General features: G+C 43.5%; 1 protein-coding gene across 1 annotated transcript; it reads left to right on the top strand.

Moving 5' to 3' along the window:
- The first annotated feature begins 35704 nt into the window (after positions 1–35704).
- LOC144791874 (gastrokine-1-like) lies at positions 35705–71854 on the top strand. Its single transcript, XM_078666659.1, has 6 exons — positions 35705–35818; positions 38264–38317; positions 42494–42604; positions 42916–43011; positions 65881–66004; positions 71620–71854. The coding sequence occupies exons 1-6, from the start codon at positions 35807–35809 to the stop codon at positions 71688–71690; spliced, it is 468 nt and encodes a 155-aa protein (XP_078522785.1). The 5' UTR covers positions 35705–35806; the 3' UTR covers positions 71691–71854.
- The last annotated feature ends 235 nt before the right edge of the window (positions 71855–72089 follow it).

Raw genomic sequence — 72089 nt, 5'->3', positions numbered from 1 at the left:
GAGTTAGTGTTGATTGAGGTACAAAATCCCCGAATCTGAGGCATGTGGTCACTTTTTTGCAGCGCAGCTGGATGGAATATGTTTGCATGCTGTTGAAGAGGGTAACGGAAATAAAGGTGTAATCAAGCACTGCTGACCTCTTTGGGCAGTATTGCGTGGGGAGGGTGAGTTGGTCTTCGGCGAAGCGACCGTTCAGCGCTCGCATTGACAATGCCTCTAATGCTGCAAGTTGGGAACACCCCAAAGAGTATATTCTTTGCCGCCGTAAGACTTGTGTGGGTATCTGCCACTGGATGCCCGCAATATTTTTAGCCATGCTTGCTAAGGATTCTGTAATACATTTAAATTAAATTGTCCGGTTAGCAGGAAATGGGCCTGTAGCGGCGGGAGTAGGAAAAGGCAGGAGTCGTGTTTTTGTGAGACCGGTATTTAATCGTTCATACAAAGAATCGGTACAGGTCTTTCTGGTAGATACTCTGCGGGGAGAACGGCTCCGCTCTCCTCGGGTCTTTCTGAGTTTTCCCTCCTCCTTCCTCCGGGCGGGGCTCCTCCTTCTTCGGGATCCCGGAGGCTCCGTGCTGTCCACCCTCGCCGACACCGAAAAGGGGAAACAGAAGAGAGGCGGGTATCAGTATTACAATTAATTGCTTTCACAGATGCACAGGGAAGGGGCCGTGGAGGAATCACCCAGTGCTACCACCCCCGTCAGGGACACAGACTTAACAAACTAAGGAGGGAAGTGTAGGTGAGGGTAACCCGGGTTCGTACCAGGGTTCTTAACCCAAACTAAGTGAGGCGCCTTGCTCTCCGTTTACACCAACCCAGGAAGCGGTCACGCACCTCTGTGAGCCGTACCCCTCCTGGCGTACGGCTGGGCGGATCGTGGTGGTGGCCTCCGGGCGGGTCCTTCTGCTCCGCTGCTCTCCAATCCGCTCCCGTCGTTTCCGGGATGTCTTCTGTATTCCCGGCAGTCTGATGTCGTCTCTGGTCCTGGGTCGGGGTTTCCTCCTCCTCCGCTAGGCTCACTTCGCTGATCTACCGTCCGCTGTCGATCCACGCCTTCCTCCCGTCGCCTCGTCCTCCACTTCTCCGCTCGTCCTCGCTGCTTCCCGCCACTCCGCTCTCCTTCTCGCTGACCACTCCTCCGGTGTAATAACACACCTGGGGCTGTTCGGAGACGTCTTTTATCCGAGGATCCGGCTCCACCTCCCGCATACCTTCGGTCCAGTTAAAGGGCCAGTCATCTTCGTCGTCGCAACTGTAGCTATCGGGACCAGACCACGTTGCTGAATGCGGGGGCTGTGGAGAGAGGAGGGGGGGGGACACAAGGTCAGTTCGCGCCCTAGAGCGGGGCGCGCATGGGGGTCCCGGTTACAGGGCCTTTGTGGGTTTGTGTTTAATGGCTGTAACCAGTTGTTCAAGTTTCTTTACACACTGTTGTTTCTATGCTGCTGATAGGTGAATGTAGACATGTATTAAAAACAAGTTGTAAATTATATGCTTATATTGCCATGTTTTGATTTCCACACATTGTAGATATTTATGGCCCATGGCGTGCTCCCTGACTTTAAAATGCCAATGGGCTGAGAGGAAAATTGAAAGCCCCCCGTTGCGTGGCCCTTTATGTGAACTCTGGTTGCAGGGGAATAGAACTCTCAGTATCCTTCTATTCTTGTATCCTTCTCTCACCAAGATTCCTGAATGCATATAATATCATGCGATGTTAAAAAAAGTCATTGTGTCTGGGTAGGTCAATATGTTTTCAAGACCTGCACCATTGCAGGAGACTATAGATATTATTGAGTTCATTGTCTTGTTTCTTGTGTTTGATTTATTTCGGGCGCACCTTGAACATCACTGATTATTTGAGCTGGCGAGTGTACATGCAAGCCAGTCCCAGTTCTCCTGTGGTGCTTCTGCAGTGGAGTAGCTAAAGTGCACTGTCTTCCCAGCTTATTCGTCTTGGAGATGATTAACGATTTTTGATGTATTAGTGACATTGATCATAAGGAGCCCATTTTGTTTCTTAGAACTGATGCCCATTTCTGGTTAGTTTCCCTATCTTGCCGTTAGTGGATATTTTCTTGTTTAAAATGCTTTCTACTGAACTCTGCATTGTATTCTTTGTTTGCTAAGACTGCTGAACAGCAAATCTATACGTTTTTGAAAACTAGACATCCAGGAAATATAGGATAGGGTGACTTGTGTGGCTCTCACTAGGTTCTGTTACCCAGAATCCCTTGCAAACCTCAAACTTTGTCCCAAAAAAACTAATTCTTCTTACATTTCAGTGATGGAAAGTTTTGGAATCTGTGGGAGCCACAAACTTTCAGCCAATCAGCATTCCCCAAAGTCACTTTAAGAAAATGGCACCTCACTTGTGTGTGTAGGCCTAGTACCTGCGACAGGAAATGGCCCGAAATGCATTGTGGACACATCAAATTTTTACAGTTAAAACTGACTCTTTTTTCGCAATGTGCCTAGCTGTGGATTTTGAACCCTAGCTCAGCCAGCACCTAGGGAAACCTATCAAACCTAAGCATTTTTTAATACTAGACACTCAGGACAATCTAGGATGGGGTCACTTGTGTTGCACTTCGCAAGGGTCTCTTACCCAGAATCCCTTACAAATCTCAAGCTTTGTCAAAAAAAAATGTCCTCACATTTCTGTGATGAAAAGATCTTGAATCTGTGGGGAGCCACATACTTCCACCCACCGCGATAAAAATTGTACCTCACTTGTGTGGGTAGACCTAGTCCGCATGACAGAAAATGACCCTAAACATACTGTGGAGACTTCAAAATTATTGATTACAAAAAGATCTTGTTTTGCGAGGGAGTCCTCGCATTTTTAACCCTGGGTTTGGCAGCCATCTGGGGGGAAAAAACATTTTTTTTTCATATTTCCGTGTGGGAAAGTTGTGGGATCACTGGACTGACACAAACTTCCTACCACCCAGCATTCGCCCAGGCCTCCTGATAACAAGCATTGGCATAGCCAATAGGTCTCCCCTTTGGGAACATATACGTGTTTAGCCAGAGATATTGACTTTACCTATGTCTTTAAGCTGTGCTGTACATAAGTTTGCAGCATGCTGAAAAGTTATAATAAAAAGTGTCAGAAGCATTTTTGTTATCTTAGATATGACCATAAAAGCATTATATACAACTAAACTACCATATTAAAAAAAGTGTTACTAATATTGTCTTGAGTTTTTTTGTCCTTTTAATGCTGGCAACTTGTATCTTGCCAGCCCACTGGTTGTTTGTTGTGTTTTTTTTGTTATGGGGGGCATAAATAACAGGAGGGTAAAGGTCAGTCAGTCAGTGAGAGTGAGTGAGTGAGAGAGTCAGTCAGTCAGTGAGAGTGAGAGAGTTTGTTAGTCAGTGAGAGAGTGAGAGTCAGTGAGAGAGTGAGAGAGTCAGTCAGTGAGAGTGAGAGTCAGCCAGTGAGAGTGAATGAGAGTGAGAGAGTGAGTCAGTCAGTGAGTGAAAGAGAGTGAGTCAGTGAGATAGTCAGTCAGTGAGAGTGAGTCAATCTTTAAGCGAGAGTCAGTGTTTAGCGAGAGTCCGTGTTTTAGCGAGAGTCAGTCAGTCAGTAAGAGAGAGAGTGTCAGTCAGTGAAAAGAGTCAGTCAGTGAGAGAGAGTCATTCAGTGAGAGAGAGTCAGTCAGTGAGAGAGACAGTCAGTGAGTGAGAGTCAGTCAGTGAGAGACAGTCAGGCAGTGAGAGTGAGTCAGTCAGTGAGAGAGAGTGAGTCAGTCAGTGAGAGTGAGTCACTCAGTGAGTGGCAGAGTGAGTCCTTGAGAGTGAGTCTGTGAGAGGGAGTGAGAGAGTGTCTGTGAGAGTGTCTGTGAGAGTCTGAGAGAGTGTCTGTGAGAGTCTGAGAGAGTCTGGATTTGCAGGTTTCATCACTGGGACCCTAGGCCCATCTGCCACCTGGATGTTCTTCAGAGTTGAATTTGCATATTGTTCCTTGAAAAAACATCTGTCTCTGGAGGCAAATATGCAAAGAACACGCATCGATTCAGAAGGAGAAGCGGATCTTGTTTGTAACTGTACCATTATGCAATGCACTTAAAGTGGCGCTCAGCGCTTTTTGTGCACCCTGTCTGTCGTGAGCATGGGATGTATCGTCAGCTGTCAGCACAGGTGTTTCAGTAGGGAACGGGTGGGGGGGGGGTGCTTGGCTCACAGATTTTAAAAGGTGGAAAGCCCTGGTGTTGAATTGTACCCCTTGACAGAATAGGTGACTAGATTCTCATTGAAAGTGCCTGTTGGTTGGAAGGGGTGTTTAAACACATTCATTGAACGCAGGCCCGCAACGCCCATTGGACTCAAAGGGCTTCAGCCGTCGTGTGTGGCGCCGGGATGAGACAGCTTCGCGGGTGCACACGCAGCTGCACCCGAGTACTTCACAGGTCTTTTAAAGACCTTTTGCCTGTTACTGAGGCTTTGATGGTTGTCACCCCCTTCTTAAAGCCCCTGCAGCTCCACTCTGCCTTTTGCTTGAAGAATCAGCCCCCCCCCCCGAAAAAAAAAAATCGTAGCCCCCGTCCCCCCCACCCTCCCTCCCGAAATTTGACTCTAGGTGTACCTCTGATTGAACGTAAAGCAGAAGAAGTTAACCCTTAGCCAGATCTACCCCGCTTATTGTGCTCAGGATATCCCACCTATAGCTGTATTGGATTGGTAGCACGATAGCACCAGTGTCAGCAATTTCTGATCGTGCAAATTTGCATGAGCTCATAGATAGTCACCAAAGATTCCCAACACCTATGGTATCTGTGCATTGCAGCCAGCTTTCGCATGGGTACCCTGTCATTCTAGCGGCCGTGTCGCCGTCGGGGTTACAGACTTGTTATCAGCTCTGCGCTAAACACAGATTTTTAGCTTACGTGTTTTTAAGCCACACCCTTAAATACATTAGCCGCGGCCCTTTGAGAGAAGCTCCAGTTGTTTTCATCCCACTTAAAGCCCTGACCTCCAGTTGTTTTCATCCCACTTAAAGCCCTTACGTTAATGTTTATCCTGGTATTATATCAACATTTAGCCCTTGTGCAGAGGTTTATAACAAAAACTAATAAAACTAATCACTTACTCAAACGTGCATCAATACAGACAGAAAAAATACAATAGTCTGGGTTTGTTTCTATTTGTTCTGGCATTATTTCCCATCACTTGAGGTATCCTTTGAAAAGTCTGTGTCCCTTCACATTTTTTATCAGCTGAAACAGTGAGTGACCTTTAGTCAAATGTTTGTCCCGTTTGCCCCATCTAACTCTGTGATATCAGTTTTATTTCCCTAACGACGTTTACTGAGGCGGGTACTGTGGGGGTAAACTTTTTCCCAAAGCGCTTCACTCATCCCGCTTTCTGGATTCCCAAAGGTGGGTTGAAAGGGTGTTAATGTCCGACTGCTGCAGCTCACACTGCAGAATGATGCATAGTCAGTCACACTCCAAAATTGTGAACAATCATACCCTTTGTGGGACCTTAAACTAACCCGGGTGGACTTTTCACAGCCGAACAGCCGACAGTTCAAAAATTGAGAGCCTGCGTCATTCAACTCGTTTTATTCTTTTCACCTAAGATGTGAATTTACACCGAGCAAGAGCTGCCAACAACATATATGATGGGAGAGGGAATGGGTTGGGATACATAACTGTTATAATGGACAAACATGAGGCACATTTAGGCCTAAACACGGGCTGACAGAGCATGCGATATCCCATGCACCTGGTGGGAAAGAGACCCTCACAATGGCATGCTCTGCGCGTGGGCAGCATTCACCGGGACAACACAGAGGGAGAGGGGCGGGATAACATATCGTTAGTCAAACTCCATTTGTATCGCACAGTGGAACCTACAAGTATAGGAGGACATTGTTCCATTTTATTCTCTGCACTGGAAATAGAAGGCTCGCGCGGAGAGATCAGACAGAAAACGCTGCTCGTCTCCTGCCCACCAGCGAAAGGCCACTCTCAGTCCGACTTAGAAGACGCACACAGGGTGTATGGAAATCAATTTTCCAAGCACGCAGCATGAATGCCCTTGCTCGCCTGCTGCAAAGCCCCAGCTGCTCAGAGCTAGGGGCGAGGGCAGAAACTTTCACAACTCCTCCAGAGCGGACCCCGTGACAGCGGAGGTCTGCACAGATCCCCTTATAAAGAGCGCCAACCCTATGACCCACTTTCACATTGTAGCTCACGAGACAACTATTTACAAGTGCCTCGCTTGGTTGGCAGCCGCGGTGAAGAGAGGCGCTGTTCGTGGGACAGTTTTTACGAGGCACCCAGCACTGCCAGGGACAGGGCTGATAACGTATTTTTGTGAACCTTTTGAGAGAGGGCACAGGCCACCACCTACACACATATAAGTCATCCATCAACTAACAAGCCCTGTGGCAGGGGTCTTAAATGGTTCAAAGAGTCAGTAGCAATACTCTTGTTTTTTTGTATTTGTTTTACTTTCTGGCACTTTCAGGCATGCGTCAAGATGGGACTGTGCAAACTACAAATTCCAGACTGCAAGAGGTGATAAGGAGCTTTTTTGCACTGCCGGGTTACTCTTCAATCTATTTAGGGGAGATTTGCTTTGCTTTCCTAGTGACAACTCTGTCCGCACCACCCATGTCGGAACGCGATATTCTTTATTTTTATTGACACAACCGCACCTGTTACGTTGTGCGGAACAAGCGTTGCCCCCTATTGGGGTTATTGCTCGTATATTCTTTCTGTGGGACATGTTATCAGCCCAGAGATGCCATTCCCTTGCGAGACAGTCTAGTTCTGCTCAGTAGGTGCCTTAGGGTCCGGACCTGCGCTGCTCAATAAAACATAGTAAACACTCCGAGTTGAACAGGGCTTGCCACTCCCCTCAAGCACTCAGGGTGTGCGCCCCTGAGTATGGCTGTCAACACCGCCCGCACGTTACACCGTAAGGGCCTGAGGTAGGACACGCACTCATGTCCCAGGAGGCGGCAGCCAGCACACACAGAGTACAGTAGCGAGAGCTGGGACAGGCAAAGTGCTGGGATGATGTTGCCAAACCTGCGCTAAAAGTCATTAAAAAATAGAGAGGAGTGACTTATCCCACTACAGCCCGAGGAGCGGCTGCAGCTCCTCTGTTCCCAGCTCCATCCGAATAAAAGTAGCACTTGTAAAAAAAACAAGCATTGGCAGCCGCGAAATGAAAATCGGCCGCGAAAAGCACTGCAGGTCTGCCGGCAGCAGGAGGAGGTGCACGCGCGCCTCGCATGGCAGACATTGGCAGCACCGTGTGGCAGTGAAAGTGGCAGGCTAGCAGCAGGGGGAGGGGGCATGGGCGATTTCCTTTCGGGAGCGTGCGACCATATGGCGCCACCATATAGCGCCGCGCGCTCCCGAAAGGAAATCGCCAAGATGGGCACGCGTTGCATTGCAAGCAATGCAATTAGTGCACTTGTTTGCTGCAAAAGCTGTGCCGATGGCATTAGGTCCCCTCCTATGCAATGCATGCACGTTGCGTAGGACGAGACCTAAAAATGGTACCTCACTTGTATAGGTGGGCCAAGTATACATGTCAGGGAAGGGCCCAAAACATATTGTGGGGACATCAAAATGATCTATCACAAAACAACCTGGTTTTGCAAGGGGAGCACATGCGTTTTTGGTCCTAAGCTCGGCGACCATCTAGGGAAACCTACAAACCTACACATTTCTGAAAATTAGACACCTGGAGGAATCCAGGAAGATGTGACTTGTGTGTATCCCCCAATGGTTTCATACCCAGAATCCCCTGCAAACCTCAAATTTAGCTGAAAAAATCATATTTTTCTCACATTTCTGTGTGGGAAAGTTGTTGGATCGCCAGTTTGATACATATTTCCTATCACCCAGCATTCCCCTACAGCAGGGAAGGGCCCAAAACGTAGTGTGGAGACATCAAAACTATCTATCACAAAATTACCTAGTTTTACAAGGGGGGCACCTGCGTTTTTGGTTCGGGCTCGGCAGCCATTTAGGAAAACCTACCAAACCCAGACATTTCTGAAAACTGCACACCCGGGGGAGTCCAGAGAGGTGTGACTTGCACGAATATCCCAACATTTTCCTACCCAGAATCTCCTGCAAACCTCAAATTTGCCTGAAAAAGTAATGTTTTTCTCACATTTCTGTGTGGGAAAGTTGTGGGATCACTGTACCGACACAAAATACCTACCACTCAACATTCCCCTCAGTCTCCTGAGTAAAATTATACCTCACTTGTGTGGATGGGCCAAGGGCCTGTGACTGGGAAGGCCCAAAAACATAGGGATTGAGGGGAGAGCCCAACGAGCTTTAAGCCCTATATTTTATTTATAGGTGTTTTTAGGCTGAATATGCATTAGACACCCACGCAAGTGAGGTATCATTTTTAACGGGAAACCAAGCAAAATTGAGGTTTGCAGTGGATTCTGGGTAGGAAAACATTGGGGGAACCACACCTCCCTGGACTCTTCTGGGTATCTAGTTTTCAGAAATGTCTGGCTTTGGTAGGTTACCCTAGATGCCCACCGATCCCAGTAACAAAAACGCAGATGACTCCCTCTCAAAACCAAGGGGCTGCTCCCCCCTCCCTGGTGCCTAGTGGGCGGATCCCTGCTTGGGATCTGCCCTCCTGGGGCTATCCCTTAACAGGAATCCATGAGGGAGGGGTACCATTGGAGAGGGGAGATTCTCCCCTTCCCAATGATACCTCTCCCTTGTGTTTCAGTGCTCGGGTTGGGGATAGCCCACAAGCACCAAAACAGTGAAACTGACACTAAGTTTCAGTTTCAATTTCATTGTAATGACGTCAGCGAGACATGCGCACGATCGTCATTATATTGAAAAAGAAAAAAATGCATTGGGAGGTTGGGGAAGCCCTCCTCTACCTCCTGAGGCCAAAAAAAAAAGGAAATTCCTCTGCTGTTTACAGCAGTGTGATGCAGTACGCTTGTGCACATGACGTAATGGTTCCATCAATCACCAAGAAAGAAGCAAATGGATCACATTGAATATTTCACCTCTCTCTCAATTTTACAATACATTAGCTAATAGGATGTAGATTTATAGGAATTCTGGAAGGGAGTTGAAAGAAATTGGAGTATTAGTGGAGCAGTTGAGAAACCACCTCAAATATTGATCATACTCCTTGTCAGGGTGAATTACAAATTTAACTTAATAAACATGTACTTAACACTCTGGTAGCTTGACATAAAGCTGTGAAGCCTAACTTAGAGGCAATGCATAAAGCATTAGTGCAGATCTCAAATAGTAATAAAGTAAAAATACAGCGCAAGAAAAATATCAAACCAATTTAGAAAAATAGAGTAAGTTTGAATAAATAAATGACACCAAAATGACAAAAATCCAATAAGTAGAAATGAAGATTTGGATTTTTAAAATTTGAATTAAAAATAGCACCAAAAAGCACAAAATGCCATCCGTGGTTATCTAGTCGCACTAGACTGGGTCAAAGTCAAAAGTTAAGGCTGACCGCAGTGGAGAACAGGTCGATACAAGGACCAGGTTTGTCCCGGTGGGAAGTTTAACTCCTGAGTTAGAAACTTTTATGGAGAAAAAGTGGTTATCAATGGGTCATCAGTGCGGCAAGATGCACGCTGGATCTGAAGCAGGACTCAACGACGGCAGGTAGCTGTAGAATGGGGTCCTGGTGTGGTTGCTGTTGAAGCTGGGAAATCTCAGAGCAGGAACAGTAGAATATCCGTGCCCTAACGGCCTCTTCATCATTAGGACGGTACTAGGCATTGGTTCCAAAGTAGCCCTCTACTTTCGGACCTAGAAGCTTTTCTTGAGGTCATATCTCCTTTATCGGGACAACCCAGCAAGCTGGGGCCAACTGGTGACTCAACGTCCATCAAAGCAAACACAAGGAGAGCATGGATGGATCGCTGAAACTTCTCAGACACTCACCCCCAGTCACATATCTGGATTGAATTCATCATCGTTCTTTAGCTCACTTCGCCAACCCATATGCAAATTAGTCTTGACCCTGTCCCTAATGGGAACAGTCCAGCCCGATGTGCCAAGCATGGTCTTCCCTGGACCGGAAACAAGCATACTGGGACTGGTTTCAGGGTAACACCCTCATCAGCCAGGCTAGCTTTAAACCAGTGGTAAAGTGAGCAAGAGACCCAAGTCTGGGCATACAAATCCAACTTAGGACGAACAAAGCAAACACAAAGAGATGACTGCAGCTTCAACAGTGGTCGCAGTCTCTGACAGTTCTCCAAGCATAAAGCTGGCAAAAAGTTTTTAAGTCCCACTTATTCTGATTCTTTGCAGGTCCAGAATTTTCTTTTATTACGTTGAATTTGAAGTTACTATTAAAAGGACTCCTTGAATCATCTTTGTAACAACTCCCATACTGAAACTAAGCACTCAAGTATAGCCCAGTGTCTTCCTATGGGAGAGACAGCTTTGCCACAGTGAAAAAAACAAATTTGGAGGTCTTTTCAATGTCAGGACATGGATCGTCCCTCAGCCTCACCCTCTTCAACACATATATGACTCCCCTGGCCATAAGCAAAAATGTGCATTTAATACATACAGGGCATATTCACAAGAAGCTCCCTCAGAATTAATGGCACTTTATCGCAGCCAAAGTCATGATAAATGTACCTCCTTATTTACAAGCTGGTGTTAACAGCTCACATCACCAATTAACCCGCGATAGCAGCAGCAAAAAACATCGCCACAGAGGACCTCCGCAACTATCGCTGATGAGATGCAGCATAGGCATTCCTGTGCAAAAAGCATCAAAAAATCGAAACCTCAACATTCACAACATCCAGCCAGATTTGCGATAAAAACACAAAACACACGATAAGGCTCATTAGCAGCAGGAAATTAACACCTGCTCTGACCTGGTGTAAAGTCGGACGGCAACCTGCACCACAAAAGGGAGCTCAGCCCAGGGCGTCATCGGAAGGGCAACAGATGCCATGGAGCCACTCATCATGCAGCCCGGACACCCAAGAGGGCAACAACACCCACCCGGCACACCCCTCCCCCCCCCAGACCACCACAGAGGCAGGGCAGACAAAGACAGCGGCCACCCAGGATACACACCTGCCTCACAGGCCCAACATCTGACAATGTCACTGTCCACTACCACTACTGGCTGAAAGGGACAATCATCCTATGCATCCTGGCCATCATGGCCTAACAGGCCTTCGGCACCAACACAACGGACAACCAACTTCCCACCACGCACCAAGCTGCTGGCAGTGCTGCACCTGTTGGCCCCTGGCACACCCCAACCAACACCCGCCAGAGTCGGCGGAGTCTCACAGTCAGCCACATCCAAGTACCCCACACCTGTCCTGGACATCACCATTACCCTGGCACCCCAGCCCCCATACGCCCAACACAATGCGCAGGAAGCACTGGAGACCAAGCAAGGACGATACGCCATAGCCGGATGCACGCTCGTGTTGGGAGCAAACCACTGCACACATGTCCCACCTGTGCCCCTGGTGACACAGCACACAATCAGCGCAACAGGAAGCACACATCACACATCAATGTTTAGGCAACATCTGAACACCGTGGAACCTTCACCAATGTTGCCTCCAAATACACAGCCAGTGTGCATGATCCCTTCACCCTCCGACAGTCCATCAGCAACCAGCCTTCCCAGGATGGCACAAAGGGAAATGCACAGCCCCTTGGCAAGTGCCAAATTAACACCCCACTCACCTCAACTCCACAACCATGCAATCCACAACCCTGTCAATGCACACGTCACGAAATTACAACCAACATGCACAACAGCATGCCCAACAACCAGACATGATAGAACTGCTTACAATGGTAAACTGGGTAAACCATGAACATGACCAATCAACGGCATGGTACCTCAGCCACAAAATAGCCGAATCTGGGGAGAGGTGGCAACCAGGCATGTGTGAAGGATGCAGTAGAACGATGATTGGAAAGTACACAATGCCAAGAGTGGCGGCGATGTGCTGGACAGAGCCCAGTATGCAGAACACACCCATATCCACTGTGACATACACCTCTGGTGTATGGAGTGTAGTAGACAGTGGACACAACCATTTCACCCCAGCCAGTGGGGGTCCTCGCGCAAATATTGCCTGCTACGCCTCCCCCGTAAGTGTGAGCAGAGTGGGATAGGCCGGCGTACGCCAGGCCAGCGTAGGGGTGTGAATAAAAGCACATAGCCCTGGGCGTGGTCCTCTTCCAGAAAGCCCAACGTCTCTGCCAGGGTGGCGCCTCCCACCCTGCCATGAGGCCGATGCCTTCCTCGTTGATCGAGTTGCCTGCGATCCTGTGCACCTGCCGTACCCTAGCCCGCTGGACCACGAACCCGTCAGGCCCGACCCTGCGCAGCCAGGCCACACTGATCACCAGCCAACAACGGCGTGTGTCAAGGTGGGCCCACTGCGTGCCAGTGCAAGGTCCAAGCCTGAGGGCCGCAACCCTGCCAGCCTCTTTGACCATCGCTGGCCCCCCGCCGCTGGCCCCCCGACGCTGGCCCACATTACTCCTTCCTCATGTACATATTCCACTGGTGTCCTCTGCGTCCCAGTAGGTCACATATGTGAAACTGTGGCCTGGCTCCTGAATGGCAGTGACCCCAAATCTGGGCCAGTGGCCACAGCACCAGACCCCCCCCGATCTGTGAGGCATAGTTCCATATGAGCATCTAGTGACACGTGGTGCCACTAATCAAGTCCAACACCAGCCGGCGACACGTGCTGCCACAAACCCTGTTCAACGCCAGCCGGCTGCGCGTGCTGCCACAAACCCTGTTCAATGCCAGCCGTTCCACGTGCTGCCACAAACCCTTTTCAATGACAGCCGGTGACACTTGGATGAGGGACCAGGACTACCCTGCATACCATTAGGTCTCACATGCAGCACCTAGTTGCGAATCACAAATGGCAGAGTCACCACCAGTGGTCGCATAGAGAGGAGTAAGAGGAAGATGCGGCTCAGTCTGGACGAAAGCCGCGTCACAGTCACGGAGATGATGGAACACGTGGTGCCACTGAACCTGAACTACGCAAGCCGGTGGGGCCAGCAACCTATGCCGGCGACACTAGGTGAATGGCCCGTGCTGACCGCTGCCTCCGACCTACACTGCTCTCGGCCTAGGCTGCACTCGAGTACGTCACAGATTTGGAACTGAACATTGAGTATGCAAAGGCAGATTACATATCATTGCACACCAGGAGAGGCGTAAGAGGATAATGCCTTGCATCTTGGGGGAGAGAAAAGGATCATTGTTATGGAGGTGTTCGTACACTACCGAAAACTGCCCTGGTGTCACTAGTGCTGTGCATCGCGAGCCAATGACACATGACTGTGACTGACTGACTGAAAGATTTTTAAAGCGCTCGATTGCCGCGGCGTCTTGGCGCTGTAGTACAGAAGAACAGGTGAGAGCAGGTTAGGGCAAGGAGAAGAGCAAGGTTTTCAATGCCTTCCTAAAGCTCATTTTGGATTTTTGTGAGCGAAGCGCGGGGGCAACGCGTTCCATAATTTGGAGGCTTGGTGGGAAAAAGATTTTCCACCCCATCGGGCTCTCCTTATTTTGGGCTGACATACTAGGTCCTGGTTGGCTGACCTTAAGGTACGTAGTGGTGTGTAACGAGGAAGGAGTTTGGCTAGATCGTCAGGACCTTTGCCATGCAAGGATTTGTGGACCAAGCAGAGGGCCTTGAACTGTATTCTACGCCTAACTGGGAGCCAGTGAAGTTCGCGTATGGCTTTGGAGGTTGGGTGACGCTTTGGCAGGTTCAACAGGACCCTAGCTGCGGCATTTTTAATTGCCTGTAGCTTGGTCAGTTGTTTTTCTTCCGTGCCCAGGTAGAGTGAATTGCAATAGTCCACTCGGGACACTACCAGGGCTCCCATCACCGTCTTTTTTTAACGTAGGCAGGATGTACGGCAAGATTTTTCTGAGAACCTTAATGGTGTAGAAGCAGGCGGAAGTCACCTGGTTGATTTGCGCCATACAAGACAGGTCTTTATCTAACAGAAAGCCAAGATTCCTGACTTTATCTGCTGGACTGGGGCAGGAGCCCGCCTCAGGAGGCCACCAAAGGTCGCTCCAGGCGAATGGTTTCTGGCCGAACTCTATTACTTCGGTCTTATCCGTGTTTAATTTTAGGAAGTTATGGCTCATCAGCTTTTTACACCCAGGAGGCAGTTCCTGAACCGTTGTGCTGTAGCTTCTACTGACTGGGAGATCGACACTACAATTTGAGCCATATACTGTGCGCCATTGCTAACCGCTACCTCCAGCCTACACTGCGGTCCAGTAGGTCACAGGGTCATGATTTAGCAATGGCGGAGTTCATATCAGTGTACCAGCATCATCGCAGACTGCATTTCCTCTCAGCCCTGGTGCCACTAAGTTTGTTCCCCGACATTCATGGACACGCTCTGGTCGGACTTTGGTGGCGTCTGAGTCTATTGGCTAGGGGGCAGTTTTCATCCTCATGTAGCTGATACTGAATTGGTGGTGGCAATGAGGCTGTCGCATTCCACTCCTCCATTTGCTGCTTCCAGATAAAACAAACATTTCGGCGTCATGCCCTGGAGGACAACATCCACTGCCCCCTGCAACCCTCTGCAACATACACCTCGGACATTGATGGTGACCTGCTCAGGTTGCATGGCCCATCTGACAGCACCACAAGTCACCGTCCCGTGGCTGGGTGCCTGCCACAGTGCATTAGGGGCCACTAACTCTGTGCTGGTCAGGTCCAGGACCCCTTCTCTGGAGACATTGGATGGCCCCTGAAGCGTAGGTCTTGGGGTCATCAATGCCATTTCTCTGTGGCCTTGCGCTGTACGTAGCCTCTGGGTCCAAATGCGTCCCACTAGGGCTCACACACTAAGACGAGTCCAGACCGGCCCGGATGTCGCATCACCACAGGAGGCACACACCACCACCGCAAGGACCACCTCCAACCGCCATCTGCTAGTGTCGAAAGGGTGGTCCTGACAGACTTACGGAGTTGCTCAGACCTGTTGTGGATGCCATCATTGGCCTGATACCCTGCTCAGCACTCCAGGTTCCAGTGACTCAGTACACCGCAAGCCATTATCCATTGCTGATGGTGTTTTGTGCTGTGGAGCGGTTGCACAGCTATGTCACCTCAAACAGTGTGGGGGCCCTGAGACGTTGATGGGGAAGATGATGCAGGTCTAACACACCCCACTGCATCTGCATCAGGAATATACTGAAGTGACACAATCCAAGACTTTTTCTTCACATGAGCGTGTCATCTCTAGTGTCCCAACCGAAGTGCACTGCAACTTACGTACACTTATGTTTGCATATTGGCTGTCCTCTGGACTTTCTCCGGCTCACTCCATGTTGCTCAGCAGTTGACTCTGTAATGCATGGGTTTTCTGTTTCCATTGCACTTGTGTCCAATGCTCAAGTTGTTGCCAGGACCTGACATTCAGTGCGGAATGGCTTACACTCACCCCACAGACATCCAGCACAGGCGTCACTGTACATGTGGCCCCGCCAATAAAGGGGCCAGGCGCATATGCTCATAGCCAGTTCAACATGATATCTGCGTGTGTCCACGGCAGCGGGTTGGGGCTTGGGCATGTAGCTTTGTCATCACCCACTCAATTTGTAAGGGGAGAGGCCAAGGCTGTCGTACACAGAGCCAACATGGGTGTGTGACTGTTATTTGAGCACCCCTGGGTGTGGTTCTGTACTGTGAATGTGCATCTGCATGTGTCTCTATGGCAGTATGGGTCTCCTTGGTGGGTTGTGGGTGGGCCCTGAACTGTGATAGACACCTACGTATGTGTCCTGGTTCGCATTTTATGGGTTTGGCCCCCACCCACACCTGTTGGGCCACCTCCTTTTGGTGTGCTCACACATGGCATTGGGGTGCCATGTGTAGGTGGGTGAAGTGTTGTGAGCCAGCTGTGCTTGCTGGTGCTTCCTGCTGTGGGGTCTGTTGCAGGCTCGGTATTCACCCCTGAGTAGCTTGGCTGGCCGGGTCCTGGTGGGGGGTTGCGCGAGATATCCATGGGCTGTTGTAGGGTGTCGGTGTCAACAGTGTGGTGGTCCTCTCCGGCATCACTGATGTGTTGTATTCTGTGCTCTGCTGAAGGTGTTGTGTGCCCCGCTGCAATGTGAAGGGGAGGTGCATGTTGACTTTGTGTTGACATGTATGTTGGCGTATTTTGCTGGTTTGCATGCAGAATGTATGGCAAAGTACATTGTGACTGTTTGGGGTGCTGGATTCTTCTTTGGGACAGTGTACATTTGGACTACATGACTGATGTGAGGTCGTATGCGTACATTTCCATTTCACAATTTACGGCTCTGTCAGATGCAGTAGGCATGTTTCTGTGCATGTGGGGAGCCAGTTGAGTCCTCTGTTCTGCAGTGTCGGCTATGCACGTTGTTCCACGTTGTCTTGAATGTGGGAGTGCTGTTTGTGCTATCTGTGTGTGCCGCAGTGTGCCAAGGGGATCTGGGAAATGATCCTGGGTGATTGTGTGTGTGCCGTGTAATACACCTCGTTCTGCATGTAGGCCATTGTGCCCATCTCTCCCCGTCACCCCAGTCCCTGCTCGTTGCACTCCCTGTTGATGTTGGGTCAGGTCCTCTCGAGCTGTGTCCGTACTCCCTACTCCTTGCACCGTCTCCACACTGAAGACTGTGGCCTGGGTTTCCTCCAGCTCCTCGGGTGGCGCTGGACTGCCACCACCTGTCGCCGGCGGGTTTGTGCCTGGTTTAGGTAGTAACGTCATGCAGGCGCCTATTGGCCTCCTGGATTGGCCTCCTCGGCACGCCCACTGCAATCCAGGTGGTCTGCTAGGGGGTCAGTTGCTGGTAGTGTTCTGTCGCCTCTGTGAAACTTGGACCCCGTCTTCCTCTCTCTCTTGTCCTTGGCCTACCGCCATCCCCGTTGGTACTTGCGCCTGGCTGCTACTGTACAGACTGTACTCACTCTTTTGCTCCTTGCCTTGTTTTCCGTCCGCAATGTCTATCTAACGCCTTTGTACTTGCTGTTAAGCGCTCTGATACCCTCGGGTCCAGCTAGCGCTATACAAAACTTTAATAAAACTTTAATAAAAAAAATTTAAAAAAATTAAAAACTTGCTGGTAGTCTGTGGGGGTTGTGGGGTTCGAGTTGGCCTCTGCGCTGGGTCAGGGTGCATCTATGTTGCTATGTGCTTTGGCTTGTTTCTGGTGTATTTTTTCAGTGTTTTTTATGGTGCATTGTCCTGCCAGGCGTGTGGGATTTGCAGACCTGTGGCTGGTTTTCACCCCTTTTTGTACCGCGGTTGGCCTCATCGCATTTTTTTTGCGTTCGCATTTTTGCAATGTGGCATAGATTTTCACGCGGACATTTGCCGCTTTATCTGGTGTCTATTGCATGCTACCGCCCGTTATGAATTCCACTTTGACACGGGGTTATTTTCCCGCGATAGGCTGCGATGTTGAAAGTTGCGTTACTCTACTCTTGCGGTAGTTATCACATGTTCTTGTGCATATACCCCACAGATGCTTGATTTCCAAATATCAGCACATGCTTTTCATCAAGTACTCACATTTAATACTGTCTAAAAAGGACTGAATCTGGCTGACCTGCCTGTACAACACCATCACTAGCAAGAAATGGCTACCAGAAGCCAGGAGTTGTAACCTAATGTCAGAGATGCTCATCACATGCTAGCATTAGAAGTCAAGGACGACCACCATATTTGAGGAGTGGCCACTATTACGGCAGGGCATTGATTTGCCTACAAAAGAGGCCATTACCACTATCGGGTGGTAATGGTAGGATTCTCATGCCCACCAATGGCCAGTTTATGCCAGGGCCACATCACCCGGTGATTATAACCACGACTCCAGGGGGTGTCACTATTGTGCCAGTGATGCTCACAATTTGCCAAGGAAGATAACAATAAGCCGTGGCCACCATCTGGCAGTGGTGGTCACAGTTATGCAAGGGCTAAGAGGGCTATCATCTAGATCGCTAAAATAACCCAAATGAGGTGTGAAGTGTTCTATGATTTTTTTTTATTATGCCATTGATAGCCACAATATTACTTAGTGTCCCAGGTGCAGCTTTTTTCTGTTGACGTCTTAAGGATAGTATGCTTTTTTGCAGTATACAAACTTTTAAATGTAATAAATACAGATATAAAATATGATAGAAGACTTGCCAGGCCACGAATCCCACTTTCATTATGTTTGTTATAACTAAAGACATGCATGGATTAATGTATATACACTGCAATGTGCGCTCTGGAAGACTCCAATGGGAGGCCCAAGGGTGTGCTTGAACTTTGAAGTACACCTTGACACATTAGAAGTATGCAGCTGAGAGTCCAATGCATTTCCTATAAAATACTGAACAACCTTTCGCCCCTTGCTGCTTAGACAATAATTAGAAATAAATATGAATAGAGTTTGGCTCAACTGATATCTACTTAATACTTCAAGTGTAAAACTTTTAATCTTTAGAATAAAGAAACCTTATAAAACAATAAAGATAAGAGTTCGAGGCCGCACAGTAAGGCCAATTAAAATAATTAAAACCAGGGATCGAGGCCACTCAGTCATCTCATTTGCATTATATTGGACAAGGTTAATGCTGTATAGAACAAAGACCATCGCTGAGACCGTTTTCTCTTTTTACACTCGTGTTCACTGTCTCTGTACATTCACACCCAAAGCTTATCCAAGTTTGTGTCGACAGATGCACTAAAGGAGTCTCCATCAATGTCGACTCTGAGTGTTTCTTAACACCCTGCTCAGATACAGGTGTAATCCGAGGCAGACGGTTAATTATTGTTTTCAGTATTGATTCGGAGGCTCACCTTGAACGATGAAAGAAATTTTACTTTGATAAGTTTTGACATAAACTACTTACACACAACAGAAGTCCATAAACAGGTGGGAGCCAACAACGGGTCAATTGTGGCAAATCACACAGGTCGAAGTCAGCTGTTTCTCTGGAAAAGTTGATTTTCCACAAGAACTGTGATCCCTTTTGAGATGACGCGCGGCACCTGCTGCTCAAGGAGCCATGACGTGTGAGATTTAATCAGAGAAAATGGCCACATCTCTCCATTTCAAGTGCCTTCTCTCTTTCAAAGTTATGGATCCCTACACGTCTGAAACTGACTGCGAGCGTTAGAATCTCGCCAGACCAACCGTCCGTAAATTTCATGGACAGTCTTTATTTTAGTATGATGATGTCTGTAAAGCGTCCAAATTACGGACGCTTTACAGACATCATACTAAACTCAAATTGGGGAATTTTATGAAGCTAGTCTGTTTCCCTGTGAGAGGCTCCATGAGTTTAAAAGATTCCACTGGGGGCTCTCGCACTTATCTTTTAATCTGTAGACTGAGGTCCCCTGCAGCAACCCCTCCCGAACCTTGCACAGACTGTTGTCTGACCCATTGACATTTTGAGACTGCAGACGATTACCACAGATAGAATGACAATGGGCCCTAATATAGTGACAGTGTGTGGTGTGCCTTCTCCTGCACAAATCTTCATTGCAGAAAGGGCATGATGCCGCTTTGCAAAGCTGCGCGCATACTGAAAAACTGAAGTGCACCGATTCTCTCAACCTTATACAAACGTATTTTGACTTGTACTTATATTGGTTGTCTATTTACTAGTATACTATTGTGCAACCTTCTCTGATATGTCTGTAAAAGGTATGTTTTGTCCCAAATTTTCATGCTGAATTTTGACCCTTTGTCCTAAATTTTTCAAACTGACCATCCCGAATTTGCACCATACATCAGATAGTTGTGCACCAAATACGCAACTCACAAATACAAACAATGAACTGTTGTCAATTAAATGGATGTACTATAACACGGGGCGCCAGCCACAAAGTAAATTATGTATGTTAAACTACACTTATGGACGACTCCATTTATGTTAGGTATTTAGGCATCTACTTTGGATAACTGACTGGTGGAAATAGTTTTACTACTGCAAAATTGTCTTCAACGACTACATGCAATTATACAGTAGGAAAACTCACTCGAGTGGTGGTTGGATGGGGCCGCGGTTTGATTTGCTAGTTTGTGGGCGCCCATTCCTGTCCAACCATTCCTTACGATCGAGATGATCAGAAGTTAATTGGCGGGTTGGGCGGGGACAGAACCCCCTTGCCCCATCCCACACTGTGTACGTCTGTAGAGGAAGGAGTTTCTAAATGAGGCAAAATGTTTTCCCCATAGACAGAAAAAGGAATACCCTGTTCATTTGCCCATCAGACCACATTTGGGGAAGTAGTAATTTGGGAAGATGTCACATGCCACTACCAGAAATGTTCCACGTAAAGCAGTGATGGGCATAGTTTTTGAGGTGCATTGCTTGGAATGTGTGTGACTTAAAAACTTGTAGACCCTTCCACCCACCCCCGTGCTTAGAAGTCTGAGTAGGGTGTAGACATACGAGTATTTCTGGTAAGCTGGGCCCATGGTCGATAAAATGATTGGTGCTATTGTAAGTTCCATATAGTTAGCATGAATGGATTTTAGTTGCCTGATAGCTGTGCCTCGGGGAGTGGAGCCCTGTGGTTTGTGTCAAAGGCTAACTAGCTCGACTCATATTTTGGCTGTACAGGACTGACAGACAGTAGGTACTCAGAATCAGAGGAGGGGGGAAGCGTCACAGAGACGTGTTGAAGGTTTTCAAAGGTATCATGCCATTGCGAAGATGAGGTTGGCATCTCTGGAGCAGTATCTTAGCATGGATGCTATGGGTCCTTGTGCATGCAAGGGACATGGCCTCTTTGACAGACGTTGGAAGAGTAAAATACAGCAATTATCAGGGCTCAAGGCCCGGTGCCACTACACCAGCGGGAATGTATGATGTTACAATGCATACATTTACAATGCATGCCTTTACAATGCAGTTTTTACATTGCAACATCCTTAACAAAGCATTCTTTTACATAGCATGCCATTACATCGCATTTTCAGAAACTACTTTTACAACAAATTCCATTACATCGCGTTATACCTCTACAACGCATAAAATTACAATGCATACCATTACATTGCATTTAAGGTAAGTGTTGTATAGTATAGGGGAATTAATTACTATTCTAACTCCAGTGAGTGCAACAGTAGGGTAAGTGTTGGATAGTGTAGGGGTAAAAAATACTATTCTAACTCCAGTGAGTGAAACAGTAGGGTAAGTGTTGGATAGTGTACGGGTAAAAATGACTATTCTAACTCCAGTGAGTGTAACAGAAGGGTAAGTGTCGGTTAGTGTAAGGGTACTATGCGTTGTAATGGTATGCATTGTAATAGCCTGCGATGTAATGCCTGCGTTGTAGTGACATGCATTGTAAAGACATGCTTTGTAGTGACATGCAATGTAATGGCTGCATTGTAATGACATGCGATGTAAAGGATGTTGCAATGTAATGACTGCGATGTAATGACTGCGTTGTAAAGGTTTTTCCTCCTCTGTGATATGGGGAGTGAGCTATACCATGTGCCATACGTTTTCAGATCTCACTGTACATAGGCGTGATTCAAATATATTTACCTGTACAGTCACGTTCAATGTAAAGCACATTAAAGAAGATGCATGGAATTAAGCTGCACAAAAAGAGCGGCATCCCTATTTATATTGCATTAATGAGTCTCATGGATGGGAATGGGGTGTTTTACTGCTCCCACTAAATCCTGACACTGCCGGATCTGTATTTATCAAGTGTGGCAAATAATTCTAATTCTGAGGTTTTCCTCTGAAAAATTGGGCATGATGTGGATCCAGTGATTTCCTCATCAAATTAATTTTTTATCAGAATTTACCAGGCATATTTCTCCCAGTTAATGTCAGTTGATATATTTTTGTGAAATTTATCAGAGGAAAATTGCGGGGTGTGCGACGTATGGTACACAATTTGTAGTCTTTGTAATCAGGGGCCTAATCTTTTGGTATCCTGAAACTTCAAAATATCTACTCCCGTTTTATCCTCAGGTTCTCAACTCCAGTGCTTTGGTGTGTCTGTGCTATAATCTTTTTCTACTTGTGTTTCAACCACTTCTGCTGGGAGGTTGTTTCATGGGGTCATTACTGAGACTCCTCTTCTCCACTGTCTCTGGTGACCTGCAGTTCTAGAAATAATCTTTAAAATAAACTTTGCTGCCTTGCCATGTGTGAGGATATGTGTGTCAGTGAGGTCAGTTGTGTAATCGTAGTATAGATCATAGGTACTCATAAACATTTTCCTAGGGGCCAAAAAGTTTAGTCTTTGATGTGACTGAGGGCCGCATTGATGCCAGCAGGGTAGAGGTCAGAGATGTGAGGGGGGCGAGGTAAGGGGTTGGCGGTAAGGTGGGTGTAGGTGAAGCGAAAAATAAAATATACTTCTACTGGCAGAATTGCAGAATGTGAAACCAGAAACCCTGGAGTGAAACCCAGCTTTCCCACGTAACCAAATTGTGTGATCCTAACTAATTGTTTTATTTATCTTTCCCTCTTTTTTCTTCATTATCTCATACTAGCTTACCCGTCACGTGTTGCTGCGATCTCAGAAGAAAGGAAATTCAAGGAAACTCGGTATGATAACATTCAATTTACATTGTGTCATTTTTATTGAAACGTATTCATTTTAATATGGAAAACATTTCAAAGTGTCGTTTTAATTCTATTTATTTATTTGAGTGCTTGTGGATACACAATATTTTTTGTTTTTCCGTCTGGTGCGTACACGAATAAATCAGAATGTTTTCCGACGCATGAGCAGGCCACATACAGTTGTCCATGTGAGAAGCACGGATTCTCCAAATCTAGTCCACACTCTTGCAGCAATTGTCCTTGTGCTTTGTTGATGGTCATTGCAAAAGCGAGTCGCACCGGAAACTGAAAACGTTTGAATTCAAAAGGCCTATCTGTTGGGATCATTGGAATACATGGCAACAGTACATCTTCCCCCTTGAATTTCCCATTGAAAATTGTAGCTTCGATGACATTGTTCATCATCTTTTTCACCGAAAGTCTTGTACCGTTGCAAAGTCATGGTGGATTGATGTTTCGTAGAAGAATGATAAGCATGCCAATTTTCAATGTTAAAATGTGCGGTGGCATACCTGGCAAATCCAGTGAATTCAAGAATTCCGTTGGGTAATTGACTACTTCGTTTTGATTCATCACAGTATCGATGGACTTATATGTTGTCGCTTCGCCTGGTATTCCATAAATGGAAAAATTCAGTATTCGAAAGATTATGATGGCCCTGGGGGGCCGATATTTAAAAACAATTTATGCCAGAAACCTTCGTGGGAGTGTACTCAACAACTTCCCAAAGTTTCATGGCAATCAGATGAATGGTGTAGTAATGCATAAAGGACAAACAGACAGACAGACAGACATACATTCGTTTTTATATATATAGACTAGCTTACCCGTCGCGCGTTGCTGCGATCTCAGAAGAAAGGAAATTCAAGTAAACTTGGTATGTTAACATTCAATTTACATTGTGTCATTTTTATTTAAACTTATTCATTTTAATATGGAAAACATTTCAAAGTGTTGTTTTAATTCTATTTATTTATTAGAGTGCTTGTGGATACACAATATTTTTTGTTTTTCCGTCTGGTGCGTACACGAATAAATCAGAAGGTTTTCCGACACGTGAGCTGGCCACATACAGTTGGCCATGTGAGAAGCACGGATTCTCCAAATCTAGTCCACACACTTGCAGCGATTGTCCTTGTGCTTTGTGGTGCGTACACGAATAAATCAGAAGGTTTTCCGACGCGTGAGCTGGCCACATACAGTTGTCCATGTGAGGAGCACGTATTCTCCAAATCTAGTCAACACACTTGCAGCGATTGTCCTTGTGCTTTGTTGATGGTCATTGCAAAAGCGAGTCGCACGGAAACTGTAAACGTTTGAATTCAAATGGCATATCTGTTGGGATCATTGGAATACGTGGCAACAGTACATCTTCGCCCCTGAATTTCCCATTCAAAATTGTAGCTTCGATGACATTGTTCATCATCTTTTTCACCGAAAGTCTTGTACTGTTGCAAAGTCGTGGTTGCAAATTCAGTATTCGAAAGATTATGAGGGCCCTGGGGGCCAATCTTTAAAAAAAATGTATGCCAGAAACCTTTGCGGGAGTGTACTCAACAACTTCCCAAAGTTTCATGGTGATCGGATGAATGGTGTAGTAATGCATAAAGGACAGACAGACATACATTCGTTTTTATTTATATAGATAGATAAGAGGACCTTGAAATAAATGACTTCAGAATATGAACTGTAAAAGCTTTCTCCTTTGTTTGATTTAATAAACGATGTTTTTCATATATGGTGGGTACCCAGGCAATGCACAAGAGTGCACATAACAACTGAATTGCCTCTTAGTTCAACATTGGCATTTTTGTCACGGAGGTGGAATGATTCTAAATCCATGTTGAAAATGATCACTTTAAAAAATACTTCTGACTGCCCTGATAATCTTATGTACTAAGGTGAAATGGCTCTGCATGTCAATGAAATACACTTTTTTAAAATCTGAAGATACTTTATCATATTTTTACACGTTTGCTACAAGCGGTCTTTACAAATTAAGATGCTGCTAAAGTTAAGCACTGCGGGGCATCCTAGTTACTTCCTTCCTTCCTTCTTCAAACAAACGCTTGCCTGTTTCTTTAACATCTTTTTGATGTTTTGATGTTAGTGCTGAGTCCAGTCCTGCTGTTGCCCAGCGACCCCCGGGCTGTACTTTGAGTATCACTGCTGTAGCTTATTGTATGCGTGTGTCAGTGTGAGTGTGCAGTGTTTAGAGTATGAGGGTCTGATTCACAAAGGTAAACTTACACATTTGTGTAAGTTTACAATTTTTTGCTAGTCACAAAGGTATTTTACTAGTGGTATCTTTACAACTGTGGAGTCTTCACACATAAAAGGATAGGGTTGCATAAGGATACCACTACTAGAATACCTTTGGCAATAGCAAACAGTCCTAAACGTACGCAAAGGTCTAAGTTTACCTTTGTAAATCAGGCCCTGCTGTCTACAATGTGTACAGTATTTTGGCAGTTCCATCTTAAGCAGGGAAGTCAGTTAGGGATAGCCATAAGATAGCAGCTGATACAGCTGCCTTGCCTTTTCTGCTAGTGGTATCAACTTGTCAGCCCTTTTGTCTCCCAAGGGTGTGGGTGGGTGGGTGTGTGTGCGCCCGCATGCGCACCTACATGGTGTTACTTTTAATGTCCATCATCTCAGGGTGGAGGATGGATGATGGTGGAGGGAAGTATGAGGTAGACAAAACCCCCCAGATATTTAAACTTTTTTTTTGTAAACAAGTTTCTCGCTATTGTCCAGAAGTATTCCGTTCCTGGTGTAGTAGCCTTTAGACCACAGATATTATTCTCAAAGTTGATCAATTTTTGCCAGTTTTCCCATGTTTATGAGACGTTCTGTGGCCCAGAGATATTCTGCTGAACAGTTATTGATTCTTCACCCTCACTGCATCTGTGCTTTGGGAGCTTGGGGTCATGTGTGGCCCCCAGATATTATTACAGATTGTTTGCACCTTCAATATTATTTGCGTATTGGTATGGTGTTTTGTATGGTGTTCTGTGTAGGGCCATGCAGATACGGTTTTTACAGAATGTTGTCATACATTTCTAGTCGTCCTGCTGCCCTGAAGAGGTGCTAGACGTGCTGTGTGGGCATTTTTTATTTCATAAGGCATGCTTAGTTTGTGTTGACCACCTTTGCTCCAGAAAGAAAGACCATTTTGTCAGTCATCAAAGGTTTAGACTTAATACAAGCTTCCAACTTTCCTATGTATTACCAAGTTAACTATCTTATCTCAGTCTCGGACATAAGCCACTTGGTTTGATTGATGACTGTTAATTCACTGGGCACACTACAAAGGCAGTTTTAGTACTTGAAGATATCTTTGAGTATGTGTCAACATTTCGTGAAAGGTTCATGTTTAATATCTCTACATATCCCTCTTTAATATATTTATTGCCATGTAGTATTATCTCATCTAGTGCATTAGTGCAAAGGCCGAGTCTGAAAGTCAGCCTTCTTATGTCTCTTTATCTGCAGGCAGACGAGGAGCAGTGCCAGTTATTTCCTCAATGTATTATTTTTTTCATTTCCTGAGTTTAGATGGATTGAAGAAGTGAAAACTGCACGCAAAATTCTGTATATAGCAAAAAAGTGACCATTGAAAGTCTGATATATCTGAAACAACATTCAGCAGAGCACTGTTTGGCATCAAGAGGCCTCATAACAGATGTGTGGTAAATTCTCAATATCAACGCGACCCAAAGAATTCCAAATCCAAGTTTGTACCCCATCCCACGAAGTCGAGATCAGTGGGTGCCGTAAATGTCAGCAATAAAAATGTACCACTCCCAATAACTTGTGCATGTAATACATGCAGGTGAAGTTAATATCAATACTGGATATTAATCAGACCTGGTATTTAGCACATGCACAGAAGTCCATGTTGATGGTGGCACTGGTTGTTTATAAGAGCGAAACACAATCTGGTGCACCCTGAGAGATCCAAATCATCTCCTAAAAATCCAAATTACCCACCTGAAGGTGTGAAGACATAGGGCCATATGTATCAAGCAAATTCGCATTCGCAAAGGCCGAAATGTGCAGAATTTTGGCCTTTGCGAATGCTAAGTTGCTAAATGGTATGTATGAAACATTTTGGCTGCAAAATAAGGAATCGCAAAATTTGCCATTCCTTATTTTGCGATTCACTTAAGGAATCGCACATTTTGCTATTCCTTAAATGCAATGTATCAAAGAAAAATTAATTCAAAATGCCCATAAGGATTCCCAAATTACCACCAACTTCTAGTTGGTGGTAAGTTGCGAATTCTTTTAAAAAATATATTTTTTTTAAATCCAAAGGTGCCATATGACGCTCATACATGCCCTTAGGGCATGTATGTGCGCCATATGCCCACACATGTCATTTTCAGGGGTGCAGAAGGGTGTTCTTGAGACACCCCTGCACCCTTGAAAATATTCCTAAATTGCGATTAGCAAATTGCTAATCGCAAATTTCCCCTTCATTCCTATGGGCCTCCTGGCCCATAGAAATGAATGGGAAATTTGTGATTAGCAATTTGCTAATCGCAATTTAGGAATGTTAAGTAATCGCTAAATAGAAGCGATTTCCTACATACATACCATTTTGCGATTTCTAAATAGCGATTCCTTAAAAATCGCTATTTAGGAATCGCAAAAAGGAATGTTGATACATATCCATAGCATAGCACAACATATTAGGAGGCAGCCACATTCTATGAAGAACTATGCAAGGAATTGAGAAGGTAGGAGCCAACGCCATCCAGACAAACTTCGGGGCAGATTTACAATAAGTGGCGCATCCCTGCATATCAGCAGGGATGTGCCACTTATTGTGCGCCGCAGCTCCGCCACCCTGGATGCTCCGCATTTACAATGCGGCGCACCATTGGGCAAAAACGGCACAGATGCGTCATGCATCTGTGCCGTAAAAGCAGCGCATTGCTGGAGTTGCATCGCAAGTGTGACGCAGCTCCAGCAATGCTCGGGGGGGGCCCTATCTCCTCAATGCTGCGTCAATCCTTTGCGCCTGCTTCAAGTAGGCGTAGGGTTTTGGCACAGCATGGGCCCAAAAGTGACTGAGTGAAGTCTTGTAGATTTCACGCAGCCACTTTTGGGAGGTGTTCCTGTGCCAGAACGCCCACCCCTCCCCACCCTGCGATGGAACGCCTCCTTCTGGCGCAGGGCTTTACAACATGACGCATCTGGTCATAGCTTCTCTTTATTTATATTTAGATGACTATGGGCCCGATGTAGGTCGGTCGGTAACGGCCGAAAATCGGTATTTTCGGCCGTTACCGACCGGTATTTGAGAAATGGTATGTAGGGCCCTGTATTTTACAGAATCGGTAAATTTACCGATCGGTAAATTTACAGATTCTGTAAAATACCGAATCGGTATTTGTACCTATTCGGTAAAATTGAAATGTAGGTGGGACTCTTTTGAGTCCCACAAGCACTACAGAATCGGTATTTTACTATCAAATTCAATTTGATGGTAAAATACCGATTCCGGTGTGCATGCACATGGGTGCATGCACACCTGTGCCATATGACAGGCAGACCTGCCCTTATGGCAGGTATGCCTGCCACATGGCACCCGAACCTGTTTTGGGGGTGCTAGAGGGTGTCAAAGTGACACCCCCTGCACCCTTGTGAAATTCGGTATTTACCGATTCGGTAAATACCGAATCGGTAATGCCCATTCATTCCTATGGGCTTCAAAGCCCATAGGAATGAATGGGCATTACCGGTCGGTATTTACCGAATCGGTAAATACAGATTTTTACCGATTCGGTAAAAAAAACATCTGGGTGGTCCTACATGCCCCCCCTTCATATTTACCGATTCTCAATTACCGAATCGGTAAAATTCGGTAATTAAGAATCTGTAAATTAATCCTACCTACATCTGGCCCCAGGGGCCCGATGTAGGTCGGTCGGCAACGGCCGAAAATCAGTATTTTCGGCCGTTACCGACCGGTATTTGAGAAATGGTATGTAGGGCCCTGTATTTTACAGAATCGGTAAATTTACCGATCGGTAAATTTACAGATTCTGTAAAATACCGAATCGGTATTTGTACCTATTCGGTAAAATTGAAATGTAGGTGGGACTCTTCTGAGTCCCACAAGCACTACAGAATCGGTATTTTACTATCAAATTCAATTTGATGGTAAAATACCGATTCCGGTGTGCATGCACATGGGTGCATGCACACCTGTGCCATATGACAGGCAGACCTGCCCTTAGGGCAGGTATGCCTGCCACATGGCACCCAAACCTGTTTTGGGGGTGCTAGAGGGTGTCAAAGTGACACCCCCTGCACCCTTGTTTAATTCGGTATTTACCGATTCGGTAAATACTGAATCGGTAATGCCCATTCATTCCTATGGGCTTCAAAGCCCATAGGAATGAATGGGCATTACCGGTCGGTATTTACCGAATCGGTAAATACAGATTTTTACCGATTCGGTAAAAAAAACATCTGGATGGTCCTACATGCCCCCCCTTCATATTTACCGATTCTCAATTACCGAATCGGTAAAATTCGGTAATTAAGAATCGGTAAATGAATCCTACCTACATAGATACCTATGTTATTTGTTCGGATTTTCTGTTTTTTCTGTTTATCTCTATTTATTGGTCTGTTTTGACATCTTGTGACCTTAAAATTATGATATTTATTTTAGTCAGATACTTTGTCTGATTAATTAAATAGAGGTTAGTTTCCCTATATAGTCTTTCCTCAGTAATAGCGTTTCACCCTATCGTTTTTCTATGTCTATTACTTATAGACATCGAAAATATTCCAGATAACTAAAACAAATATATTTAAAAAATCGAGTACGTTTTTAGCTGAGGGTTTATTTTTAGAGAAAACCCTTTGTCTGTTTACCCTTTATTGTCATAAGAGTAACACACTCTACATTAAATGATCTCTGTGCTTTAGCGTACATCTAACCAATAGACATAAAGAATAGACTATAAAAAAGCCGATCTGACCCAGATCCGGTTTATACATCACTTCCGTACGTGACATCAGACGCGGGAAGAGAGTCCATCGGAGCTACGTTCTAGATCCCATATCATAACTAAGGTATTTCGAGATACGTGTTCTATAGATCTGTGCCGTTTCATTTATAAGGTTTACATGAGCTGTAGCTATGCACTATTAATAATTAAGGCATTTTTTGTTTCTGTTTTGTATTGGTATCGTTATTGTAGAAGCATCTTGGTGGCTTACGCAGTTCTCGAGGCATCCACCCTTACAGACTTATGCTTATCAAAACTATCGACCGCAATTCCAATTATATGACGGTGGATACATAACGACAAAAAATACATCGTAGCTCTGTGATGAATTTTTGTATATACATCTAAAGGTAAATAACGTTGGATTGTGGTTATATACATCTAAAGGTAAATACCGTTGGACTGTGCATATATATCGTAAGGGTATCATTTTAGCATTAATTTTATTAACCACTTGGCTGCTAAGGGTGTTCGATGAGCTCCATTGACTTTCCATTGAAATCAATGGAAAGTCCATGACGAGTTACCCTTGTCATTAGCGCTGAAGGGGTTAAAAATTATTATTCTCTGACACAGAACGAGTTCTGTATCGATAATATTGTGATTTTGTGCTACAAGACAGTCTAGCAAAATAGTTAAAACGTCATGTTTAGTTGCTGTTTATACCAAATATTTGGATATAAACTTTTTAGTTATCTGAAGATAAATAAATATATGTGATATTAATAGCGGTCAGACAGGTTTACTGACGAGAATAATGCTGGCCACACAGAGTACTGAGCAATAAATGTAATGTTTGCTCTATAAATGTATCTTAGATCGAGTTATGATATGATGGTCAGCACTTCAAATTCTGAATACAATGTTTGCCCTTAAAAGTAACGGTATAGCGCATCATAATGTGTTCCTGAGTAATTAAACTTGGAAACTCGGAACTACTTTGGTTGTTAAAATAAGCATAGCATCAGTCATTAACAACACTTATACCATCTTTAGTATCAGAATATTAATTTTTGAGAATATTTTGACCTATTAATATTCAATTGTATTTTTTCCACAGAATAGATGTACCTTTTAAAATTGTGACTCGTGTAAAATTATCATATAACTGAAGAGACCATACAATAAGAAGATATGAAAAGATTATCGCTATAAAAATAGTCTCAAAAGTAAGTCCTACATATGGTATGATAACCTAAGTAGGTGTCTATTCTTTTAGACAGTGGCAATACTTGTTTATGTATATTCATTTGATTTTTGTACTTTCAGAACCATACATATTAAGTATTCGATCCCTTCATACTACGCAGCAGAGCCATCCAAGCATTGTTGTGTTCTTTGTTTCGAAGTAAGTTTTATTTACTAAAAAGTGTAGCAGTTCATCATTTTAGAAAATGTTTCTAGGTGCTATCGTTGCATCATACCTTGATACCCTGATATTTGTGTAAGACCCTCTAGGACTTACCCCGTGATCAGAGAGTTAAGCCATACATTGAATCTATAAACTTTTTGGCTCATGTATTATCCAAATATCCTTAAGGTTAAAACTAGTCTCTATTCTTCAAAATTCTTTATACTCATTTTATGTTTTTTCCCTTCCCCTCTCCCCCCCCCCGCCTTTCATCGAGGTAATGCAATGGGTCGTTCAAAATAGACAGGCTTGTTATATGCATTTGCGCTAGCTATCGAACACTAATGGAATAGCTCACAATAAAATAGTATTATGTGGTTAACTGTTTTCTGATTTAATGTATAAAATGTATAAAGTATATATGTATTTTTTATATCTATATTTATTTTATTACAGGTGTTGTAATTTCCTGAAGAAGGCGTTTGTATAAGCCGAAACGCGCGTCGATAATTACGACTGTAATGATTAATACTACATTATGTAATTTTTAACTGTATACTTTTTTATTGAAGTCTTTGATGTATTGTCACAATAATCTTGTTTTAATATTGTATGAGGTATATATTATTTATAATAAAAATATACTGAATTTTTTAGATATTGTGTGGTTAGTTTTTTGTGAGCTGTCCATGTAGTAGTGTTAGCTTCATTTAATAATTGCCTAGGAATTATATTTACTTACATCCTGTGTTCGTACATTATAATCCAGCCTGTATAGCAAATGTGTATTTGTTTCAACCAATGCAGTGTCCCGCATTGTGAATTTTAAAACCCATGACAACTCCACCTGTGATCATTTCCCTAATAGTATCATAGGATCCTACCCACATAAATTAGATACACATAAATTAGATAAGCGAAACTCAGTAAGGACATATGGGCAAGGAACTCTATTGTTGGACAGACTAAACGGGTATTCGCTAAAATGGGAAAAGATTGACCTGATTGCAATCACCACAGAAGTAGTGAAAAACTCATTATAATCGGTTAAGAAGTGCTTAGATCTTACTGCCAACAATGAAGAGATCCTGAATAGTTTCTCTAATATAACAAGTGCAGTAAAGGCAGCCCTGCATTGGAAATTAAAGAATAGACAGGATAAAAGTAAAGGATGGTTTAGCAAAACCTGCACAAAAGCATATTCCAACCTAAAAGCTGCCCTTCCCAAAACAGAAAGAGGCAAACAAGAAATTGCTTATCGCAGAAGGGAGTACAATAAGGCAATAAAAGCGAGAAAAGCAGAATTGAAAGATGAATTATGGGTTCAATTACATAGAAGTTGCACCACAAAAGATAACATTCCTTTTTGGAAAACCATCAAGTCTCCCTTCCTTTCGGAAGCTAGTAATACTTCTAAAATAGATATAGCTATTGAAGAAGCTGCTTGGGTTCAGCATTTTGTGCGGATTTTTGGCCTTTTATCTCAGGAACAGTCTGTTCAAAATCATAAGGAAAAGACAAGCTTACATCCCATGAAATCTTTTTTTCCTATTGCCCTCGAAATATCATATTTAGAAGTAGAGCATGCTTTGTTAGCCAGTAAATTCGTAAAGACGCCCAGTCCTGATGGGGTCCCAGTAGACCTTTTTAAGTACAACTTGGAACTGTGGACCCCAATATTGACCAGAGTCCTCGAGGCATCTTGTGCTGTGGGCCTCGTAGATTCATGGTCAGACTCAATCCTGGTCCCGATTTTTAAAAAGGGGATCGTCTATGCCCATCTTGCTATCGTCCCATATCCCTTTTAGATTCCTTAGGGAAAGTAGCGGAATGTATTATCCTCAATCGTCTCTAGCAATGGGCAGAAGACAACAAGAAACTTTCAGACCTCCAATTCGGGTTCAGAGAAGGACTGGGCACCATGGAGCAAGCGCTCAACTTGACCCTCCTTATTGGCAAATACGTTAATGCAAAAGGCGGGAACCTCCATATGGCTTACGTTGACTTAACTGCAGCTTTTGACTGCATAAGCCATTCCAAATTATGGTCCATCTTATTGGATATGGGGGTAGAGCTACCGCTGGTAAATTTCCTATGGGAATTATATTCCAACGCCACGGCGAGGGTGAGGTTTGGAAAAAAGGGGGAACTCACGGCCTCATTTGGTGTGGAGAGGGGGGTTAGGCAGGGATGTGTCCTGGTACCCTTCCTTTTCACCCTTTGTACAAACGGGTTGGAATGCGCTATTCTAGAGGGGTGCCAGGACTTACCCCTTATTGAAAAACGCCCAATACCTGCCCTACTCTATGCCGATGATGCCGTGATACTAGCCCGAACTCCCCTAGAACTTCAACGTGCTCTCAAGAGATACCATAGCTATATGGCTGACCTAGATCTTAGAATAAACAATAAAGATGCAAGAAAACTAGGGATATCTCCATTGAAAATATTAAACTCGAGAATACAAAGACCGATCCCTAATTAGGTATTCTAATGGATGATAAATGCTCATGGAGACAGGCAATTGAGGCAAGAAAACTCCTTTTTATGCAGGCTACAATAGCATTAGTTAGTTTTGCACAAAGACTAGGAAAAAGGCCACCGGTGGAATTGATGCAAATTTACCAGGCAAAATGCATAAGCGTAGTGACCTACGGAGCGGGGGTGTGGGATTATGGTAAAGTCGAAGCCCTACAAAAAGTGGAACATAGTTTTCTGAGCTCTCTTCTCGGCGTGCCCGAAGCTCTTCCACTTACAACTGCCATTTGGAACTTGGCTTATCATATGTTACTGACATAGCCAATCTCCAAACAACCCTTTTATGGCACCGTTTTTGGTCATCTACTAATGCTACTTTTAGCCAAGGACTTTTACAGGATTGCCTTTCCCTTGAAAATGGTATCACCATTCACCCACAACAATTTCTGAAATATCAAGAAAAGGGTTTAAAAAATATGTCTGACCCATCTGGTGCAACTCAGGTTGGCCACTGAGGCAAGCAAATCTTCCGTTCAACATATGGTAACAATACAAACCACTCTGGCCATACAACCATATTTAACTTTAGAATCGATCTGAGTGGTTACGAAAGATTCTTGCTGCTTCGATTTAGGTGTAATGTATTCCATCGCCTGGTGTCTTTTCCAAAAACAAATGATTGGTCTATGAACTTAATAACTTGTCCCTGCGATGAAGCATCCACCCAATCTACATCCACGTGGTCATATTTTGTAAATTTTATAAAGAGCGGAGGACCTGTTGGTTGATTCCGATACTAAAAGCCCTGGGTTTAAGGAGATGCCGCCCATCCTATCTTGTTTTACAATTTCTGGAGGAACCATCTGTTGCGAAAAATATTGTTCAATTCTTAAAGTTTTGTGTAAAACATAGGCCGAACCTAGGGTAGGTTATGAATCATTTAGAATCAATAATCATTATCTCTTTGTGCTTATAATCATCCTTAGAACATTCTCTAACAACTAGCCTGTACTATAGTACTTTATTCGCTGGATTGGTTGTCAATGTTTCAACCATCGATATCCTTACAGGTTATCTTTTTTAATCACTGTTTTCTGTTACATTTTTTAAAAGAAAATGTACTTTCATGGTTTTTCTAAAATCTGAATACCGAATAAAGGACTTTTGACTGATTGATTGGTATTGTTTCTCTTTTTATGCTGTATGCTTTCATGCGCATGTGCTCTGTATATCTTTGTATGGGATTCCACATTCTGTATGGATTGTTGTCATCTGTGTTCCACAGTGTTGGCTTCAGTTCCCTCTGGAGATCAACCTGGGAAGATGTTTTAGCCATGCTTCCAATAAATCTACTTATCTACTATTTGGACTTATTTACTTTTCAACAGACTTCTCCTTGCATTCAGCAACATACATCTTTGTTTCCCACTTGTCTTATGACTTAAAGCTCTGTCCAAAACCCAGTCACCAAAGACACACCTCATGCTGATCCGTGACCAAAATCTGCTTTCTGTAGTTGTGGCATGACTTCATTTATGTTGTTTTAAGTGGGGACATTGCTCCCCAACACACTGTGAAAAATTGGCAAGTCATCTGACAAAGTTTGAGAATTAAGTTCAAGATCCACGTCGGTAGGCACAGACAGAAATGAACTGATGCCAGTGTGCAACGTTTGCTTACATTTAGCTTCACTCTGTCACTTTTGGGGCAGTATTTAGCCACAGTAGAGTTGCAACACACCATAGAATCTGAAGTTAGAAGTATCCATCAAGGAGGATCTCTGAAATATAAATGATAAAAAAGTTAAAATTTTCACACAAATGTCTCAAAGCAAATAGCTTCACTATATTCATGAGGCTCCTACGTTTTTGATAGAATTTTGTCTTCACTACCCTGAAGTACCTTGAAGTATAGTGCTCATGCCATACAAGCACCCAGTACTATCTTGGGCTGATATATTACAAGTAGCTTCAGGATAACTTTTGGTTAACTAAGAAGCCCTAAATATGAGTGATTATACTTTCTTCTACAGTGCTAAGCGTTCAAAGGTGAGCGCATTTATCAATCACGGAAAAAAAACACTAGATAGTGAGTGGAATATTTGTGTGAAGGTTACTGATATGATTTCTCCTGAAAGACTATATAGTAAATAGATCATAAAACAAATCAATACCTCGCATTGGGGTGGATTTACAAATAATGCTGACTCTTCAGTTTGTCAGACGAGCTTCCATCACCAGTTTATTCCAAGGCTGTATATATAGAAGGCTGTCAGGACACACCTTCGTCACCCAGCTGTCTCACGTTGCTGTACAAGACAATCCCTTGAAGATGAAGACTCTGGTAAGCACTGCTGGCTCCCTCACCCTACCTTATCTTATGATATCTAGCTAGATGATTGCCCTACCCACTGATCAATATGTGCACGCTTGACACGTGACTGACTGCTCCAACCCTCCTATCATGCATAGGTTTGTAGGTAACTTTCAGCCTGATACCTTACTGACTTTATCTTACAAGCCTTTCACAGTAGAACCTACCCAAGCCCCAGTGGGATTTCAGAGATGAGCCATCAATGTGACCCACTCAACTAAGGACTGAATTGGAAACCAGAATTATCCCTACACATTTTTTCAAAACTGTCCCTCACTACAGGTAGCTGCAGCTAGAATGGACCAGATGCCCTGGAAGGCGTTTATGAGTCCTAGCCACCCATCCAGCCTGAAAGCATCTCTCTGGCCTGCAGGCTACCTGGAAAATAACAAACGGTCAGTGCATTAGTGATTGTGCCAAAATCCTACTGGCCTCCCTCAGAATAGACTTTAACATCACCAACTACCCCGGGCTTGTTGAGAAATCCCGTGATTTTGTATTAAACTATCCTGGCTATTTTCAGAGATGAAAAAGCAAATCAGTAGACAAAGTTGTAGCTACATGTTTCTTCGTCATGTGGTAGCACCCCCTATACATATTTTGGACCATATTTACAAGGCACTTGCACCACATTTGTGTCACTTTTTGTGACTCATCGGCAGCGCATAACACTAAATCATATTTATGTGCCAAGCAAAGCCCTCTGCGTGGTTGGAATAGCCTCATAAATGTAGAGTAAGGCAAGGCAGCCCAAATTGTTCTGTTGCCTTACTCTGATCTAAGGAGGTGTAGAATGGGCATTGCGGTGGGTGTCCAATGCAATGGCCATGGATTTTGACGTATGCCAAGATTTACAAGACCTTGCAACTCCCCAGCACACATAGAAGGAGGAAAAAGCCTCCCAGGACTGTTTTTGTACAGGAAAGTGACCCTTGCAGCACATAAACAATCCTGCATGCAATGCAGACACTCTTGTTCCATGGGGCAAGGGTTCCTGCGTTGGCTCTAGGCTGCCGAAACTGCAACAGCACAGGAGTGAAAAGCAGAAATGTACCATATGCCATGAAGACGAAATTGGGGGTGGTGAGATGCACACCTATTTTTTTTTTCTTCCATTTCATTCTTTCATGTTTTTATCCAAGTTTAAACTGATTCCACTTTCATGGCGTGCAAACTTGTTCTGTGCTTTGCCTCTTGCGCTGCATTCAAAACAAATCTAAGGGGAAACCATACCTGGTTCCACCAAGCTGCACTGCCTTTTCCCAGTATGAATCCAATGAATTAAATTCCACCAATATTTTAACTCTTATTTTTTCTACTTTTTTATGCAACTATTTCTCTTATCTTTTTTTCGATTATTCCTTCAATTCATTATATCCATGGCAATTACTTTCATGTGATTAAAACAAACTCCAAGACACAGGTTGGCTCCACATGTCATAATATTTATTAAAATGTATTTCGGGAAGCCACGTTGATGAATTGAAGGAATAATCGAAAGAAAGAGAAGAGAAATAGTTGCATAAAAAAGTAGAAAAAAGATTTACAAATATTGGTGGGATTTAATTCATTGGATTCATACTGGGAAAAGGCAGTGCAATATGCCATGAAGACAGCATATTCCTGCACTTTCCCTTTGATGCAGGATAGTGCAGCAAGGTGACTTGCTGCACCGCCCTGCGCCAAACACTCGTAAAACTGCTCCTTTGTGTTTATATCAAGTCTAGTAACATCACCATCAATTGCGGCATGATTACAATTCAGTAAACTAAGCACCAGAGGTTTGACCAAGATACAGAGAATCATTCAGAGAGTTAATTCCTGAACTGCCCCAACATTGACACTTGGTGCATATTTACGAGCTCCTTGCACCACTGTTGCATCACTTTTTGTGATACAAAGGCGGTGCAAACCACCAAATCATATTTTCATGGGCATTGCAGTGGGTGTTCCCACGCAACACCCATGGATTTTGACCATATTTTGAAGACCATGTAACCCTAGGGATTCACCAACACCTTACACTTCCCCAAGGGAGATACAACAAGGAAACATAACTTTATTTTCCTTTGTTTTTCCTCTTTCTATGTGTGCTGCATTCTGCAGAGAAAGAGAAAAAAACCTCCCAGAATTATTTTTGTGAAGGAACGTGCCCTCTCCTTCAGAAAAACAATCCTGCATGCAAAGCATGCACCTTAGCATCGCTGGTGCAAGGGTGCCTGCGTTGGCGTTAGGCTGCCGAGACGGCCCCATTGATACAGTGCATTTCTGCTGTTTCAATTTGATGCAGGCCAGCACAGTAAGGTGACTTGCGGTTCTGCCTTGCACCAAACCACCATAAATATACCCTTGAGTCATTAACTACAGATTGCATGGGTTACTACGTATCTCACATATTTAACTTTTTTATTGTAGATCCTGGCCATTGCTCTTCTGGGAGTCTTCAAGACAGAGGCAGCCCCAAATGAGGTAAGTCACCTTGCAAATATGTTGTTTGTGAGAAATGCCGATCTACCATTAGACAAATTCAATGATTATAGATGACGCAATGCCAAATCAACTGCAAAGATTTTCAGAGGACCAGGAAAATTTAATTTTTACCATTCAGGTGCTCCCTTTCACCTACTAACAAAGCCTTTATTGAGGACTTGTTTTTGCAATGTAGCTCCTTCTCCTGGTTATTTGTGTTGCCTCAAAAAGCAGCTGCTTGCAGTGGCCGTAAGTAGCACTGGCACACGCCACCATGACCTAACTCTGTCACTAAGTCACTGTCCTTCTGCACTTTTCTCTCTCTCTGCATCTCTCTCTCTCTATGGATCTTTCAGGCTTGGCTCAATGACCTAGCAACAGGGCCCAGTAAGGGGTTGACTGGAAGGCAGAAGGCATCCGATGTGTCAGATCCAACTTAATATTTTTTTGAGTCCCTTGACGAGGGACACAAAGACTTAAACGTGCTAAAAAATACAACATACATAGAAGGCTTCCTGGACTGTCGCCCCACATACACAATGGTTATAATCCTGTAGGAAAGCTATCCGTAAGGTTACACACGTCTTACAGACTTAAACAGGTCTCTAAACTTTCTTTCCAGTTACAGATAGTGTACATGTTCAAACATCTAACGAAATATCTGCCTCACATGTTCCACTGATCTCTTAGGTCTTAGACAACAATACTATTCCATTGGTAACGGAGGTTTTAAAACCAGAGGTCTCATAGAGAAACCTTTGCCCTCGTGTTGTGTAGTGGTCACTGGTTCATGCCGCTCACAACAGAGCCACTCATCACACTTAGGTATCAGACAACAAAGTTCTCACCCAGGTTATACAGAACTCATGGATTAATGCATTTGACAGCAGAGCCTTCCTCTAGGTTAGGAAAATGTTGCATGTCCAGGCATGTAAGAGCAAAGCTGTCCCTTTGTTTGCACTGATCATACATGGTCAAAACTAGGTTAACAGCTATCCCTCAGGGTAAACAGATCTTGCACATGTAGGCGGTTGCTAGATAAGCTATCTCTTGGGTTACTTACAACTCACAGGCTCTGGCCTCTGACAACAGTTCTATCCTTTGTAAGTAAGTAAGTAAATCTTTATTGCTCAGTTAATTAAAACCATTGCAATCAGTAGCATATAATACAAAAAATACCAAATGATTTGGTGCCACCGTTTTTATAAATACTATTTTTTTTTAATAAAAGAGCATTAAAACAAGTTTCATGTGGCTAAAATGTGCTTTCAGAAGAGGTTAAGCTTCTTTCGCGCTGTGCGTAGATCAAAGATAGCGAAAGTCCTTTATGTGGCCTGAAGTGACTGTGTTAAAAGTCTTGCACCTGCGTGGTCTTGAGCCAGTTTTAAGCAGCACTGTCGGGTTAGATTAACGCTTGTAAGCTTGGTTTTCGAGGGAGCCTTATGGTTCGTTGCAGACTGTTTTGTTATGTGCAAACTTGCATTCGGGTGGTTGTTCCTTGCCCATGCTGAGTGAGTAATTCTGTCCTTCTTGTTTCATTTGCTCTTTCTCCAGAAATTTGACAAGATGGCTTCCTAGTTGAGTGTTTTTGCTATCAACGCATGCCTTGACCGCCTGACGGCATGTTCTTATTTCTAACTTCTTTAGGAATGGTTTTAGATGGTATCTGCGCTCTATGTCCAGACCTTTGCAGGTGCATATTAAATGGACGATGTCCTCTTTTGAATTCCCGCATATTCTGCAGTTCGTTGTCCTTTGGGGCCTTTTCCATGGGGGGATGGTTTTGTGACGAATTATGCCCAGCCGTAGGCGTATAAGCTTCTCCTTTGTGCGCCGAGTGAACCTGACTCCTTAATAGCTTTGGCAGGAGCTACTGGTGTAGTTATATCCTTTGGGTTGCAGAACTCAAAGAGGTTGAGGCACATGATAGACAAAACTATCCCTCAGTTTACATAGATTTCACGAATTCATGCTTATGACAACAGAGCTGCGCCCTTAGACAATACAAAGATCTTACAGATGCAGGTATCTAACAGAAAAGATAATTTTCATTGTAGAATGATACTACAGGCACAGGCATCAGGCAGAAAATATATTACCCAATGTACAAAGATCTAACAAACTAAAAACTCATACATAAAAATGATCAATCATATTACCAACAATTTACAGCTAACTCCTTCTCGGCTGAGCATATCTTACAAATATAGCATTAGGCTGGTTGACTCTATTAATACCTATCCACCCGATTGTGCAATAAGCGAGCAAGTCTGACCCTTTGGGTTGTAGGCACAAGTGTGCATGGACCTGGAAGAGAGCTTTGCGTCGATTTTTCAAGAAATTGCCTTCTCTACAGGTAATGCAACTGAGGGCAGAAGAAGACGTGAAGAGAATGTCTAACGTTTGGAAGAAATGGATCTCTGGTTTTGCCCAGATTTTTCCTTGAACTCATAGGCACAGAACTCTCAGCAGCAGCAAACACGTTGCAGAAACAGCAATCCTTTGTCAAAACGACTGCAAACCTCCACTGTCTGTCTGTCTGTCTGTCCACTCTTGCATATAACATCATCATACAGCTTTTGAATTCCAATATTTTGAAGATAATTCCCTTTAGAAAGAAAGAAAGCATTCCTAGAAGTAAGGCGATTGCTTGTAATTATTCTATTGTAACCGTCCAGTTGATCAGCTAAATGAAATTATAGTTCAATGTTCAGTTTGATTTTTGTCAACCAATTCCTTAAACCTGCAAACCAAAACAGTTAACATCGTTTACGCAGTGACTGATAAAATGGGAAATAAAAAGTGAGTTTGCTCTCCTTAGCTGTTTACAGTAGGAATTGGGTGAAATAAAGAATACACACACTTTCACTTATTTATTTTAGAGTGCTATTTTTAATTTGTACAATATGTAACTTGTATCCTCGTCGGAGCACCTCAGGATTGATGTAAACTAACAGGTATTTTTTTTAGTTTTTGGAGAGCCAACCTTTCATGTTCAGTACACAGAGAGTAGGCTGTAATTTAGCCCCCTTGAAAATATTGGGCCATATTATCAAGGCCCGGTGTTAAAATTATCCATGTTACGGTGTTAACATGGGCTTCTACGGGAATTAACAAGGGCGTATTATCAAGCCCATTATCGCTGTTTTATCTGCAGTTTCCTGCCGGTAAAACGGCGATAATTTTAACACCGGGCCTTGATAATATGGCCCGACGTCTTTCTTAGTTGAGTCCCCTTCAGCCATTGGATGTGTATATATTGCCAATCAGAGTGTATATCCTCACTCATGCTATTGCCTGGTTACATACTTCTGCGTCCTAGGAAGTGAGTCCATTCAAATGCAGTAGGATCTATTTAATCCTTGAAAATTCAATAATTTATCATATTCATGAATTGTATAAAAAAGAAATTATTTTTGATTCAGTTTTTGACAAAAAGGCAAATGAGTTGCTAGGGTCGCCATTCGAGGCTCAACTATTTGTCAGTCCTAGCACCCAGGTTCACATGTCAGTCCGCCAATAAGATTCAAGGCACCCAGCAACTCCATTTGGCTTTGGCAAGGCCAATAGGTCTGTCTTACAACTGAAAATGCCAGACAGTCGTATTAGCTTTGTAAAAGCTTGTTTTGAATTTTAACTCAATATTCAATGCAACAAAAAGTGTCACAATCCAAATGATTCATGCCTGCAGAAACAATCATGAAAGTGAAACAAAATGGTGCTTGGTATGATAAAGGCATGAAGGATTTATTAGGCATTGTCTTTTTATAAAGTAATGCACCAAGAGAAGGTAAAAGGTTTTTAGTAAACACCACATTGCACAAAGGCTAGGACAGCAGCAGTGCACACTTCACTCACGCACACAGAAGAGTCAGAGCACAGGGATATCCCATGAAGCCTCAGCCACAAACACAACAATCGCATCAGAAGCAGCAGAAGACACTCTTATTAGGGGGACCTCCCAACCATGGCTAGCAAGGATACAAGTGTTACCCCTGCTACCTGTTGCACCATATGTCGTATTCACAAAGATCTATGTGAACTGCTGTAACTATCACATGTACCGACCTGAAGGCATCACTTTGGCATGGAAAGGTCGCTTCTGTGTATTTGTCTCTTGATGCAATACATTGGTATTTGCCCTGCGGGCACTAACACAATTTATTCTGTCCACAGGCTATTAGAATCACCAACCCTTCATGGACAGTCGACAAAGAGAACAATGTCGTTAGCGTCAGCAACAACCTCGGATGGCAGTCGTGGGATGCTGTCCTGGACTACAAGACGGTACGTGTGCCAGATGGTGCTAAATGGGCATCTGTCAGAGGAAGACTGGCCATAATATACATGATAATATCCCCGACAAGGGAGGGCGATGCATGCATTTGTAAGCAAAATGTATCTTCTCCAACTAAAAACATTCCTCATGTTCAATGCAAGCAGTGGAGAATTAAGTTCCCCTACTTGATTTCAAGGTTTGCCGTTTATCTGCTCCTAGATGTAGAAATGTAGGCTATACAGGGATGTGCATATTGCCTACTGACCACTGTCTCGCAGAAAAGCTAGTGTTATGTCATTTATGTGTTTTTGCTTTCCAGGGCTTTCTCGCCACCAGAATCTTCTCCAGGAAGGCCTGTGTTGTGACCCCGCTGAGCAAAACTGAATTCCCAAGTGCAGAGCTATTCCCCGAGCAGGTAAGAAAGGGCAGAACCTGGATGCTTGTCTGAGCATCTCCCACAGGTGTCTTGTGTGCTGGACGAGCAATAGGGGTGGCTTTGCACATCATCAGAGGTGTCCTCAGTTATAACTTCCTGACATGGTCAGGCCAAATCATGTTTTTCTTTTATTCTTCATCATTCAGCTGACATGTGTTCCACTCTTGTCAAGAAGTTGTCAACCTTAACCAGGTCGCGAATTAAGTTCAAAATAAAAGTTAATGTCAAGAAAGTAAATGCCTTTGTGGCTTTGTTGTAGGCCACACAACCCATTGGCCAATGGGAAGTTGGCAATGTCATGTCTGTCACCTCAGTATGAGAAGACTGGCACAATATTGACTTTTATTTTGAGCTTTCTTGAAGCCCTGAATAAGCTCAGTATCTTCCTCGCTGCAAAGAAACTCGTGTCAGGTGAGTGCAATATTAAGAAGATTATAAGAAAAACATATAATGTGAATTGACCTTCATTTATGTTCCTAAAAACTACTCTAATCTTGCTCTGAACTACTCATGATTCTTTTCTTGAAGTGAAATCTGGGTGCGAGGTCAAGCCTATAGGCACCTTAAATAGCACCCAATCAATATTAGATATCTATCTACAAAGCTATTGGAAACTGTCAAGCCAACTTAACGTTCCTATTTTCCTTTTGGACTGGATGTGTGGAGAAAGACTACTGGGTGCAGTAGATAATCTTTCCTTATTGATCAATTTACCTCTGATAAACAACCTGTATCTCTGCTGGTCAAGGCAATCCTGTTCAGCACCAGTCATATATGATTTTTTAAATTTATTTATAAACATTGGTAGTACACAAAAAGACAAAACAATCACCACAGGCACAAATAAGCGCACAACACATGAGAAATGTTCAGAACTGAAATTTGTATAGGTGAATGTTTAGCAGTGTTATTCAGTCAAGACCAAGAGTGTGGCTTTCAGGGTTTTCATGAAGACAAGCAGTGATGAAAGGACCTGATGTGGGCTTCAGGTTGTTTTGTGGCCGAGAGCTTGGCTGAAAAGCAAGAATCACTTTTGTGAGATCCAAGGATCACTGGGGATCCAGGGTAATAACTATAACAAAAAGCACACTGGTCATAGTAACAATACTTTAGATTCAAAGAACCAAATGGTGAATAAAATGTATTCAAAGGAGTTTATGAAAAACAATTTCAAGACACATAGCGGCACAGCAAATATTGGTGCATAATAAATGTGCTTGGTTCTCTTGTTTTTTGGTAGAGTTGGAAGTCATGGCTTTGCTCACTAGGTAATTGCCGATCAGTCACACGATCCAGAATGTATTTCACTTTTGCACTTTAGACAATGGAGTATGTGGAGTGTGGGATCATTTTTTTTTTTTTTAAATATTTTTTATTGAGTTTTCCCCCTTTTTTTCCCCATAACATGTACAGAGCACAAGGACAATGAGGTTATACATAATTCATATATAACAGTAATTATTTCATACGGAGAGCATCTTTTTAAAGTTACGATCTTGAATTCAGTCCCATTAATCAGAGAAAATATAATCAAACTATAATTAATTTCAGAGGCACAGAGAGTACAGTGATAAGTAAGACCAGAAAAAAAAGAAAAAGAAAAAGAAAAAAGAGAGTTAAATATATAAGAGAAGAGAAAAGAAGAGAAGTAGCATAGTAATCAAATATCTGTCATCTAACATTCCCTTCTTTCCATCGTGTAATCGGATCCCAGATTTGTACACCCAACATTCTTCCCTTCTTCCCCTTCCTTGCATATATAGCAATTTCTAACTTATATATTGACAGTAATTTGGCCAACCACTGATGAAACGTCGGAGGGAGGGGATCAAGCCATGCAGAGGCTATACATAATCGCAAAACTGCCATTGCCAAAAATATAAAACTTCCATCCCTTATCTGCCCCTCTGCTTCAACTCCTAATAGCATTATTGATGAAGTTAATACAATATCAAATCCTAATGAATTATTTACAAAGTGTGGGATCAATGTGATCTTTTAGGCCAACACCAATTATGGCAGATGCAGAATGAATCTTCTGCAGTTTGGACCTGGTAGTCGCTGAGGCTCCATGTAAGACATACAAATCATCAATTTTCAAGTTGACTAATGGACTTAAAGCTGCTGCACAGAGTTTGGGATTGGTGAAGGGGCAGGTTTTAACGGGAAGAATGCACTTTTGGTATTAATACTGTTGTAAGGTGACATGCTCTGGTAACTGCTGAATTAGACTCCAGTGACAGTGAAGTAGTGGTTTATCAGACGGTAACAACAGTGATTGAGGCCCACATGCATCATTGTGACATTTTGCACTTCCTAATTTGCGAAAAATAAGGAATCGCAAATTAAGAAGTGCAAAATGCTATGCATCATTATTTTCGGTATTCATTTGTGATTCGGTAAAAATCGCAATTTTTACCGAATCCCAAATGAATACCGAATTCTTAAGTTAATTTTCGCAATTCCCATTGATTCCTATGGGCCAAAAGGCCCATAGGAGTCAATGGGAAGGCATTAGCAAATTGCGAGTGGCACTTTGAAAATTTCATGGGTGCAGGGGGGGGTCCAAAGGACCCCCCATGCACCCCTGAAATGTATTTTTCGCATCATGTTTCACACACACATGTCCTAAGGACATGTGTGTGTGAAACATGAATGTTGAAAAAAAAACATTTTCAGCATTTTAAACACTTTTTCCAAATTTACCGAGTGGTTCAACCACTCGGTAAATTTGGCACCCTAATTGCGAATTTACACTTTGAAAAGTAATGATGCATTGCTTTTAAGAAATCGCACATCTGCGACTTCTTAAAAGCACCCGCAATTTTAGAACTCGCAAAAATGTTACGAATTCTAAAATTGCTTCATGCATCCCAAAAAGCACTTTTGCATTCGCAAACGGCCGATTTTAAGGAATCGCACCGTTTGCGACTACAAAAATGCTTGATGCATGTGGGCCATAGTGTCAGTGACTTTCTTGAAGTTTCTGTTCAGTAGAGAAGATGTTTATTTAATTTATGGGTGGCAGTAGACTCTGATGAGATCACACCACCTTTGAGCCGGCTTATGGAGGCAATCCACTGTGACGGATTGAGGAATTAATGCATATAAATACATATGTATTACCCAGTGGCGGTTGCCACTGGGTAGTTACAATTAGGACCATGTTTCCTTAGGAAATGGATTTTTGGGTTTCCTAACAACTTTTGCGCCATTTGATGAATCTTTGTAAAACTTTTTTTTAAAAACTCCCATGCACCTCAACTTATTCCTGGAAAGGTCCATCAAGCAAGGGCCGGAAAAAAGTACAGAGGTCCCAAAAACACATTTTTCCCATGCAATCTTATATATGAAACTTTAACAGCAATACTGCAAACACAGCTGAATGGAACTACTCCATTGATACAGAAAGTGTGCTTTCTGTGGTTTGGTGTAAATCTGTTAAGCAGTTTTAAAGAAGTGAAGGTTGAAGATGTATGTATATTTCATGCCGCAGAGGGTCCACCCACCAGACAGATTGAAAGGTAAGATCTGATTGGCTGCCACAACAAACATGTTGCAGCAGCTATTATAGGATTAAGGACTCAGTACCCTATCTTGAAAACATTCTTTTAATAAAAGGGGATGCTAGTTATTGTTACTTTAGGGCACAAGTTATAGTTACCTGAGATAATTATAACTAGTGAACCTCAGTGGTTTTGTTAGTTCATAATGTTCTTCTTAAACTGACATTTTCACCTAACTCTTTCATAGTTGCTCATTATACGGGCTCATTGATAATCATAATATACATAATTTAAAAAAGCCCATTAATTCATGTTTATTTACAATTTTATTCTTTTCTGAGAACAATTGATTTTTCATTGTCTCAACTTGTTTTCTCAATTCCCTTTATGCATTAATTCATGCATAACTAATCATGACCTTGTGCTTTCCTTTATCTACATTGTTTACTTTCCATCTCTGTGCAAAAATAGATATGTTGAGTCTTTGATACAAATGTGACGCACATTTAGTCTGTATCCAATTCTTCTCCAAAGAGAAATACTGGGCAAGTGCCCTCACTCGAAGTCTAATTCAAGGTAGAATCTATTACTTCATAGTCTAACCGATGTTCTGCCAAAAAATGTAGACCAATAAAATATTAATAATGCTTATCAATGGTTATTTATAAGAATATATATCTATGTTACATATTTCGACACTCTAAAATATTTACTACTTTTAAAAAGAATCAGAAAATGTATCTTGGACAAATTACACAAAAACTTCAAGTATTCCCTTTAAAGTGCAAGTGCTTCTCAAGAATTATCTCAGATAGTACAAGATGTTTTTTGTAAAGTGTTAATGTGCCATAGTACTTCCTATATTCAATCAATCAATCAAATTCTTTATTTCGGTTATATAAACCATAAAAGATACATAAAACAATTACTTCCAAGTTCAGATTGTGTGGTACAAAAAGAATCTAGCGTATCGATGTCTACAAGGAAAGTGTAAAGGTAATTAGTGAATTAATATAGCCCATTTGTTAAAAACATAAATATAGTTTTAAATAAATCTAAAAAGGCATGAAGGTTAAAAAGAGGATATTACAAATGTTTAAAACATATTTCATGGCCTGTTTCATTGTGTTCAAAACAGTTTAGCAGGTTCTCCCTGTTCTATCTCTCCGCCCATGTAGCATGCTCATGACAGATAGAGCCCTGAGGCACCCCATGGGGTAAGCTATGTATGTCAGAGCTGGCAGTTACAGAAACGATTTGGAAGGTACGGTTATCCAGGTAGGAAATTAGCCATTTTAACGCTGAGCCACAGGTGCTGAGTGACTTTAGCATTTTTACAAGTATTGAGTGGGATACTGTGTTGAACGCCACACTCGGGTCTTATAGTATATGTGCGACAGTATCACCAGCACCCAGATGTTGCCACAGCCTTTCCATGTAGGGTGACCAACCGTCCGTAAATTTCACGGACAGTCCGTAATTTTGGCCGTCTGTCCGTTGTCCGTGAAGGATTCTTTAACGGACGCCATTTGTCCGTAATTTTAACCAGGCGCAGCTTCCACCCACCTCCCTTCTTGACACCGATACTATTTCAAAGCTCAGACACCCAGCAGCATTGGAGGCACAGCGGGATGGCAGCCCTGACACCTCCAGCTTACTGGTATTGACACCCTCTGAGGCGGAAGCCGGAGGATAGCTGCTCGCACTTCTTTTTAAAAACTTTTGATTTGTTTGTTACACTCTTTTAAAAACTGCTCGTGTTTCCTTGTTGCCAGGCTAGCACTTCACCTACAGCGGACCTAGCGCTGTCAGGTGTTTCAGTCTAATTCAGTCTCCTCACGAACGCTAAACCCTCGTGACACGAGGCCACGCCCCCTGGCAGGACACGCCCACAACCTCCGCCTATAAGACTGCGCCGACCAATTGCGCGTCTTACTGGTATTGACACCCTCTGAGGCGGAAGCCGGAGGATAGCTGCTCGCACTTCTTTTTAAAAACTTTTGATTTGTTTGTTACACTCTTTTAAAAACTGCTCGTGTTTCCTTGTTGCCAGGCTAGCACTTCACCTACAGCGGACCTAGCGCTGTCAGGTGTTTCAGTCTAATTCAGTCTCCTCACGAACGCTAAACCCTCGTGACACGAGGCCACGCCCCCTGGCAGGACACGTCCACAACCTCCGCCTATAAGACTGCGCCGACCAATTGCGCGTCTTACTGGTATTGACACCCTCTGAGGCGGAAGCCGGAGGATAGCTGCTCGCACTTCTTTTTAAAAACTTTTGATTTGTTTGTTACACTCTTTTAAAAACTGCTCGTGTTTCCTTGTTGCCAGGCTAGCACTTCACCTACAGCGGACCTAGCGCTGTCAGGTGTTTCAGTCTAATTCAGTCTCCTCACGAACGCTAAACCCTCGTGACACGAGGCCACGCCCCCTGGCAGGACACGCCCACAACCTCCGCCTCAAATGTGCCTCCAGCGCAAGCGCAGCGGACGAGCGCAGCGGGAGCGCCGTTTGCGCGCCGAAGGCGCGCCTAAGGCAAGCCGGTCTGCGCCCGTCCGCGCCAAGACCGCGACAGGCGCAGGACACTCTGCCCCCGGTCCCCTTACTATGTGTTACAATGCCAATTCGCTAAAAATGTTACGCAGCAATTCGCCTTGTACCTGTAAAGTCGACATCTACACCACCACGGGGCCTTTTAGCTGCAGGCATTGCAGATGGACCTCCTCCCCAGCCATGACCCCCGCCCCACTGATCAACCTCGGGGAAAAAATCCCACCCTTCATCGGAGGGCTGATCAACGCAAGATCCATGACTTGCCACAGCCAAGACATAACTGATCTCATTCAGGAATCAAACATCGACTGTCTTTTCATAACAGAGACCTGGCTTACGAACAACAGTAACCCTGATCTAGCCACTGCCCTCCCACAAGGATACTCCATATACAGGCAAGACAGACCAAAGGGGCGAGGAGGAGGTGTAGCCCTCCTACTACGAAACCCCTTCAAATGCCACACCTTTACCCTCGACTCACTAAAGGGCGCCGAATCCCTAGGATTCTCCATCAAACTCAACGAGTCCACCTCTTTCTCAGGAGGACTTATATATCGTCCACCAGGTACCGCCACCAAATTTTTAGACTCCCTTAGTGACACCCTCGGACAACTTCTAATCAGATACCCGCATGTCACCATGCTGGGTGATTTTAACTTGCACCTCGACTCCACAGAGGACGCGCAAACACTTAACTTCCATCAAACACTGGAGATCTTCAACCTCCAACAAAAGGTCAAGGAACCCACCCACCGAGCGGGACACACCTTAGATGGGATTTGTACCAATCTCCCCTCTTTAGAAACTCACACTCCAGTACCACACATCTGGACTGACCACAATTTTATCCCATTTCTCATCAGAACCCCGCAGCATATAAACGCAACTAAACCTTGCCCTCTTCCAGAGAACCAGGTCAACTGGAAAAAGGTAGAAGAAGCCTTCAAACTTAACCCCATCTCTGAGTCCCAAACCCCCATTATGTTGGGAGATGTAGAACAAGACTCACAATCCTTCCACAACTGGATATCCCACGAAATTAAAATCCGTGCCCCGCCCAAGCGCACCAAGAGAAATGATACAAAATCTAAAACTAAAACTAATGCCCCTTGGTTCACACCAGAAGTAGCCAAGGCGCACTTGCTCTGCAAAAAAGGAGAACGCAAATGGCGGAAAACATATGACAACATTGACAGGAGATCCTATATCCTATTAAGGAAAAGTTATCACTCGACTATAAAAAACGCCAAAAAAGATTTTTTCACCAGAACCATCAATAACGCAAAACAAAAGCAAAAAACTCTGTTTGCAATAGTGAGATCCTTTACCCATCCTGCAGCTCTACAGTTTGAAATACCCCCCTCTCAAGATCTCTGCGACAAAATAGCAGATTTCTTTGAAGAGAAAATCCATCTGATTCAGAAGGATTTCCCCACATACCAACGATCCCAGCCCCCAGTTAGACAGGAACCAGAAGACTATACTCCGGTTCATCTAAGGTCCTTCTCACAGGTCACTCTTGCTCAATCTAAGGAAGTCATCCTAGCATGCAAATCAGGCTCTCCCTCCGATTCTTGTCCTCCTAGCATCCTACATCAACTGATCGACACTGTCAATCCCATCATCAATGAAATAGTCAATACTTCCCTCAGGACTGGTATCGTCCCTAGTGCATGGAAAAATGGCACTGTTAAACCTCTGACGAAGAAACCTAACAAACCCCCTTCTGATCTGACCAACCTACGCCCTATCTCTCTCCTCCCAGTTTTGGGTAAAATCACAGAACAAATAGTCTACAGGGAACTTAAAGCCCACCTGGAAGCTAACAATATCCTCCACCCCCAACAATCAGGATTCCGTCCTCAGCACTCAACAGAAACAGCCCTGATCGAGTTGACTGACTCCTTAAAAACCCTCCAAGACCAAAGGAAAAACGCTGTACTGATTTTGTTGGACCTCACGGCAGCGTTCGACACTATCTCCCACCAAATACTCCTAGATCGACTTAAGGACATTGGCATCGCCGACCGGGCATTGGATTGGATAATATCCTTCCTTTCTGAAAGATCACAATCCGTGAAACTAGGACCCTTCAACTCCACAGAGAAAAAGATTCGATCAGGAGTCCCACAGGGCTCCGTTTTAAGCCCCCTGCTTTTTAATGTCTATCTCATACCCCTCATCTCCCTGATCGAATCATACGGTATCACAGTTACATCCTACGCCGACGATACCCAACTTATAGTCCCTCTAGAGGAGAACTCTACAAGTGCCGAACAAAATTTAACTAACTGCCTGAAAGAGGTCTTCCTGTGGTTGGAAACCAACCACCTCAAATGTAATACAGGGAAGACAGAAATCCTCCCCATAGGGAAAAACGTCAACTTCTGTCCCCACCTCTGGTGGCCAAAGGACTCCACAGCCCCCCCACAGACCGTCACCACTGCAAGAAACCTTGGCGTCACCTTCGACACTAACCTGTCCTTTGACCAGCATGTCAGGACTGTCGCAGGAAGCTGTTTCGGAATCATCAAATCCCTCAAAAAATTTTTTGATTTCCTTCCAATTGAAGCCAGAAAGACGGTTACCGTGGCACTAATCCTATCTCGCATAGATTACTGCAACGGCCTCCTGGCAGGTGTGAAGAAATCCACACTCAAAAAACTCCAGAGTGTCCAACACTCGGCGGCGAGGCTCGTGCTCAAACTCCCCAGAAGATCTTCAGCCGCGTCCGCCCTGAGAACCCTCCACTGGTTACCCCTGCACAAAAGGATCCTGTTCAAGATCCTAACCGTGGCTTTCCGGTCATTCAACCATATTGGTCCCAAGTACCTAGTTAAACGCTACCCCCACTATAATCCTCACAGGTCCCTGAGATCCTCCAACAACAACCTTCTAACACTAGTTAGGTTCAACCTAAAAACCAAAGGGGGTAAAACTCTTACCCACTTATCCTCCAAAGCATGGAACGCAATGCCCCAGCATCTGAGATCACTGACAAAGGAAAGCCAATTCAGGAAACAACTGAAAACATGGATCTTCAGCTTATCAGACGAGTATGTGCGGAACGCCATCTAATCCTGCCTTAAATTCTCCCACCTCCGCTCACCTTCCAGTTAGCGCCAGGATGCTTCTTCCGAAGCGACAGTCGCGCTTTATAAATACCGATTCCAATTCCAATTCCAATTCCATATACAGAATATTGTTTGCAATAAAGGTCCATAAACAATTCATCATGCGCTTTTGGATGCAACTGGGATAGTGGAACAATTCTTTACAGCTTCAATCCTACTGTGGCCCTTATAAAACTCGCAGCTAATAAAAATGTGCTTATACCAAAAACAATAACTTGCGCTGTGTCGGACCTTAATATTCTTTCCACTTCTTTGCAAGATCTAATACCTAAGTTTAATCAAATAGGTTTGATCCATTTTTTCCTTGGCTTAACATATGCGGAACAAAAGAATAAAATGTGCATATCATTTTCTATGGATTTGTCTAAACAAAGTGAGCACAGATCTTTGTCCTCACCTCCTGACTGGTGCATTCCCAAACCTGACGTAGCAGCATTTATATTCAATATTCCATATCTAAATTTCATGTATAACATTTTTGCCAATTGTGGACGTATCTCGTCCAGAAATGGCTCAACATTTGGTATATCCTTGAACAAGAGAAACCTAAACGTTAATGTCCGGTTCACTGTGCCATACAATGTGCTACTTTTAACAAAGGACCAGAAAGTAGTTTTTAACTGCTTCTTAGACGTTGATGTTATTGATGACGGGTCGTCCCAAAACTGGGAAAGACCTAACTTTTTCAGCCATGAACAGACATGCCGGAACCATAAGATAGTATTATTATTGTCCAGCTCCATGATTTCTTCTAGGCCTGCCTTATAGTGCACCAGATCCGGGGTAGACCACAATCTTACCCAAAATATCAGTGGTCGTAATATTATAAAGTAGTCGGTCCGCTTAACGTTTAAATCCAAATAAATTAGTACTAATGGTGTGCGTACGGGAAGATTTAAGAGCACCCTATAGAACTTGTTTTCCCTTACTTCAAAAATCTTAATACAATATGGGCCCCATATTTCAGCACCATATAGTGCAGCAGATTGGGCTTTATATTTAAATACCTCCAACACAGGAGATATGGCTCTTGAGAGACTGTTCCTGTATCTTTTCATTATTGGGGCTGAATTTTGAGTGAGAGCTAACTTACTTTTTTCTATTTGGGTCTTCCAAGACAATTTTGTTTCTAAAGATATACCCAAATAACTAAAGCTCTGTACATACTCCAGCTTTTGACCATTCAGAGCTAGATATTCCTGAAATGTTTTAAGGGGATTTATGGTCATATATTCAGTTTTATGTTCAAATATCACATTTTTCCATGTGAAAATATCACATTTTATTTACATGCAAATATCGCAGTTTTTTTAGGAAAATCTAAAAGTGCAAATATCGCATTTTTCTACGTGCAAATATCGCATTTTATTTACGTGCAAATATCGAATTTTTTTAGAAAAATCTAAAGCGTCAGTGCTTCACATTTAAATAATACAATATATCACAAAAAACAAGAAGAATGTAACCTAACAATAATGTTTATACTTCATTTATTCTTTGGCATAACAATTGGTCATATATATAGACATAAATTGGCTGAGTACATTGCTGATGTATTTCCATTGTCTTTCAAGTTCCTCTGATATAACATTTTCTAAAAACAATTAAAACAAACAAATTAATTTTCCTTCCTATGTTAATTGCACATGCAGATCCTCTTCCATGTTCAATCCATGGGGGTTTTATGTGTTAAACAGGAGTAAGTATTTCAATTCCAAATTTCTTAATTTACCTTCACGGTCACCACCTCTCGGATCTTTAGGAACCTGGTCTATTGCAAAATATACCAAGTCATTAATGTTACCTTTGTGTATTTCATTTATGTGCCTTGCTACCACATAGTTCTTATCATTATTTTTATAGCTCTCAAATGCTGTAGGATACGAAATGGACCATGTGAATTATGCTTCCTATATACATTTTAGGGCAAGAACATCTAAGAATATAAACCACAAAATCACTTTTACAGTTTAATGGATTTCTTATTTTCCATGGTCTATTCAACAAGGGAGACGTTACTTGCTGTTCGTATTTCCCATGTGGACACACCTTGCATTTATAACATTTGTGGAAGCCAGGGCTGACTTTCAACCACCCACATTTCTTTTTGACTTCCACGTTTGTTTTAAATAAGTCATCCCTCATTGACTTTGCTCTATTGAATGTTCTCATAGGTCGTTTAGAGACTTTCCCTTGTAATACTGGATCCTGCTTTACAAGGTACCAATCCCTACACAGGCTCTCTTTTACTTTTGCTTGGTATGCATTATAGCCCGTGATCATCCTTATCTGACCCTGAGAGCTTTTCAATTTAGCCGCTGTTCTTTCCTTATCAGGTTTCAATAAGTCAATTCTCTGGATACCAGTAACCTTTTCTTTTGCCTGTTTTAGTGTATCCTTCCTGTATTCTCTTTGCAAAAATCTCTCTGGTAATGCATCCTGGGCCTTCCTGGGCCTTCATTAAAGCGCCCTCCTCACTGCAGTTTCTTTTCATTCTTAAGTTCTCAGCATAGGGGATGCTCATGGATGGAAGCCTGTTGCGTGCAAAATAGCATTGCCCGCTGTCGGCTTCCTGTAAGTACGTGTTTCGATTGCTCCCTCAGAGATATACACCTCTAGGTCCAGGTAGGTTACACTAGTGTCACTAATATTCTCTGTTAATTTCAGATTTAGATCATTTACGTTGATGTTATCAATAAATGTTTGGCTGCCTCTCTTGATCCATTCCACACGATAAACAGATCATCAATAAATCTGATCCATCTTATGACATGAACTGTCCAGTCTCTGTCATATTCTAATCTGAGCACCTGCTCCTCCCACCAGCCCATAAGCAAAATAACATATACATACATATATATATATGTAATATATATGTATGTATATATATATTCACTGAAAAAACCATAGGTTAGAGACCATATATAGTTAGGAATTAGCATTTAAAAAACCTTGAAAATTCACTGAAAAAACCATAGGTTATAGACCATATATAGTTAGGGCTTAGCATTTAAAAAACCTTATTTTACTCACACAAAACCATTGAAATTCCATATATAGTTAGTTGCACTAACTATATATCGCGCACCCGCAATCCACTGCTGATGATGTCACATATTACATCATTCATGACATGGTCAGTGACATCACTGATGACATCACTGATGACATCTCAAATGACATCACTGATGACATCACTGATGACATCTCAAATGACATCACTGATGACATCATGACACACCAATACCAGTTACTACATACGCACTCACTGATTCCTACGTCTACACACACATTCACTCATTCACCCATACAATCACTCATACATACAGTCACTCATTATTACAACACTATCATAGGCACTCATACACCTATGCAGACACTCACACACTGCCACTCATCCATGGAGTTACTCACACACCTAGTCAGTCCTGTAAAGAATCAATCACACTTCCATTTCCTCATCTATACAGTTAAACACAGAACACCATACTTCAGTGACATCACTGATGACATCACTGATGACATCTCAAATGACATCACTGATGACATCTCAAATGACATCACTGATGACATCATGACACACCAATACCAGTTACTACATACGCACTCACTGATTCCTACGTCTACACACACATTCACTTATTCACCCATACAATCACTCATACATACAGTCACTCATTATTACAACACTATCATATGCACTCATACACCTAGTCAGTCCTGTGAAGAATCAATCACACTTCGATTTCCTCATCTATACAGTTAAACACAGAACACCATACATTTCACACATATACTAACACATACTTACTCTCTTATACAATCACTGATACAAGTACACATTGATATGCACAGAGTCACACACCTCCCAGCCAGCCACACACACACTCAGTCTTCCATACATCCACTCATTCTTCAATATGTAAAACATATTTAAACTTTACAAAAACACACAGACACTAGATGATGTCATCAGTGATGTCATTTGAGATGTCATCAGTGATGTCATCAGTGATGTCATTTGAGATGTCATCAGTGATGTCATCAGTGATGTCATTGACCATGTCATGAATGATGTAATATGTGACATCATCAGCAGTGGATTGCGGGTGCGCGATATATAGTTAGTGCAACTAACTATATATGGAATTTCAATGGTTTTGTGTGAGTAAAATAAGGTTTTTTAAATCCTAAGCCCTAACTATATATGGTCTATAACCTATGGTTTTTTCAGTGAATTTTCAAGGTTTTTTAAATGCTAATTCCTAACTATATATGGTCTCTAACCTATGGTTTTTTCAGTGAATTTCAATGGTTTTTTAATAGCAAATATCATAAGCTGTCGAATGTCAAGTACGTGGTAAGTAAAAACATTTTCGTGTTTATGCACACTGATCTGCTTTGAATGCTGCCCCCCCCTCCCCCTCATTTCTATTAGGAGTACTCTCTCTTTGCAGATAGTGAAGGGTAGTTAACGCAGGCCTTTGCCCCCGTTGTAATCCGTCGTGCCTGCTTCTCTCTCCATTTGATTGATTGTTATCCAAGCATTTACTGTTTTAGAATTGGTTCTCTTTGGTTCATTCTCTATTTACAAACAAGCACAGAGTCGCAATACTCTGTTTAGTCTTTGCAGATAGCGAAAAATCGTGTAAAAAAACAAAAGGAATCGAGCAAAATCAGTAGGCCACTAATGGGATCTCTTTTTGACCTCGCTAAAATAGAAACATTAGGAACAACCCCTCATGACAAACACGAAACTATTGAGATGAACTGAACTCCACACCATGATGGCTGCAATACAGCTCGGCTCCGCCACCCACCCCGCCCAAAATAACGATAAACTCTATGCAAATATTACAAATATATACAACACACCAGCAAAGTAACAGGGTAAAACATTTTATTAAACAACTATTTACATAACTATTTTATACTTTTTGTTGCCCGATCCGGCTAGCTCAATCGATCGAGCATTAAACTCATGCACTCTGATGGTTCAAAGTTTTGAGGAGTGCTTGTAACACTGTCTGAAGCCTATTTGCACTTGCTTCAGCTTCACTATTGTCAAAGTAAAGTGGGGACTGTTTGAGGACGTGACTGCATTTGTGAACAATGTAATGCGGTGCCACCCTGAACCGCTTGACGGAGGCCCCCGAGGGACGGTGTGATGGCGCGGACTCGGAGGGGGCGCTTGGCTCCGGCTCCCTCCCCAAGTCGTGTTCTCCTGGTGTAGCCTGAGATCGCCCCCGACATAGGTGGCCGGCTCCCGGGATCAAGCGGAACTTTTTGCCTTTTGGTAACTCTTCCATTCTTGACCTTGTCCCACAATCCGTTTCACCTAAAGACACGCTGTAGTGGGGCGCCCCTTTACCATTTCAGTTGCCATTCCGCCCGCTTTTGCTACACTGTGCCTCTTCCGCTATTAAGCTGTTTACCGCCCGCTCTTTCGACTACAGCGTCTCGCTCACCATGTAGTTGAGTTGCTCCCGCTCTTGCGGTGCAGCGATAGCCGGCTGCCACAGTACTCTCAAAATGGCGGCCGGCTCTTCAGATTTGGGCGTGGTCCACTAAAATTGCCCTGCGACACCTTGGAACTCGGACGCTTGTCTGCTAGAGATTGGGCTCCATTCTCGAAAGCGTCCCCTCAGCCTTGAAGATTCTACAAAAGTCTTGGGGGCCCCCGACTCCCGCAGGCTTCTGGTGGAGAGCGGCTAGCATTATTGCTCGTCGAATGGCCACGACGGAGCTACGAAATGGTGGTGCTCTCATGCTAACGCCAGCTTCAGTCTGAAACATCCAGAAACACTGTAGACTACCAATTCGATCAGTTCCGGTAGCGCCCCAACGTGACCCGGTAGAGAAGAACTAGCCCTCCCCTCTTTCACTGATGGTTCTTGTTGCCTGTCCCTTCTGTTGTCATTTAACAGAACTATTTAGCCTGCTGAAAGGGGTTGTGTTCCGACCGCTGGTTGGTGGAGACATTTTGACTATATTCTAGACCTGCGTTGTCGCGTAATGCGTCATATGACGCGCCGCGTTAGCGCATCCGGAAGTGATCCGGGGCGCGACGCGCAGCGCGTAACGTAAGCATAACAGGTCATATGACTTGTTAATAAAACTTTTCATTGGTTCATTTTACTTTTCTTATTCTAATGATGCTTTCGAACATTATTTTTTCTTAAATATATGTTATAATGTTCCAGGCTAATGTACTTTCCCGGAAAATTTACAACTGTCCTGCAAGTAAAATATATTCCTTTTTCGAGAAAAAGGGCGTTTCTTCGTCCCATGACGGAGCCGTTGAGCAAAAGAGGGTCGGCCTGCTGTCTTAGTCGCCGATACGCCTGAATATCAGATTCTTATCGATCACTTTATGTTGCAGGAGTAGAAAACACAACAGCCCTTGACCATTTATCTTTACTGCGTTCCTGCGTATTATACCTTTTACCCTTCATGTAATTGGACTGCTTTATTTCACTTGCCTTTTACTGATTCGAAAACAGTGACTATTATTAAAAACTTTACCAATGTATATACTACTACCATGTTTTCTTTTAAAAACCTTTATTGTGAAAATGTCATTATACAAATACGGGCCTATAACCACGTGGGCCGGCCACGGAGCAAACTGTAATCGTATATGATGAGTAGACATTTACACTGTAGAGGAACGTAACGGGCGGGCCATTAGGTTGCAAGAACTAAAGTGTCTAACAGTTGCGGAATCGGTGGACGTACATTTTATAATTAAAATACGACAGGGCCACTTACAATAAAATTATCTAGATATACATTTGCGGGCAAGTACCATGGGTGACGTTAATTCGAACTTTCAATAGTACAGTAATCAATAACACATCAGAACTTAATATCAATAGGGATATCGAAATATTCAATCTATTCTCGTCCCCGCCCGCCATGTGCTTCAAAACTGCATACGTATCTCGTGATATCAAGGTTGTGCAACCAGTACACAACAAGGAGTTACGAGTCCCATTTATTCCGGCGCCATTTTGGGCGAGGGCGGGCAGGTTCAGGATATAGTCAAAATGTCTCTACCAACCATCGACTATGATGATGTTCATATGCTGTATTTATTAGAGTAACACTCATCTGTCCACATGAAATTAATTTGCCACAATCTAAACATGTCATTTTAATCTTTCCAAAGTTCTTCTAAATATTTGGGACCGTTTCCCTTGCCTCTGATGCTGTCAGTGCCACTTCTTTGATGAATGTACTGGCAGGTCGGGGGTTCTCCTCCAAATCTCTCTTTTATGCAGCACTATAATTAATCGGTGCCACCTCTCCATATGACGATGCATGGTATAGTTACCGTAACTATATTTTTTTTCGGTTCCTCTGGAGAGTACATCGTGGCAGATGAAGCGTGTAACGTACCGGGCATTTACCTTTTTTTGCATGTAGAGGAAAGGAAAAAAATTCGAGCGTCCGAGTTCTAAGGTGTCCCAGGGCCATTTTAGTGGACCAGGCCCAAATCCAAAGAACAGGCCGCCATTTTGAGAGTCCTCTTGCAGCCGCCTGTCGCTGTAGCATCAAGAGCGGCCGAAACTCAGCTGAATGGCAACTGAAACGGTAATGGGGCGCCCCACTACAGCAGACGAGCCTCCACCTAGGAAGGCCCGTTCACGCCGCCTCCCCCCCCCCCTTCGGGCACCCCACGCCGTTATTCGGAGCAGGATTGTAGGATGGCCACACCAGTACGGCAACTTGCTAGACACCACCTCGGTGCCTACCGAATCTCAGTGCCTTGTGGTGTCTTCTATTCAGAAAACATTGTTGTGCTGCCTTCGACCTATTCGCCGCAAGTGCGCACGCAACTCAGCTGCATAGCTTGCTAGACACCACCTCGGTGCTAACCGAATCTCAGCGCCTTGTGGTGTCTTCTATTCCGAAAATATTGTTGCGCTGCCTTTGGCCCCATTCGCACATCGGTCCGCTACTGACGCCATCTCACAGGCCAACGGGGCGCCCCACGCCGACTTTCAGCATTGTAGGATGGCCACACCAGTGCGACAACTTACTAGACACCACCTCGGTGCCATCCGGATCTTGGCATCTCAGCGCCTTGTGGTGTCTTCTATTCAGAAAATATTGTTGCGCTGCCTTTGGCCCCATTCGCACATCGGTCCGCTACTGACGCCATCTCACAGGCCAACGGGGCGCCCCACGCCGACTTTCAGCATTGTAGGATGGCCACACCAGTACAACTTACTAGACACCACCTCGGTGCCATCCGGATCTTGGCATCTCAGCGCCTTGCGGTGTCTTCTATTCAGAAAATATTGTTGCGCTGCCTTTGGCCCCATTCGCACATCGGTCCGCTACTGACGCCATCTCACAGGCCAACGGGGCGCCCCACGCCGACTTTCAGCATTGTAGGATGGCCACACCAGTGCAACTTACTAGACACCACCTCGGTGCCATCCGGATCTTGGCATCTCAGCGCCTTGTGGTGTCTTCTATTCAGAAAATATTGTTGCGCTGCCTTTGGCCCCATTCGCACATCAGTCCGCTACTGCCGCCATCTCACAGGCCAACGGGGCACCCCACGCCGACTTTCAGCATTGTAGGATGGCCACACCAGTGCGACAAGTTGCTGGACACCACCTCGGTGCCATCCGGATCTTGGCATCTCAGCGCCTTGTGGTGTCTTCTATTCAGAAAATATTGTTGCGCTGCCTTTGGCCCCATTTGCACATCGGTCCGCTACTGCTGCCATCTCACAGGCCAACGGGGCGCCCCACGCCGACTTTCAGCATTGTAGGATGGCCACACCAGTGCGACAACTTGCTGGACACCACCTCGGTGCCATCCGGATCTTGGCGCGTTGTGCTGCCTTCGGCCTATTCGCACATCGGTCCGCTACTGACGCCGCCTCACGTGCCAACGGATTTTCTACGCTTTTTATACCCTATGCCGCATAACAGGTCATGTGACTTGTTTATAAAACTTTTCATTGGTTCATTTTACTTTTGGTTTCCTAATGATGGAAGGCTTGATCATATGACCTAAAAATAACACTTTTCATTGGATGAAAACTATTTTTTTTTCCCAAACGATGAAAGCCCCACCTTGTTTCTGGATGTTTCAGACTGAAGCTGGCGTCAGCATGAAAGCACCACCATCTCGTGGCTCCGTCGTGGTCATTCCGCGAGCAATCATGGCAGCCGCTCCCCACCGGAACCCTACAGGAGTCGGGGGCCCCCAAGACTTTTGTAGAATCCTCAAGGCGGAGGGGACGCTTTCGAGAATGGGGTCCAAGACCTAGCAGACAAGCGTCCGATTTCCAAGGTGTCCCAGGGCCATTTCAGTGGACCAGGCCCAAAAAGGAAAGAGCCTGCCGCCATTTTGAGAGTCCTGTGACAGCCGCCTATCGCTGCACCGCAAGAGTAGGCGCAACTCAGCTGAATTGCGGATTTTGACACAGTGGACCAAAAGCGGACGGAATGGCAACTGAAACGGTAAAGGGGCGCCCCACTACAGCAGACGAGGCTCCACCTGGGGAGGCCCGTTCACGCCGCCTCCCCCCCCCCCGGGGCGCCCCACGCCATTATTCGGAGGGCGGCAACTCAGCTGAATTGCGGATTTTGACACAGTGGACCAAAAGCGGACGGAATGGCAACTGAAACGGTAAAGGGGCGCCCCACTACAGCAGACGAGGCTCCACCTGGGGAGGCCCGTTCACTCCGCCCCCCCCGGGGCGCCCCACGCCGTTATTCGGAGGGCGGCAACTTACTGGACATCACCTTGGTGCCATCGTTCTGCTGCCTTGGAACTATTCGCACAACAGACCGCTACTGATGACCCACCCCCCGCGACGCCCCACTCCGGATACCGAAATCAGTGCGGCACCCAGGCAACATCACCTGGGTGCCGTCCTGAAATCTGGACGTTGTGCTGCCTTGGGACTATTCGCACAACCGACCGCTACTTCCTTCTTTTTCCCTAAAAATGTTTAAATGTTTTTACTGTTTTTGTTTTGTTGTATATATTTATAAGTTATTAAAGTTTTATAATCCTACTACTTTGTTGGAGTGCTATATATTTTTAATGTGACACATAATTGTAAAAACTTTGATGTACAAAGAGTCATCCCTGGAATCTTCCGCTTCAGGCTCGGTCCCCTCCCCAATCACAATACAGGATGGTTTTCAGATAGTAGGAACGCGTGTGGTGTGACGGATCTCATCGGGTGTGGGCCTTGATCTACTATAACTCCTTTGAAGAGGGGTAATTCTTTACAGCTGGGGCCATAAACTACATCTGCAGGGCTAGCTGATAGCCTGGGACCGGCCTGGACAATCGGACACAGAGGAAGAGGAGTGTCAGAGGGTGCGGTAGTGAATAGGGCGAAAGGGAGGTGTCGGGCGGGCACAGGGTGTGATTCTCAGGGAAGAGCAGCGCAGATGGGGGGAGGTTTATTGCCCATGCATAAGACAGAGAGCGGGGGTGACCAGTGCCTGGGGGAGATGCTTGCGAGGGTGGGGAGCCATGCTAAGGATCGACAGCGTGCAGAGAGTGGGTCTGGTCAAGTCATCTAAAATGGCTGCCGTGCACGACAAAAGTGTGGCATTTGAAAAAAGGCAAGATGGCGCAGACAATGTTTTTCAACACTTCCTGATTTCCTTCGAATCGAACGTTAACAGACGTTGGGGCATATTACCAAAGTTAAGCGATATTTACCCTAACGATGCTTAGCAACGAATTTTTTACCGCTAAGCATCGTCAGAAATTATCGCAGATAAACCTTGCTATTATCAAGGTTTATCGCAAATGCGATAAAAAACGGCCGCAATGCATTAATATCGCTGAAAAGTCAGCGATATTCATGCATTACCGAGCTAATGCTCTTAGCCATGTTATCCACCTCCCATTGGATAACATGGCTAAGAACTGCTCAGGGCAGGTGTTACTTTTTGGAGATATTCGCGCTTAGCGCGAATATCTCCAAAAGTTGGTAATAGGAGATAGCGATGTTAGCGACTGTTTCCAGTCGCTAACATCTTGGCATGCCCACTTTGCATGTCATTAGTGATAAATATCACTGACATGCAAAGTGGGGCCCAAGATGGTCGCTATCTCCTACTAGCGGTCGCTAACTGGTGTTAGCGACAGCTAGGTAATACGGAGATAATTTTATCTCCGCTTTCTTGGCTTTTAAAGCCAAAAAAGCGGAGATAAACCCCCTTGATAATATGCCCCGTTATCTCTCCCACACTACCGGTCCCCCTGGGCTTAAACGCCGAGATGGTAGGGACTGCATCCCGTGAAGATAGGCCGAGACGTCACTCAGCAGAAAAAAAAGTAAAAAAAAAGTCTATAAACATACAATAAGTTAAAAGTCAATCATTCTTCATTCCTTGTAGTACGCTCCCCAATCCGCTTCCCATTACGCTAACCGGGCGCACCCCACCAAAAAAACCTATGGGGTCAGGGAGGATCTACTATGCCCCCTTATGGTCATTTGCCCCTTCGCTTTGGCCTCCTCTTGTCTCTCGATCCTACCGAGAGACAAGATGGCGGCCGCTACGGACTGTTTGGAATGTTTACAGACGCCGGAGAACCAATCAGCTTCGCTTCACAAAGCTCCGTAACGCGGAAAGTACGCGAACTGGAGCGCTGCCCGTTCCGCTGTTACAGATATATATCTTTTTTTGAACGTTAATTTCTCAAAATCCACTGGAGCACATATATTGAGACCTAGCAAAGGCACATCGGGCTACCAGTCCCTACAATTTTGCCAAGTTTCGTGCAAATCCATTCAGCCGTTTGATTATTATTATTTTTTTTTTTGTTGCCCCGCGGGGCCCTTTTAAAACCTCCACATCAAACCTAGGGGGTCAGGGAGGATCTACTATGCCCCCTTATGGTCATTTTCCCCTTCGCTTTGGCCTCCTCCTGTCTCTCGATCCTACCGAGAGACAAGATGGCGGCCGCTACAGACTGTTTGGAATGTTTACAGACGCCGGAGAACCAATCAGCTTCGCTTCACAAAGCTCCATAACGCGAAAAGTACGCGAACTGGAGCGCTGCCCGGTCCGCTGTAACAGATATATATCTTTTTTTTAACGTTAATTTCTCAAAATCCACTGGAGCACATATATTGAGACCTAGCAAAGGCACATCGGGCTACCAGTCCCTACAATTTTGCCAAGTTTCGTGCAAATCCATTCAGCCGTTCGATTATTATTATTTTTATTTTTTTTTGCCCCGCGGGGCCCTTTTAAAACCTCCACATCAAACCTAGGGGGTCAGGGAGGATCTACTATGCCCCCTTATGGTCATTTTCCCCTTCGCTTTGGCCTCCTCCTGTCTCTCGATCCTACCGAGAGACAAGATGGCGGCCGCTACGGACTGTTTGGAATGTTTACAGATGCCGGAGAACCAATCAGCTTCGCTTCACAAAGCTCCGTAACGCGGAAAGTACGCGAACTGGAGCGCTGCCCGTTCCGCTGTTACAGATATATATCTTTTTTTGAACGTTAATTTCTCAAAATCCACTGGAGCACATATATTGAGACCTAGCAAAGGCACATCGGGCTACCAGTCCCTACAATTTTGCCAAGTTTCGTGCAAATCCATTCAGCCGTTCGATTATTATTATTATTTTTTTTTTTTGCCCCGCGGGGCCCTTTTAAAACCTCCACATCAAACCTAGGGGGTCAGGGAGGATCTACTATGCCCCCTTATGGTCATTTTCCCCTTCGCTTTGGCCTCCTCCTGTCTCTCGATCCTACCGAGAGACAAGATGGCGGCCGCTACGGACTGTTTGGAATGTTTACAGACGCCGGAGAACCAATCAGCTTCGCTTCACAAAGCTCCATAACGCGAAAAGTACGCGAACTGGAGCGCTGCCCGGTCCGCTGTTACAGATATATATCTTTTTTTTTAACGTTAATTTCTCAAAATCCACTGGAGCACATATATTGAGACCTAGCAAAGGCACATCGGGCTACCAGTCCCTACAATTTTGCCAAGTTTCGTGCAAATCCATTCAGCCGTTCGGGCTAAAAGTGAGGCCAACCGCCCTATGGAAAACTCAATTTTAAAAACACGTTTTGGGACCCCCCTTTTTTCTCGGCCCCCCCTTGACGAAACCCCCCCAAATTTTCAGGGGCTACTCAGAAACAAAATGTTCCATTTTCCTGAAAATTTCAGCCAATTCCGTCCACAAACGCCAAAGTTATTAGACATAGAATTTTCAAAAATCCCATAGAGAAAAAATCCTAACTATATATACCTACTGGCGACCGCCAGTAGGTAATGTAGCTATATATATATAGACACACATTATATATATATTACATTTAGATAGTTAAATTAATATGTAATTATTTACTACTCTACCCCATCATATATGTACCTTGAAACTATAAGCATCTTCAATATCTTTAAGCTACATCGAAATGGAGTTATGAAAAAAAAATGTATACTAACCTATCAACAAATAGCTTTATGACAGTTTGGTAGTCAATATTCTGGACATGGTATTTTTGCAGGATGATATTTTGCATTCAACAGTGTCTGAATATTTCAATAGTGAAAAAGTATTGAGGTTCAATGGGTGGATTCAATGTGCCTGGTGGTCCTTCACAGCAGCAATATCTGTTCATCTGTTTCTCTCTGGCCAGCCTATTTCTCAGAATTTGAAATACTCTGTCTGGCAAAACCCTGTCAAGAACCTGGCCATTTTTGGGAAGAATATTGAAGCTTTGTGCAATGGAATCCAGACATTCCCAGCAGTGGAGACCGGTGGTGAGTTTGGTGTGAATTTCTTACTGCTTTGGGGCTTAAGGTCTTTGTTTATTGCTTTCCCATTTCATGAAGCTTTGTCTATGAATGGTTGGGGATATACAGAAGCAGTGCTGTCTGGTTGTATTAATTTTGTGCACAAGATACAGTAAAAGCCACATCAGTAGCCACGTACACAGGGATAGAAGGGCCAGTGGCACAAGCAGGAAAAGGGAATGGCATAAGAGGCAAAACAAAGACACAGGACTCCACTATGCCTCATCACTTGTGCTGGTCAAGGAGGACTGCAGGATGTAATGGATCTCTACAAAACAAAATGATTTGTAGATAGGAATGCTAAGCGTAACTTTAATTGTGAATGAATATGCTTTAACAATATTTCTGTGTAAACAACTCTTTACTATTTAATATAAAACTGGTAACCATTGAAAACAAAACTTATGAAGAATAGGAATCTCAACTATATGTGTGTTCCATCACTTCTTCCTATATATTGAAGAAGTAACTCAAGAACCTTACCTGTACCCTTTCTTGTGAAATAGGAGTAATAGTTTCTACTTGACATCTTGTACCTGGCATTCATGTATAACTTGTGCATGACATTCAGATAAAGATATGTATATAGTCTATTTTAGGAATCCTTCACAGGCAACCAATAACAGAATACGCAATTTCAGTCATAAAAGTTCAGATAATTATTCACGAAAATAGTTTAAGTTCATTTTCAACGTTATACTTGAAAATCCAAGATGTCTGCCATCTCTCTAGCATATGTGAGAGTTTGTGGCTTGCTGGGAATCATAGTCCATTGCTAGCCTATTATCATAGTGTATGTCCACCATGTGTGCTGTCTCAGTCCAATCAGAGCTGTTCCTTTGTAACAAAAGGAACCTAATGGAGTACTGCTTCCCTGAGCATGAACCACACTAACTGGTAAGTAGCAATTCTAGTAGTACCTCTAGTCCCGCTTCTCGACAAATACTTGAATGGTCATGCAACTGGCAGGTGGTTCAGTGCAACATGAAACCTGATTAGGTTCTAGCAAAGTCTAGCTCACTCAGCCATAGCTTTGAGCACATGATCAGAAGAGTGGCAGCAATCAGGGACAGGTGATTCATGGTCCTTTCAAAGGTCGACTACTGCAATACTCTATACATGAATATGCAACAAATAACATATTAATAAACGCAAAGTATTCAGAATGCTGCTGCTCGACTGCGTTTGTGCATTACAAAATTTCAATCTGTCTCACCAGCAATTAGACAGCTGCACTGGCTGCCTGTCAGGCAAAGACTCATCTTTAAAGCTCTTAGCATCATATTTAAGTCCTTACATGGCATGGGACTGGCCTACCTGAATAACAAATTCAGGTGGCACTCTCCTCAGAGGAACCTAAGATCCTCGACTGCAAAAAATGTCTCTATCTCAAGATTTAAGTTAGCCTCCTTCGGAGGAAGAAGTTTTGTCAACAGTGCCTCCAAAACGTGGAATGCTCTACCTCTCTATCTAAAAGCCATCACCAATCTACTCCTCTTCCGATAAACTCTTAAAACGTTTTTCTTCAAACATTAATTGCCCCATGGCTGGAAGTTATTAGATTTCAGCTGAGCTAGCGCAAAGACACCTTCGGGTATACATGAACTCAAGAAATTAATTTAATATAACATTTAGTATAACATGCTTCTATTGAAAAATGTGAAATTGGGTTCTATGCAGAACAATACAGACTGGCAGTCACCATGTGTACTAATACTAAACTATTCTATTTAGCTGCTAAACCTTAAAGAAGGGATTTCATTCTCTTTCTTACCAGAATTAGAAACAAATTACGTTATGATTAGTATTCAATGGTTTTAATGCGATTACAGTAAATTGTAAAGCTGCAGCAGTTTTTTCTCAGCAATTGTATTGTTGTATAATGCCCTTTTCAATAGAACAATAAGTTTCGGATTAATTTTCAGTAAATTATGACGGGACCTTCAGGGCCTGGGCAGTTAAAATTTGGGCAATTAAAGTTAGAGTAATTTTAAAATCCAATTTAAGGAAAAGTATAACCCGGCTTCATCCTTTTTATTTTACTAGACACCCTAGATTTTGTTTTGGCCACTCATGCCCCAACACTTAATGCCGGTCAATTGTTGGACCTAGTATTATTCTTATGTCCTAGATGATGTTGCATTAATTACATTTTATAGCCCCTCTCCTTTGACAATCACAATCTTGCAACATTCTCAGAGTACATACATGCGAATGATAACTTTAAAGTCACTAACATAAACAAACATATGACTGCTTGTCCGTTTCACACTATTAATTATTTTGAACTTCTATAACTTGTTCACACAACATGCAAAACAAGGCTAGATACACTTGGGCCCACAAAAGAGTAAAAAATGCTACATACTGAGGTGTTTTTGCAACTCCATGGGTAGCTAAATAATGTGGTAGCTTGGAATAAATAGGCGATAGATCTTGATATCAAGTAATAGTCCTCGATATCAAGGAGCAGCCATTTGAATATCTGAGACTCAGGTGAGGCGCAGCCTTCATTACCAGCTCAGCAGCCGTTGATGGCTCATGGTCTGCTTTTCAACTGGCTCAAAAATGAGTGTGTTGTGGGTGGTTAGGCTCTAGAGTGTATCATATTATTTTTAACACATCACCAGCAACAGATCCGTCTAGGTGAATACACCTAAGAAGTGAAAACCTTGGAAAACAGATACCCCAAAGATCAGTCTTGACACCAGTCCTATTCAATACTGCATGGTCCATATGGTGGGTATTCTTGTGGCTCTTGGGCTGAGATTTCAAATACACATTGATGACACTAAGATCCACTTTTCAGTTTAGGAAGACATCTCTGATTGCCTTATTCCAGCTACGTTCTAGTCACATCTTGCATTGTTTACTTTACGGAAAAACCTGTATGACAAAAAACATCTTTGCTGGAATTTCGGAAAAACTAAAATTGGGTTTAATTTCTTCTAGAACTCTAGCACTGGAAGCAATTGGTCCTTTTCCTGTATCTTGTTTTTGTTGCCTCTTAAGTGGCTCATGTAGTGTGTGGCCTGTGAGAATATGAGCATATGTCCATTTTACACTAGAAATTAGATTGTCTAATGGAGGAAACTCAGACCATGCTAAAGGATTATGTGTAATGTGGAAGGCTTCTTGTGGTGTAGAAGGTTATTTGAGCAGCTGCTTCATTTTTAATAAACCACAGAGAACCTGGAGATCAACAGATGATCCCAGTCTTTAAAGTATTTTTTCTTCTAAGCTCATAGGAAATACAGCGAGGCAGCAGAAGCTGTGGTATGGATTAAGCTACCTGCCTTGTCGCAATCTATACCTTTATTCAGCAATTTCAAGAGAAATACAAAGAAACACTCTCTTTGTTGTCGAAATATGTAGTTGTGTGATCTATTGCAGGTGCCGCCAACATTTTCTATGATGAGAGCTTCTTCTGGTCAATGAAAACCATCCCGTTCTACTAACTATCATTAGTTCTGTTACAATAGTGACCACTTCCATTAAGATTGAAAAACTGGCAACTCTGTGCAGGATTATAATTAATGTCTGTCTCATCCCTTCAAAGTTGCACCAACAGCAGTCTTACGAAATGCCTCTACATGACTAATGAATACATAGGCTCTAATTATGTCCGTCACAATCATTTTGCCCTAAAACGTCAGCATATTAGTTGCTGAAAACGCATTCTTTCTATCACATACACCTTTTAATTTTGGGTGACCAACTCAAACCCCACCATAACTTTCAAAAGACAATCATATACTTTTCTTAAAACATTTTGTTTTTCCTCAGAAAAGAATATTTAGATAGAGCATGGCCTGAAACATGGACAATCTCCAAGCACCTTTAATAGAGTAAGAAAGGAGAGGCATTGTCATTTTGCAGGCGCGCGGACAATCTTCATGCACATTTAATACAGTGAGAGAGGAGAAAGATGGTTATATTGCTGGCCCCACAGGCCACCAACCATAGTGGATGTGTGTGTCAGAGCATGTGGCCCAGCCATTAGTTTAACTTGTTGTCACTCCATGGTTTTGCAAATATGCCCCACTGTTGAGACCGTTTTTTTCAGCCTAAAAAAAGGAAAATGTTTATGTAGCTTGCTTTTAGGAATATACAATCACATGAAGGTGACACTTTTTATATATTGATGAAACTCGATTGTGTATAAAATCTAGTGTATAATGTTAAACCGTGTATTTTGTTTTTGTAATGATATTAATGAATCATACAACAGATAATTACGTACTTACCACTGCCTCTATATTCTGTAGTACAAGGATTTGCTGCTAAGTTTCATTCTAGTAGTTTCCATGCATTACAGATAAAGTAAACACAAATAACTAAAAACACAGTGTTTTTCAGGAACTCCAGTGATGAGTGTCTAGTTAACAATCTGAAACATAAAAAAAAGAATGCCTTGGAATTCTGGACCACTGGTCAGTGTGAGACTGTGGGGCATATTGTCTCCAGTCTGCGATAAATATCAGAAAGCGCGCTTAGCGTGATTTAAATTATCGCCGGCTATCGCTGGATTTCATCGCTGTGTCAGTGGCGTATTAGCAACGCCTAGCTGACAGGCGATGTGAAATCCTGCGATAATGAACATTAGCATGTGAAATCCTGCGATGATTTCACAGCTCTAATGTCAAGCTTGGTAATAGGGGAGTGTGGACTCAGCCTCACAATTCACCTCCCTTAGGCTTTCATGGTAAGTCCGGTTTTAATTAGGCGATAGATTATTGCGATGATGGGGGCTTAGCGTGCCTTTTCTCATCACATCGCTGTTCAGGGGCAGCATTGGTAATACCGCGATGTGGGTTTTGCGAGCATTGCACTGTTTGTCCTAGGAGGGAACGCCTTCTTTGTATCTCATTAGTGATGTATATCGCTAAGATGTGTGGCGTTAGTAATTTGGCTGCTAACATGCGCTGATGCATGTTAGCGTCGCCTTGGTAATAGGGCAATAGGATTATCGCCGCGTTAGCGGCTAAAAGTGCCACTAAAGCAGCGGAACTGCCCTCGATAATATGCCCCCAAATTACTAAAATGATGTGCCCCTTAAATGCATAATTGCTTTTGCATCATCCTTTCTCGCCATACAGGTGTTATCTTAGTTATCACAATGTCACGAGCACAAAGTGAAAATACAATAATTTAATTTAATTTAATAGTTTTCTTTGTTTACCATGTGGAACTATTTGTAGTTTGATGCTATATCTGTAATGCTCTTTAGCAGTAAAAATGCCACTGCTGGGTGCGAGGTCCAGATTTAGCGCGTATGTAAATAAATGGTGAATAGCACGGTAATGCACATTTTCCACATTTTTTCCACATTTATTTCTGCTTGTTTTCTACTACCCTTTTGCTGGAAGAAACCATACTATAAGATTTAATGCAGCATTGCCTTATTCTCGGATCATGCATAAATGGAGTAATAACTACATATTGGTCCAATGAAACCTATGCTGTCATTGCATAATCCTAAAGTATTAATGCTTACGCTAAATCACCATTTTGTACTACTATCTCGTGTTAGCTATTCTATAACACTTTTTTATTTACTTTCTATCTGTGTGCTAAACCAGATATCGCGACCTTCAGCGAGTGTGCCAACTCCATCATCATCACCATCCTGGGAATGACCATCTGCTTCTAGCGAAGAGAATGTGCGGCACCTGCTGAGACATGTCCACCTTCTTATTGCAAATGAATCCCTCACATACCTGTATATTGGTTTCCTCAATCCTTAGCATTCTTCTTTGCTATCCCTACATTTTTGATATATTTGCAATAAAAGATCTTAAAGAAAGCTAAAAAAAAGATCTTGATTTCTTTTGAGTTCTTGTCGACAGGCACACCAATCTGCCAGAAAATGCCACAAACAATATGGCCGCTAAATCGGCACTCTCTTAAACTAAAGATTTTGGAATCACAGTCCAGCTCACCCAGCAGTCGGTGGAAAGGCCGCAATGGTAATGCCCAGTGATTGGGTTTCCAAAAATGTTTTAAAATGTGGTACAGTACAACAGTGGTATTAAAAACCCGGGCATCTCAC

The sequence above is a fragment of the Lissotriton helveticus genome, chromosome 11 (genome assembly GCF_964261635.1).
Source record: "Lissotriton helveticus chromosome 11, aLisHel1.1, whole genome shotgun sequence".
Taxonomy (NCBI): Eukaryota; Metazoa; Chordata; class Amphibia; order Caudata; family Salamandridae; genus Lissotriton; species Lissotriton helveticus.
Note: the sequence above shows the minus strand (reverse complement) of the source record. Positions and strands in the feature narration are given on the sequence as shown.

Bases quoted from the DNA above. Each gene is read 5' to 3' on its own strand.
- LOC144791874 (XM_078666659.1), top strand. The intron at 38,318-42,493 runs GTAAGTCACCTT...TTCTGTCCACAG, and splicing joins CAGAGGCAGCCCCAAATGAG to GCTATTAGAATCACCAACCC. The intron at 43,012-65,880 runs GTAAGAAAGGGC...CTCTCTGGCCAG, and splicing joins CAGAGCTATTCCCCGAGCAG to CCTATTTCTCAGAATTTGAA.